At 41.8% G+C, this 72,089-nt stretch overlaps 1 protein-coding gene across 2 annotated transcripts; it reads right to left on the reverse strand.

The window, feature by feature from the left end:
• Positions 1-43,190: 43,190 nt before the first annotated feature.
• ESM1 (endothelial cell specific molecule 1) lies at positions 43,191-49,860 on the reverse strand. Of its 2 annotated transcripts, XM_054398110.1 has the most exons (3): positions 49,551-49,860; positions 45,794-45,949; positions 43,191-43,291 (listed from the first exon to the last, which is right to left on the reverse strand). In XM_054398110.1, exons 1-3 carry the CDS (start codon positions 49,849-49,851, stop codon positions 43,191-43,193), a joined length of 558 nt encoding a protein of 185 aa, XP_054254085.1. In that variant the 5' UTR covers positions 49,852-49,860. The 2 variants fall into 2 exon arrangements, with proteins under 2 accessions (XP_054254085.1, XP_054254084.1); XM_054398109.1 differs by lacking the exon at positions 45,794-45,949 and having other exon boundaries at positions 49,551-49,851.
• Positions 49,861-72,089: the final 22,229 nt, after the last annotated feature.

The following is a 72,089-nucleotide window of genomic DNA, read 5'->3' on the forward strand; positions in this document are numbered from 1 at the left end:
GCGGCCGCAGCGGGGTCGAGCCCGTGGCCCCAGCTGTGGCCCGGCAGGCACCACTGCCTCCACCGGCGGGATCGGGGTGGGGCGCAGCCCAGGGCAGCTGCGGGAGAGTGTCACCCTCCCGGCCCCGTCAGCCGCTCCCGCGGGGGGTGCAGCCGGGAGCTCCCCTTCTGCTGCCCCGGGACGGCCCTCTACCTCCCTCGTCACAGCGCAGTTGTCCCGCGTCCCGCCCCCCGTTCCAGAAACACAGACCAGGGAGTGGGGACGGGGCTGGTTGTCTTCTCAGGGCCCCAGGCTGCCCCCCAGGGGAGTAGTGGCCACTTAGCCCTTCCCGGTGGCTTACCTGCCCGGGGTGGGTAGAGGGCAGAGCAAGGCCCAGAGGGGCCCCGCGGGGCGCCGGGCCTTGTAGCTATTGGTCCCGCCAGCCCGAAGTTACACCGTGCAGCCAGGCCCAGGGGTTCGTAATCCTCTTCTTAAAAATATCCCAGGGCAGGCTTGACCCTCCTCACAGCTGTAGTTTTGACCCTGGGACACCGGCCTTTAGGGCCAGGCTAGACTCACCTCACATCTATGGTTTTGACTTTTAGAGGAGAATGGCCCAGATGCGGTTTATGGCTGTTTTCAGTCACTCACTGATGTACACCCTCTCAGTGTCCTGCCTGTTGGTAGGTGGCTGCTCTGAGGTGTCCCCCAAAGTTTTTTTTCTCTCTCCTGGCTGGAGCAGCCCCATGCCTAGTAGTATTTATATAGTGTGCATAAAAAGTGGCATCATACCTTGTGGAAGAAACGTAGACAAAGGTAGACAAAGCATTTGGAGCATAAAGTGAGATGGTTATAACCAGTAGAGACCTAAATTAGGCAAAGTTCTGCATTTCACACCTTGTTATTGGTATCCTGTGCTTCAAAGCAAAAAGTTTATAAGATATTTTAAAAGAGCACACTTGAACCACTAACATATGAGACACTTACCATACTTAAATATGCAGACATGCATTCAATTGCATACATCTTCTGTGCCAGGAAAAGCCTTGCTGTCATAAAATTTTCTCTGATGTTATCATCTGGCAGGGTACACTGTAATATGTCTCAACAGGTCAAATATTTTAACTTGTTACTCCCTTACACATAGGACTGGAATTTGTGACCTGAAATCTGACACTAACCAAGCAGACTAAGTAACTTAGACAATATTCCTAAACTGCAGAAAAAGAAAAATGGTAATTGCATGAATCTCTCTTCTGGGTCAGCCATCTGCTTCTTCTCTTCCTTTGAGGTTTGCAGTCATCATTTAGTCTAGATTCTCCTTATCAATTTCTGGCAGGCTTTGCTGTCTCTATGCTTTTAGAATAATGTACATGGGAGGATCCACAACCAGAGGGAAATTGTGGGAAATGATCTTCACCCAGATATCACTTAGCAGCTTTATTAAAGATTTCAAAGGCAGAGTCTGAATAAACTTCATTTGCTTCAGACTGGCACTTGAAGAAGATCTGTCATAGCCTGAGTAGAAATTGTTTAAAAGCTTCAGTTTAAGGTGTGAACAAAGACCAAAAATTATTTAACATGGAAAAATGATCAATACTATGGCTGAGGCTGGAAAAGCAGACATCTAGGTGTGCACCTGTGAAATTTTGTACTGCAAGTGGGGAAGCCTGGAGAAGTTTGCCTTTCATGTGCTACATAGGTCTGATTTAATGTATCTCCACCTAGAGGTATTGGGCTTCTGTAAGCCTGTGCAGAGAAGTTTGCCGTGAGAGTCCTTGGATATACCTCAAAAGAGACAGCATCACTTGCACTGTAGGCCTTGGGAAGTCATACTCAGAACCATGTTAGGGAAAAAAAACAGTGCAGCAAGATGCTTGGTTGGGAGGCAAAAGGGAGGTAAATGAGTATATCCTTTGCATATGAGGTGGAGCTAAATACAGAGATAGTGGGACAGCAATTGCAGGAGCCCTGGTATCACATCACACAGGCTTGGTGAGGCCACCACCATGCAGTATCAGTGTGCAAGCAGGAGAGCTACTGTGTACTGAACTGGGTCACTGTCTGGAGGTTTGAGTTCCGAGAATGGGAAAGCAAATGAATGATCACATTGGATACTGAGCAACCAAACTCTTGTTTAAAAAAAAAAATATATATATATATATATATACACACACAAATATATATAAATACGTATATACATATATATATACACACACTGTCTTTTTTTAATACCTTATGATTCATGGTATAGGATGAAATTTGGGAATATGATGTATTTATTTTATGACATGTGCAACTCAAGATCTATTCCACATTGTAGCTACACCAACACAGTTACAAAACAGTCAATTAGTATGTTAAATGCAACTCTAGTAAGTAACTCAGCAATCTCTGCACTAATATTTTCCTTAAAGAACATTTTGTTGTTTTTTTTTTTCTGTATGCCTATTTCAAGATAAACTCCTCATCAAGGAAAGCAATCTGCTCAGACACAAGAGAAGGGATTGAGCTGAGATCATTGAACCTGGAGAAGGCTCAGGGAGATCTAATCAGTGTCTATGAATTGGTGATGGGAGCATGTGAAGAAGAAGGAGCATGACCATTTTGAAGTTATCTAGTGAAAGGACAAGAGCTCCTGGGCACAAGCTGAAATACCAGAAATTGCATTTAAATGCAAAAATCTTCCTGAAACCAGTTACCCAGACAGGCTGTGGGGTCTTGATTCTTGTTGGTGTTCAGAACTTGACAGGACATAGCCCTGAGCAACCTGCTGCAAGTGACTCTACAGAAATCTTAGAGTCTCTGTGGTCATTCAAGACAAACATTAAGAGACTTCAGTCTCCTCTTAAGTCGTTGAGGAGTTTCCAGCCCTGATTCCTACTTGCTTTCAACAGCACTTAGATTTCTTAAGGAATGTAAATCTGAATTTTACTTTGTGTCTGCAGTTCCCAGGGGAAGAAGGTGGGGGGAAGTTGTGGGAGGGGGTGGGGGGATGTTTATCATCTTGGCTTTTATTACTTGAGGATTTCCTGTGTCTTGAAAGCATGGCAGGACTAGTTTCCTAAACAAGAAAAAAAAAAAAGGCTGATCATGTGGTCAGGCAGGCAGAAATCCAGTATGTAAGACGTCCTGGTTTGTGTCCTTTCTTTCTTCTCTGTAGGATCGTTCTTATGTACCTACTGCATATCCAGTAGTTGACTTCAGTGCTGAGCACTTTTGTGCAAATGTGAAAAATCATTCAGCTAAGTTGGCTGATTCTTCACCATTAATGGTAGAGGTCTGCTAATTTGTTTCCAATAGCCTGTCAGTCTATTAGTTAAACCAGAATGTCTGATGATACTGGCCACTATAATCCACTACACATCAGTTTATTTGATTTATTTGGAGAAAGATTTCACTGAGAAGAAAGGACTTGGATGAGGTATCAGAAACCATTTCAGAGATTAGTTTCTGTTCCATTTTCATCTAACAATGCTTTCTTTGCAAATTGCTGTGGCAGCCAAGACTTCTTTCAACCAATATTTAAAAAAAAAAAAAAGGCACCTCTCAACATGTTTTGAAAAACATACCATGTTTGGTTTGGTTAAAATATACTGAAATTACTCTTGTAAATAAATAGCAAACAGAAGATAACCCTGATGCGAATGATTGAATGCTGGCTGCAAGGCAGATGTAAGAGGTCTTGTACTTGTGTAAAAATCTCCAGCTAAGCAGAAGAAATGAACAGTCTGTAGATAAATTAGTAGTAATCCAACATTTATTGCATTAAAATTACATTTTAATTTGACATCTTTTAATTTAACACTATCAGATGATGTATGTCCACCTTGGATTTCCTGAGTGGAGAAACAATGTAGTTAACTGAAGCTTCTTAACATCTCAGATACAAGTAAGAACTTGCAAATGTGTGCTCAGTAGTCCTCACCAAAAGCCAACACGAATCTTCTTATAACCAAAGAGCCTGGCTATAATGACACTAGAGGGAGTCCTGAGGCTGCAAGAACATGCTTTCCTTGTAACAGTTTTGTAAATAAATAGTGCCTTATAAAGGGAAATTTTGTTGGAATACAGCCTCTGGGGAAAGTGAAGGAGGCAGTCAATTCAGATGGGATATCCAAGTTCTAAATTCCATTTTTTCCAATGATTCATTAAGCAAACCAAATGGATTTTTTAAAGGGCATTGTTAATAAGGATCTTATTTTTTCAGTGAAGAGGTTATTTGAAGTTAGCATTCAGAATGGAATACAATAATCTTTTACATTATTCTTCTAGCAATTTAAATTACAAGGGGCCTTCTCTACAAACTCTATGCTCTTCTTACAATCCCTCGGTGAAGACTTAAAAGGTAGACCTTGCTGTCCTGCGCTTTCAAGTTAGATAACCGAATCTTTACAGCATCTTGTAGTTCATGTTACACATTTGCAATAAAAATAAATTTCCCAAAAGTGCATAAAGGCATCCCAGGACTTACTGTGGGGACCTGTTTTATGCATATTCCTAAACCATTGTAACAATTCTGAAAATTTTAATTATCTGAATGAAATGTGCATGCACGCAGGACTGCCATTCTCTCTCAGAATGCTAGCTTACCCTATGCAATGGCACTCAGAATACAGCTTGTTCTGTGGGGGATCATAGAATCAAAGAATATATCCGGTTAGAAAAGAGACCACAAAGATCGTCCAGTCCAACCCTCAACCTAACACTGAAACATGCTAAACCATGTCCCCAAGTGCCAGATCCACACGCTGCTTAAACATCTCCAGGGACAGTGACTCCACCACTAGCCAGGGCAGACCATTCCAATGTTTGATAATCCTTTCAATGATATCCAGCCTAAACCTCCCCTGGCTCAGCCTGTAACCAATTCCTCTAGTCCTGTCACTTGCCACCAAGGAGAAGAGGCTGGCCGCCTACTTGCTCCAACTTCACTCCAGGTAGTTGTAGAGAGCAATGAGGCCTTCCTTCAGCCTCCTCTTCTCCAGACGGAACAGCCCCAGCTCCCTCAGATGCTCCAGGCCCTTCATAAGCTCTGCTGCCCTTCTCTCCAGCACCTCAATGTCCTTCTTGTAGTGAGGGGCCCAGAACTGAATAAAATACTTGAGGTTTGGCCTCACCAGTGCTGAGTACAGGGGATGATCACCTCCCTGTTCCTGCTGGCCACAGTGCTTCTAACACAAGCCAGGATGCCACTAGCTTTCTTGGCCACCTGGGCACACTGCCAGCTCATGTTCAGTTGACTGTCAAATAATACCCCCAGGTCCCAATCCAAGTCGCAGGTTTCCAACCACGCATTCCCAAGTCTGTAGCTTTCCATGGACTTGTTGTGACCCAAGTGCAGGACCTGGCACTTGGTCTTGCTAAACTCATATAATTAGCCTTGGCCCATTGGTCTAACCTCTCCAGATCCCACTATAAAGCTTCCCTACCCTCTAGCAGATCGACACAGCCACCCAGCTTGGTGTCATCTGCAAACTTACTGAGGGTGCACTCAACCACCTCCTCCAGGTCATTGATAAAGATATTAAAGAGGACATGCCCCAGTATTGAACCCTGGGGGACACCACTAGTGACTGGGTGCCAGTCCACTCCATTCACCACCACTCTGGGCCCAGCCATCCAGCCAGTTTTCTATCCAGTGGAGAATGCACTTATCCAAGGCTTGTGCCATACTTTTCTGATGGAAAATGCAGTGGGACACAGTGTCAAAGGCTTTACTAAAGTCCAGGCAGACAATGTTGACAGCACTTCCTTCATCCACTAGGCAGGTAACCTTATCGTAGAAGGAGATCAGATTAGTCAGGCAGGACCTGCCTTCCATAAACCCATGCTGACTAGGCCTGATGGCCTGGTTGTCTTGTAAGTGCCATGTGATGGCACTCAGGATGATGCATGCCTAAAGCAAAGCTCTCTGCATCGGATGGCATTGACATTCACTAGGGATCCAAATGGTTGCATTCTTCCCCTTAGTGACCCATGCCTCAAACCAAGATCTCTTAAGTCTTAGAATACCCTCAGGTATTCACCATGCAACCACTGTTCCTTTTGAAACATCACAGAATGAATGCTCAGCTCTTGCTCCTCACCTGGTTTTGGGTGAGCTCTATCAGAGAGCTCTGAGATTACATTCAGGAACATGTGATCCAGGAAAACTAAATGTTCCTCTCTTACAGTCAGAGTGGCACAGCCTGAGTAATTCAGCACAGGAGTCTGCAACTACTACTAGAAGAAAACAGTCTGACTTTTCGAGGACCCAAAGAAATTGGTGGGATGATGCTGGTGGGAAGTGATGATCTTTACCTGGCTTCTTTGAGAAGAAGCTGCTAAGTGGTAGTTCTTACTGGGATGCTCATGGGACCCAGTGGAGCTCACCAGGGTTGTGATGTTACCAGCACAAGAAAATCACAGCCACATAGGCAAACCAGATACTGTGTTTTCTCCCTGGAGCTATCCATGGGGTAAAGGTTTAGACATACTCCTCCTCTTCCTTTTTTCCCTTGGGTTGTTAAGGCCAACAGATGTGCACAGATACGGTTTGCCATTCTTACTTGCTGCCTTCATGTTCATACCTGAATTGTCATGGCTGCTCAGTTACACTAATAAAGGCTGCTCTTTTTTACTTTTTAGTTTAAGAAAAGACACACCATAAAGAAGCATGAGTATATATTATGATGCTGCCATACCAGCAAACACAGGATGCTCTACAGAAGGTCTCTCCTAGTCACAGATCTACATCTCATAATTTCTTAGCAACAGAGTTCCTTAATTTGCAGAATATAAGTATATTAACTTGCATATTAAGTGTTATTAAAATCAAACTATGAATATTAAAACAAATGTGGGAATTGTGCCAGACAGTGCAGTAGCCTCAATTTGCATTATTTCTACTTGTTTGTTAAGTTCCAATGTGTGGAGATGCATTTGTGGGTGCTAGTGGACGAGAAGCTCAACGTGAGCTGTCAATGTACACTTGCAGCCCAGAAAGCCAACCAGATCCTGGGCTGCCTCAAGAGAAGTGTGACCAGCAGGTCAAGGGAGGTGATTCTTCCCCTCTACTCAGCTCTGGTGAGACCCCACCTGGAGTATTGCATCCAGTTCTGGACCCCTATTACAAGAGGGATGTGGACATGCAGGAACGTGTCCAGAGAAGGGCCACCAGGCTGATCAGAGGGCTGGAGCACCTCTCCTGTGAGGAGAGACTGAAAGAGTTGGGGCTGTTCAGTCTGGAGAAAAGAAGGCTCAAGGTGACCTTATTGTGGCCTTTCAATATCTGAAGGCGGCCTACAAGAAAGCTGGGGAGGGACTTAGGATATCAGGTAGTGACAGGACTAGGGGGAATGGAATAAAGCTGGAAGTGGGGAGATTGAGGCTTGATGTGAGGAAGAAGTTCTTCCCCATGAGAGTGGTGAGAGCCTGGAATGGATTGTCCTGGGAGGTGGTTGAGGCCCCATCCCTGGAGGTGTTTAAGGCCAGGCTGTATGAGGCTCTGGCCAGCCTGATGTAGTGTGAGGTGTCCCTGCCCATGGCAGAGGGGTTGGAACTAGATGATCCTTGTGGTCCCTTCTAACCCTGACTGGTTCTATGATTCTATGATTCTATGATTCTATGATTTCTTTGTTCCAAGTATTTGCTGAGGAGCATCTGAATGTTCAAGATGGCCTTAAGAGAAATACTCATTCTCCCCAAGTTCAGTGTTAAGAGTTGCAGTTTAGTGTCCACCCTTCTGCAAATTCGTGTACAAGTCCCAGGTCATTTCTTTCAACGGAACCTATTTAATACTTCCAGCTCCAGAAGCTTCCTCAGAGATAATCTGTCAGAACTGTCTTGAACCAGATCTTCAACCTTATCTGCCAAAGAAAAACAGCTGTCAGTCAGCCAAAAGTCCAGCAAAGGAAAAACAGTGACACAACTATAGCAAAACTATGCAAGTTATCTTAGTGCAGGAAGGAGCCTAGAATTTTACTTTTATGTAGGTCAAAGGAGGCAGAGAAGCTCAAAGGGATGGTACTAAAGAAAATGCTTTCATGCCTCTGGGTTTAGTGTGCTGAAAGAGTAAAGCAACTGTCATGGTAGGGCCATGACATGACCCAGTACAAACCCAGACAGGCCTTAAGATGTCTAGACAAGGTCCCTTTCTCTCCCCTCCTTCCTGCAGAGAAACAGGGCAACGTGGGAAAAAGAACAAAGGGGACAGGACTCCTGCCTGGCTGGTAAACAAGCTGTTTATCTGGGGTGAGAGCACATAAACTGACCACTGTGCCCCCAGAAACAAGGTCTTTGCTTCTGTCTTTTATGGTTATAGCCTGGCTTAACACCTTTCCATTGGGCAGCTGCACGTTAGCTTCAGTGCCCCATTGGACCATTCGATCTCTGGCAAGATGTATATATACAGGTGACTTGGTAGTCACCCTTGCCTTGCCTTGCTCAAACCTTGCTTCAAGCCTACTTGGACCCATCTCGTAGAAGCTGCCTCGAGTTGCCCTGCCCTGCCTCAAGTGCCTGGTCCAGAGCCTGGGATAAAGCAATGAGCCATACACAGCAAGCCGGAGAAGCCACAAGCCTAGAAGCCAGATCTGCCTAGCCTGCTTTCCCTTGCCACCAGAACTGTGCCGTGCCTCAGTTTCCCCAGAAACCAAGCCTGTCACGAAGAGCATAGTTAACTGCCTGCCATCCGCTGAAGCCAGATCAGCCTGGGACCACGTGGTAAACTCTCACACAGCAGCAGCAGCATCCCTGCGTGGGTAAAACCAGCTGTAATTAATTCACTGCCCTTTGAGTAAAAAAGGTTCTTATCGAGCCTCCCTCCACTGGAATCGAGTGCTATCTGCTCTCGGGGACCTTCTCTTTCCAAGTTGTTGCCTCCTAATTTGCATAGAATAGTTTGTATTTGCCCTAAGACTGCATATTCCCATTGTAAATATATATTCCAACTGTACAACGATCCTAGTCAATGAGTTTTTGGCATACTTATATTAATAAAGGGTTACTATTTTTATTAATACCCATTTGCCATATCATTTATTATTGTTGTGAGGGTAATTAATAAATAATATTCCCCCCTCAACCACAACAGCAACTCCCTGGAGAGGGCTTCACTTCCAGGGCAGTGGCACATGATGTCCCTCAAGATGTTTGCAGAATTTAAGTTCCTCGGTTTTAGTGAAAAATATCTTCTCATTCCATGATATGACTGATTTAAAGACAATATAGGGATCAGGCACTGCAGCAGCACATTTACAAGTGATATATGTCAGAATGCAGAATAAAAGTAGTGAAATGGGTGGTGGAGCGGGGGGAGGGGAGTTTTAATGCACTTTGCTTTAGTGATACATGCAATTTTACTGATCCTTTTTGGGTTCAGCAGGTTTTTTATGCCACTCCTGCTGATCAGTAACCACGATTATTGTTTGTAACTCTGTCCCCTTTGGTTAGGCCTTTATTCTCTAGGAAAATAATTTGTATTCCACGCTGATTTGTTTTTCTCATTTGCCTGTGCAAATGGTTCAGATTCATCCAATATTGGCAATATATCTTTCTTTCACCAAGTGAATCCTGGATTGGTGAGAACTGTCCTCATCTGCTTTGTTGTTTTCCTGGTTGAGCATCTGGTGGTTTCTCATGTGTTACGCTTAACATCGCTAGAAGCGAGTTTACAGCCATCCTGTTCTGATACTAACAAGGCTCTCTGTCCTGCTGCCTATATTAAAAGGCGAATTTGCAAATGTGCTTTGTACAGTTTTTTCTTTTGAGACTACTTACCAAATTGCAGCTGTAGCAAGCACTATTGCTTGCAGAAATCTGCCTTATACTGTCAATCAATACCCACTGCTGATGGTTGCTTTTACATCTGGATTGGAATGTATCAATCTTCCACAACCACTGTTGCACTTGCTAAATTGCCCCTTGCCCATGCTAGCTATTTTCACAACCTTCACAATTTTAACTATTTTATTTTTATTAAGGCACTTGCATTCCTGCTTTGGCAAGGGGGTTGGACTTCATGATCTTCAGAGGTCCCTTCCAAACCGTACCATCCTGTGATTTTTGTGGTAAGAAGTAATGGAGCTTCTCTCTCTTTTTTTTTTTCTTTTGGCCATGCGTGAGGAATAATGAAGGTGCACAATAACACAGAATGCAGGTCACACGAATCATTAAATTCCCCCTCCTAGGAGGCTCCCACAGACTTTACCTTATATAATAATCACTGTTATTCATTTATTCACCTCTGTCTTAACAATGATGTGTCTTCGTCTCATTCCTGTCCTGTACCTGATTGCCCCTTTGCAAAACTGCCCGAATGTGATTATTCCGATAGTTTGGAAACCTCTGATTTTCAACTGAAATTCTTTATAGGCAGCTGGTATCTCAGTTGTGCCAACATTGCTTTTTAATCTAACAAGTTAACAAATCCTTGGTGCTCAACTTTTCCTTAGCATATTTGTAGATGGCACTCTTTCCCCCTTAAGCCATGGCTGAGCAAGCCTAGCTTGTCTATCTAGCTTCCTCTTGCAAATTAGATTCTCAATACCCTCAGAGTTCTTCCCAGTCCGGGTTTGAAACCATCTTTCAGAAACACAAATGGTCGAAGTAATATGCAGCCATCCAGATCTGGTCACTGAAAGCCCTTGTCTCACACCTTTTCCTTTTTTCTTCAAAAGGCCTATATCTGCCTTAGTCCATCAACCAGATTGCCAAATCTAGAGGAGACCCCGTATCTTCAAACCTGACAAAGGAGAATAGAACAGCTGGCACACAAGATGGCTATCATAGTTCTCCAGAGGCTTCAGCTTTCTCTCTTGGTGCTGTCTGATAGTGGCCTCTCCATGATGTCTCAGACCAATAAGAGCTGTTGAGCTATATCCTATGCATCCCCACACCAGATGTGTAGAGCACAGCTGCAACTGGTGTGGGACTTGTGCAACAGCAGGATTTACCACACCTCTCACCTGAACCTGAAGCCTGTGTAGTACACAATCCACTATGTTCACTGTTGCAGCTCTTTATTTCTTAGAATTTGGACATTTTTTTATTTTAAACACTTTTTAGAAGCTGTGGGGTTTTCTCAGGTTTTTATCTAAACAAGTTGCCTCATTGCAATGTTTTCTTGAGGACTTTCTGCCAGTTTTCTCTTGCTTTATCACTGTCATTTATTTGCCTGGGGTAACAAGAACTGCATTTCACACTGCTTAGGCAGTCTAGAAACAAGCACAGTCCAATGGGATAGGAAATGGGTCTGATGAATAATGAGGAAAGAGTGAAATGGTAGACTGAGATGAGGTTTGGTAAGCTGGGCTGCAGAAGGAACATTATGTAGAACTGCCTCTAGGTTTTGAATACTTTTGTGATATGTTTTCTAATAGTTAAATAGGATTCATAGTTAAATAGGGTCCATATTTTATACATCATGTAGGTTTTTCCAAAGAGTTTGGAAGAATGGGATTTGAAGGCTGTGTTATTGGCTTGGCACCTGCTTGGGAACATTACATCAAGTAAGATGATCTGGGAAAGATCAGGAGGGATTTTAAGTGAAGAAAACAGCAAAAAAGACAAAGAGCTAGTATCCTTGATGAAGCAGATGCCACAAACCCAGTGATGTATGACCTTGAATATAAAGGCAAATAATCTAGTACACATGCAGATGTGGAGACATGCCAGGTCTCTTCATCACCAATAAAAGCTGATTCCTAATGGCTACAATTTTTGCAGACGGGACAGTCAAGTCCTTAAATAGCTTCAGTTTTTGTTGCCCTGTGGCTAACTTGTCACAGTGCCAGGTTTCCCAATTTTCCCCAGCCAAGATAGTTCCTTATACAAAGAAGAGCAACATTGTTTAAATTTTAACCCATTAATTTCCTTAAGAAGAAAGGTGTTGATTTGAAAAAGCTACCTCTTAACACTTGAGGCGTGTTTGACTCATCCTATCTGTTTGAACCTCTCAGTGCACTAATAAACCCAGTGTGAACACTTTGTTCTTGTGTGGTATTTCAACCCTGAGATTATATTTTGGAAGCAGCTTTTTATTGTGACACACTCCACTGTCCAAGGCAACTGAACCGGAGCCAGTTCACTCTGCACTATTACTACCCCGGAATGTTTCAGTGGTTTGAGTGGCCCTGTGGGAGCTGGGAGAGAAGACATACTCTGAAACCAACATAAGCTACAGACTTCCTCATCTGTAAATGCTATTAACTACTCCATTTTATGGAATGTCTTACTACTCCAGGTAGTATACCTGTAGACTACTATATGGGAGGTACTGGACTCTTACGCTTTCCCTACCTTGTATGTAAGCAATCCATAAACCAAACCATTGCCCCTCCACTGACAGTTCACATCAGCTCACATTTCACTGCACATCTGCCCAGCCACTTGTTCAGACAAGGGCTCCAAGATCAGTTACACTCTTGTTCCGTGTTTTTTTCCCAAGTGTCTGATCACATGCTATTCCTGTGTACCTTCTTTAGATGGATTATTCGGATGCATTCCTATGTGACCTGCACTAGATTCTATGGTCCTGCTCTGGCTGGGGGGTTGAACTTGATGTTCTTCAGAGGTCCCTTCCAACCATTAACATCCTGCGTGAGCCTGTGTGTGTGAAAGCTTGTTTCTTTGCTGCTTTTTTAACTAGCTGTGGCCAAAGCCACAGATGGCAACAAGATAATTTGAGAGACACCAAGCTTCTCCCCCAACAGTTTGTGTTTATGAAGGACTGCTTCTAAGTCAAGAAATACACATTCAGGCCCTGAAGAGATGGGTGGCAAGGCTCACCTCCAGTGCCTCTCAGTGTAAAATCTCTATCAGTTTTTGTGAGCTACTCTCCTTCCAGTCATCTGAGATCTATGTGGTACTGATGTTCTTCATCTGGTTCTTTGGGTTTTTGCTGGGGTGGGAATAACTTTTCCCTTCAGCAGGCTGAAAGTTTCTGAGCAGGCTTTTCTCACACTTTTCCATTGTCCCCAACCTCGCCAGTAGCATTATCAACAAGAGTAAAACTTGTACCCTTGTTTGAGATCGGGTCTCTAAACTGGCAGTAACATTTTAAGCACAAGCTATAGTCCTGCTAGCCAGGGAAATGTAGTGATACGGTGGTTGAAAACAGCAGCTGGGCCTGGAGACTCACCTTCACATAACTGTGGCATCATACAAGAGAATCTGAGTTAGCACTAAGAAGAGAAATAGACCCAGGTATGTGGAGTGCCAGTATTACTTCCCAAATTATAGCCAGGCTGTCCCACCGGCTTTAAAGATATGTCCACTCCTCAGGGCAGTTTCTTCAACAGTAGCATCACTGTAGTCAGAACCAAGCAGAGACAATTTTCTTCAAAAGAGAGAGAGCTTGGATGCTGATGATTGGTCTCATTCCTGTCAGGAAGACTTATAAAGGATTGTGAGGGATAGGTTAAGATAGACATTTTGACAGATGAGGAAACAAACAAACAAACAAAATACAAAAATAAACAAGAAAAGAGTATAAAGGGGGAAAGAGCAGAAGGCCAAGAGGAGGAGTTTCTTTCTTGCTTGTACCTGCACGGCTGTCTGCCCTGCAGGTGGTAGGAGGCTGGCTGTGTATGTGTAGCTGCGATAGCGATACTAGAAAGAAGGGTAAGTATCCTAATGAATTTGGGAAGATGTTTCAATGATCATTTATTTTTACACTCTGTCAGCATATTCACAGAATCACAGAATCACAGAATGTAAAGGGCTGGAAGGGACCTCAAGAGATCATCTAGTCCAACCCCCCTGCCAGAGCAGGATCACCTAGAGCAGATCACACGGGAACTCATCCAGGAGGGTCTTGGCTGCCCTCAACCTTCACTGCTTCAACCCGTCCCTCCTTGTTCATGAGTAGCAGCTCCTAGCTGGCTCCTGCAGCATTTGCATCAAGAAGTTACAGTCAGTGCACTGGAGGAACCTCCTGGACTGTGGCTGGTTGGCTGAGTAGGCCTTCCAGCAAGTATCTGACGAGTTGAAGTCCCCCATGAGAACCAGGGCCTGTGACTGTGAGGCTGCTGTCAGCTGTCTACAGAAGGCCTCATTGACTTCATCATCCTGATCAGGCGCTCTGTAATAAATACCCACAGCAGTGTCACCCATGCCAGCCTGCCCCTTAATATGTACCCACAAACCCTCAGCTCGACCCTCATCCACCCTCATCAGCTGGGCTGAACTCAACACATTCCGGTTGCTCTCTCAGATAGAGAGCAACACCACCACCTTGCTTTGCTGATCTGTCTTGCCTAAAAAAGGACACGTTCCAGTCATGTGAGCTGTCCCACCACCTCTCTGTAATTGCCCCTAGATCATAAGCCCTGGACCACACGTGGATTTCTAGCTCCTCCTGTTTGTTCTCCACACTGCATGCGTTGGTGTACAGACAGTGCAGGGAGTGAGCTGAGCACAACGATTCCACCCAAGGGAGGTGGGATGCCTTCTGGTCCACACTGCCCCACTGGCGCAAGCCCAGCAACAACCCTATCCCTCTTTGATTCTACTTTAAAGCTCTATGAATGAGCCCTGCTAGTTCCTGCCCTAGAATCCTTTTCCCCCTGTGAGAGAAGCCTCTCCCATGTACTACCATATGTCCTACAAAACCAGTCATTAAAGAAGAACCCAAAGCCCTGCCTGTAGCACTGGTCTTGGAGCCAGGTATTTATAGGCTGGATTCTTCTACTCCCTTCCATATCATGGGTGGGTACTGGAAATAGAGAGGAGAAAATAATTCATGCCTCAGACTCTTTCACCAACTGTCCCAAGGCCTTGAAGGCTCTCTTCATCCCCCTCAGACTACAGGGTGCAGCTTCCTCCCTGCCTGTCTGGAAGATCAGCAGTGGGCAGTAGTCATGTGACTGCACCATGCTGGGGAGCCTCATTCTGGCTTCAGGGAAACTTCAGACATTCCCTAAAGCCAGGGTAATCTGGAGAGTTTATAATTATTTTGTAGGCACACCCTCAAGCTTCTAGTCACAGTGCTGTTCCTCTTCCAAAAAGGGGAGCTTCCTTGCCCTCTTTTTTTATGCTCACAGTGATTTTTCAAGGCTCTAGATTTGTGTTCGTCCCACAGAAGAATATTTTTTATTGTTACATGGTCTGACCATGTCTCTTCTGCAAACACTTTAGCTTTTAAGCACAGCATGTCTGGTTTATTTTGGCATTCTTATTCTTTTTACCCAGCATATGAGAAAAATAGACATGCATATTCTTTGCACTCTCCTCAGCTGTTACATTTGCAGCACAATGACTTGTGCTGTTTTCTGGAGACACTCTCGCATCTCCTGTTGGGGTTGATCTTGTGCTGCCACTGAGAACCCTTTGAGGTAGACATTAATCAAAATACCCTAACAGTTTTGCTTTTTCATTGTCATCCCAATTTTATCATTAATAGTGGCCAGCCAAATCTAATTTCAGTGATAAGATCACAGGCCTAAGTACTTGTGTGGGTGTTTCTTGAGGAACAGCCTACTCTTAGAGAGCCCAGCTCCTTCTTCACTTCAACTGAAGTGACACCACTGAATCCAGGTGAACTCCAGTGTTTGACAACTACTGACAATGACATCAGCATCAGACCCATCTGACAATGTGTGTTTTATGAGTCTGTAACTTTTTCCAACCTGTGCCTGACCCTGCTTCAGGGCTGTTAAACCGCTGCTCATATAATATAATGCTTGAGAGATCAAGTGAGAATTTTTTGTAGTTCTTAAAGTGTGTAGAGTTTTGAAAAGAAAGCAGTTGGTTACCTTCCTTTGTGCAAACAGAGTTTTCCATAATGAAAAACTAGAATTAGTCATTTGATCACTGACATTTGAATAGTGTTATTATGTAGATAGTAATTCTTCCCTTAAATATGGTGCACAGTTGGTTTTTTTTTCTTTTTAAGTAGACTGCAGCTTGCAGCCATGTGATCCAATGAAAACAATTAAATATAGGAAAGGGACTCTATGGATCTCAGCTATCTGAGTCTCTCTGGCTACACAAGTACCAGCTGCTTTGACCATCAGATTCCATCTATTGTAAAAACATCCCTAGCATTTGTGTTCGCTCACAGACATAGTTTTAATCTTCCACCTGACAGCCAAACAGGGATTTTGCTGGATGGTCAGTCTCAGAGGTGTATTTTGCAACTGATCAGAGTTCTCTGAATGCAGCATGACTTCAGAAATAGACCCACCGAGAGCACAACTTCCCCTGATGTACAATCTTTTTTGTAGGATGTTTCCCTATCTGTGTAACAGCCCTCAAGAGGGAAATGATAACAAAGGGAGATATTTACTGGTGTTACTCTCGTCCACACACTATTGCTGTGCAAGGTGTGCATGGATGATTTCTCCATCCTCCAGCAGAAAGAAGGATTTCCTTTGTACTTCCAGGCCTTTTTTACCTAAAAGTATTGAGCATTCAGCATCTTTTTCCAGTACCACTACTCCATGGCCAGTTGTTTTCAATAACCAGGCAGCCTGTTCAGCTGCCTAAAAAACAGAAGTTGTACAGATCGTAACATCTTGTCCTTGTTCCAAAACCTAATACTCCCCTATTGCTGCTGGTTTTGGATGATCAGACTTACCAGTTATGCTATTTTGACTGTTTAGCACTTCCCTCGTTATGTCAATTTTTATTAGAAAGACTTAAGTGTAAGGTCAATATTTTCCGAAGACACCACAAAGTCACCATCTATTTCTGTTTGTGAAATCAGGGAGTAACTGTGGAACATCACACATGTTAGCTAGTGAGGATAGGCACATGTCAGCAGCAATGTGGCAGGCACCACATCAGTATCAGGCAAAGACAACTTTTGACATGTGAAAGGAGATGCTTTGGAGACCAATAAAACTTATGAATAAATTAATTGCTGTAATCTGAACACCACATTGATTTGCTTTTTCATGGACAATTTGTGTAAGCTTCCATCTGACTAACTGGATCCCAAGACCAGCTGAGTTAGAGATTGCCTTAGTTCTGCCTCAGTGGGTGCAGTGATGCCAATTTGCACCATCTGAGCATTTGAGTTTGTGTTTCCACTCGTAACTATGGTGATAGCGGTATATTCCCGTGAGCTAACTGAATAACATAGCATACTGGGGGTTCATCTTTATTTTTCCCCAGTGATGCTATATCATACTGTAGAGCCTTACCATTGAAAAAAAAAGAAAGCTTCTCACTTTCTTTTACTATGATTAATGCTACAAGCAACAGCAAGTGTAATATGAGAGGGATACAGAAATACATTTTTTTTTACAAACTTGTTGAGATGGGGACATAGCAAGTTGGTACGTTTATTTGTCTGCAAATGCTTTGGTAAATTTCAGGAAATATTACCTTATGTTTGTGTCAAAAAATCTAAATCTTAGAGTATTACATACCATTTGTTTTCTAGTGTGAATGTGATTCATTCCTGATTTTTATGATGACTCATTCCATCTTTTCATATTGGCTTCTACAGATGTTAATTGAAAAATATGTGCAGTGCTTATTTAATTCTTTGGGCGGTTTTGGTACTTAGGTAAAGTTCACTAGGTGTTTTAAGTAATTCTCAGGAAGTGTGAAAGGCAGTCACTTCTTGCAACAACAGAGTGATGCTTACATTTAAATTGTCTATTTTCTTTCTTTGTTAACAATTTTCTGAAAACACCGAGAACAATAAAAGAAGCAGTTAACTCTAAGGTATTTGTTTCTTAGTCATACACAGGGTGAACAATTTGATTTTTCAATTAGTGGGCTAAACTAAAAGAAATCAGAGGGAAATATTTTGGGTGTACCTTGGAAAAAATGTGAAAACAACTGTGGTGAAATTGTCTTGTATTCGATACATAAACTGAAATTACATTCAGCAGTGCAGGGAAGCAAGCATAGTGATACAGAGTTTGCTTGCTTATAGACAGTTGGATGTTGAAGCATTTCTCCTAAATAACAATCATGAGTTTGCCCAATCGATCACAACAGCACTGATCTCTTCTTTGTCACAGGCAGCAGGGAGAAGAGGCATCTTTAGAACTTTTATAATTGCCCAGATTAATTTTAAGGATGTCTTTTAGCTTTGGGTTTTAATTATAACAAATCATCAGTTGAAAGAAAACTTTTAAGAACTTGTTAGCCAAAAACAACAACTTTATTGCCAACACCATCTCCCCTTCCCATCCAGCTCTGGCAAGTATTTCCCTTCCTCTCTTTCTTCTCTTATCCAACTATGTCCTTCAACAGAACCACAGGTTGGGATCTGAAAGTATACAGGAAGGCAGCTGTGAAAAGAGGAGATAAAAGCATTTTAGATATGGAGAGGGCAGAGATCTTTTCTCTTGTTCCTTACATACTGTCTAAGCATCCTGCTTGCCTTAGAGAAAAGTCACGTTGTCTTCCAATCAGCTTTAATGTGTTTTAAACAGATACCCTTTTCCTAATCAGGTATTTGGAAAACTGGAAAGACAGCTGACAGTTCAGTGGTATCATTTCAAATAAATATTTTAAATGGCTTATTTGTGTTTTTTTTTTTAATTACATGTCTTGAATTTTCTATAAATAAATAAATTCTTTCCCTTTTTTCACTCTGAAACTGTTTACAGAGCCAACCTGAACTGCACCAGTAGCCCCATCCAACCCCAGAAGTGCCTTTTTTTAACCATCTGAATGTCTGCAGCCTGCTGTAGTGCTTTGTCAGATCCCAAATGTCTTCTGCAACCTGCCAGGCTCAGACTTACATCTTGATAAACAGTGTTTTTCATTCCATGTGAACTGAGTTTTGTTCTTGTTTATACTCAGTGGTATAGAACAGCTCCTATTGTCCATTGTTCCCTTACGTGCTTTCAGAAAACCTGTTTGTTTCTGGCAGCCTTCTCTTCAAGGAATGTGATGCAGAGCACAGATAAAAGTGCAAGCATCTGTTAAGATTATTGGTATCATCCTGACAGCAGTGCAGAAATTGTCTGCTAGGGATGGCAGGATAGCAGCCAAACATTAACAGTAGCTTCGCTTTGCAGTGGGTTTGACCAAACATGTGCTTTAATTCAAGGAGACAGTGCAAAGCTTGCTGATTATTTCCTATCCTTCCTATGCACAGCAGTTGGCACAACCTAATTCATTCACACTTTCGAGGACAAAAGTGTGGTTAAGGGCAGAAAAACCCAGGGTCCTTCAATTTAGTTCATTCTTGGGAGCCTTCAATTGTTGGTGCTATATTCCAGTCCTGTCTGATGGAGGAACATCTCCTCAGTGATCAGTGCTATTTCAGGCAACACTGAGAAAATTCTTTATGTTTTCTCATTCCAGCTTTGACCTGACCTGACCCTGATTAACTTCAAAATCTGACAAGCATAGTCTGGATTTATTTTTCTGTAGCTAAGGGTTAAATGCATATTTAAATGCTTTAGGCCTTCTGTTACCCATGTTAGTCCTCTGTTCAAAGATATATTGTTCTGTTTGACTTTTACATAGCCGATTCTGCCTTGACACCTCTGAAAAATATTTCTGTAGGGAAAAATTGCTGAAAACTGACATCCTGTGTGGTTTTGTAATTCTCACTGTGATATGTTTTTAATAAGGAACTGCGAAGCTTCACTGGTGTCCATTGGAATTCACTGCTGTGTTTCTACAGTGATTTTTTTTATCATTATTGCTGATTTGCTGTCTGGATTCAACAACATGACCTTCTTGAAAGAGACCAGCTGTTAATATTCCTTCCACTTTCTCCTCCCTTCATGTTTTCTTTTCAGTTTTGTAATCAAGAGGCAAGAAATCCTTTTAGATGCTTTCAGCTAACACACGTGTTAAAATCCTTAAACATCAGAAAGGGCAAATAGCCGTGGAGAATCATCCACAAGACAGCAGTCCCCAGCACATTCATAACATGATCAGTGGGATGACTGGTATGCAAACTAGGGAAAGACTCTCCCATCACTGATGTTGCCCTGTCGACTGAAAAGAGATATCAGGTTGATACCTTGATAGATTGCAATCTGTTTTCAGCAGCTGACCCAGACATAACATCATCATTTCCTGATTATATTGGTATGTGTTTCTATTATGTGCTTATTTTGCGCCTTGGGAAACAATTCCTTTTTGTTGTTAAACTGTAAACAGCATTGGGAGGCCTCATATTAAATCATAATTATTTACCATGCTGTTCACGCACCTTTGTCCCTGGGGAATGTGGTGACGTGAATTTACAGGAAGATCGGGGTATTTCTCACCAACAGTTTCCTGTTATTGATATGCTTTTGTTTGGTTGTGATCTTTTTTTTACCCTTTCAGATTCTCAGGGGAAAAATAAACAGGCACATGACATTAATCACAGTCCTGGGGTATCGTATTGGAGGCCTCTCAAATACTTTCCATGTAGAGTTGAGATCTAGGTTTGGATCTTTCAACAACACCAGTGACAGGTTATTGTTTATTATTACTTGCTCTCCTGTTCCAATAAATTATTCCAATAATTTTTTAAAAAGTATTTTGTGATCATGTTCTTTTTCAGAAGCCAGGAGGGTTCAAAAGTTTATGAAGACAACCTTGAATGGTTTGTATCTGTGTGTACAACTGCTAATTGGACTAGGTTTCCATTTGAAAGAAAAGACAAATCACACAGAGATACAGAGGTAATTAAAAAATAAAAATTCAGGAAATACTAGCAAACATGGCCAAAAATGTTTTCTTCAAGATGGTTTGCCAACTTCTTTCATTCTAAATAAATGAAGACCATATCGTTTTTGCAAAAAGGTAGTATATAAATTGTGTTCATTGCTGCATCAAGAGCCACCAGCATAACTACCAGGGCAGTTATCCAACACATCTAACACATAGATCTTAAATATTTGTCAATGGTTTTGACTACCCTAATTTTATTTCAGTCTCTGTGGACATGTGGTACACTCCTAGCCAATGACCTTTGCATAGCATCTTGATTTTGCAATAAAGAGCTGCAGCAGAACAATGAAAAAATTTAATGTCAAACCAAGTTTGGGGAGGTTCAGATTTGTTTTTTTTTCCAAGACATTGTATGAATATTGTGGTAAAAGGCAAAATGGCAGTGTGTCCCAAAGAACCCACACTGGAAAGACCACCAAAAGCTAGATCTGTTGGCTAAAACAAACTTAAAATTAAACTTACAAGCAATGTAGTGGCTATTCAGGTTCATTACAGATTCTCAGGGTTTAATATTTTTGTTTCATATATTGTTAAGCAGCATCTTTCTTAGCAACTGTGCTGTAAAATTTAGAGCAATTCCCTGAGTCACGCCTACTTGTCCACATCCTATTAGTGGCTGTGATATCTGGTACTTAGTGGTCCACCTTTATTGTGTGACACCACTGTATTCCTGCATTACTGCTGTTAACATTGAGGACTACTGGCTAACAAAAGTTGTCTCTGATGTAATAAGAATAAAACTCCATGCTGTATAACTTCATACAGTGTTTTTTCATTGTCTTCTCTTCTTTTGGAGTATTTAACTTCTGGATAACATGCAGATGTTATTTGAATTCATAAAATAGTCAAATATTCTCTTTCCAGCAAGCTATATAATCCAAAATACTGTAAAAATTTCTCTGTGCCCATGCATAGTCCTGCTATGAATCTGTCTTCATCTATTAGCTTCACCAAGTGAGATCTGGCTGCTTTTCACATGAAGAAATTCTAAAAAATCTCAGATTATTAGGTTTTTCTGGTTCTGACATTTCATCTTCTGGACTTACAGGCTTTGAAAGCAATTTGTTTTCCATAGCTGAATCAGACATATTTTCTCCCAACAGCATCACTTTAAGGTTTCACAACTTGAGCAAAATAGCTTTTTCTTTATGGAAATCCCAGTGGGAGGAAAAAACCAAAATGTGAAAAAAACACAGATGTTTTATTAAGCAGCCCATGCTATCTGATTTTGTTCTCTGAGCACCTTCATCTCAGACCATAAAAGTATGCATTCTCCCCAGTCAGGTTCTTCCCATTCCAAGTGAAGCTAAAGCATAACAGACGAAGTCCCTAGCATAGCAGCAAGTTCACTTCCAACTCTCTCAAATCATCCCTAAAGACCTTGGATGCTGGGTTCTCTCCCAGTACATAGAACTTCTAGATTAGGGTCTCCTTTATTTTTTTGTCCAGCACACTGCCTTTTTAACAGCACCTCTTGGGATGTCACCTTTGAGTTGTGTACCTGAGCACCATGCCCTCGCTGTGCCTGACCATTTGTGTGGTCTGAACAAAACTGTGGTTTAGTATTTCATTTATCCAGCTGATGCATCTTTTCACCTTCTGCCAGAGCTGACTGACCTGGTGAAGAGGGACTCAGTTAAAATGTTTTTAGAATTAATGAAATGCCTAATTCCCTTGTGGTATCTGCACGTGTCCTCTGAACAAGCAGAACTTTTAACACAGTTCTTTCTTCCTTACCAAGAGGGATAGGGATCACAATTTTCTATTTAAGTACCCGACAGGATGGAAGACAGAATTAACTTTCCTCTTAACCTCTTAAATGAGGCTTCAGGCTCTTCATTCCTCCTGGTTTGGTGTTTGGGATCAATCCTCAGCAGAGACAAAGAGAAAGACCCTGTGCTTTCTCTGAGTCCTTATGCACTTTTTTGCTGCTGTTTTTCTGTATTTCTTACTCTCTACTAACCACCTCAGGAGCCATTTCCACCACTTGTAGTGAGACCAGCTTGTACTTTGTTATATACTTCTGAAACCTATGTTACTGACTTTTATACTTTTAGTATCTCTCTGGAAAATTTTTGTTATTATTCTTTAATGCCACGGTAAAAAAACTGTTTCTGTTGTTGTCTAGTGCCTCTGGAAAGCAGAGGTGTCAATCACAATCGTTACAGAGTCTTGGATACCTTCAAATCAGGAATACCTTCAAACCTTTCCCTCTGCATGGATGCTCATAACCACTTTGTTTGGATTTATGTTTGACTGACTGATTGCTTTCATATTTGTCACACTTAGGAGGACAAATATCTGAGATAACAAAGTGCAGATGTTTGGGGGCCAATGTAAGATAAAGACTTTTCGCAAACTGCCCCTGTTTCAGAAATATCCAAGTCTGTGAAAATGAAACTTTTGTAAGAGCTCAAGGAATCTCTGTTTCCACAGTTAAGTACCTTGCTGACAAATATTTCTTTCACCCAGGATGTGCACTATTCAATCAGCAGATACTGAACATATTCCTCTTCTTCTCTAATGACAACTCTGCAATATTCATATCATTTTCTAAGTAACAAGAAGTTACACTTTTTAAGTGTTGACAGTTAAAAAGCCCACGATTTTCTTGCCACTGCACTTTAGCTTTGCATATTTAGGTAGTGAGGCAGCTGGAGGAGACGATCATTGCAGGTCCCTTCCAACTGGAATAATCGAGTCTAGTCTAGTTTAGTCTAGTCTAGTCTAGTGTATGTCTGTATAGCTGCAAATGTATTAATACACAGTCCAGAAGAATACTGCAGTATTTATCACAGTTAAAAGTGTATGGTAGTAACAAGTATAGGGTAGTAACTGACCTAACTCAGTTAACTACAGTGTGGGCACACACTGCTTATCTATTCTCCCTAATTTCCCTATATATTCTACAGAGTAAAGGAAGTTATTTGAGTGAATTACTATCACCTTGTCCCACTGCTATCATCCTGACACCCCACTTGAGGTGGATGATGGTGGTATAAGGGGCACTAAAAACATAGGGCTCAGTAATAGGTTAGTAACCACAGAAGTGAGCAGGAGCGGACAGACAGCAAGAGTGAAAACTAATGGTTTAAATCCCTCTATGAAATGCTTGTGTACCAATGCACAGAGCATGGGGAATAAGCAGGAGGAGTTGGAGATCTGCATTAGGTTGCATGACCATGATATCATTTCAATCATTTAAACAGGGTGGGACAGATCCCATGACTGGACTGTTGTCATGGATGGCTATGTACTATTTAGAAAAGACAGACCAACAAGGCAAGGCAGTGGTGTTACTCTCTACATGTGAGAGCAACTGGAATGTATTGAGTTCTATCCATGGGGGGAGGTAGAACAGGTGGAATGCTTGTGGGTAAGAACTGAGAGACATGAAAAAGGGGATGAAACTGTTGTGGGTGTCTACTACAGACTACCAAAGAGCCAAGAACAAACAAACCAAGAAGAAGATGTTGGTGAGGCCTTCTACAGTCAACTGGAGGCAGCCTCTAGAACACACTCCTTGGTACTCATGGTTGACTTCAGTCACCCTAACATTTGTTGGAAAGGCCACACAACCAGGCACAGCCAGTCCAAAAGGCTCTTGCAGTGTGTCAATGATAACTTCTTGATGCAGGTAGTGGAGGAGCCAACAAGGAGAGGTGCACTGCTGGACCTTGTATTAACTAACAGAGAAGGACTATTTGGGGGCATTAAGGTTGGGAACAGCCTTGGTGACAATGATTATGAAATGGTGGAGTTTAGTATTATACAGGGTAGAAGCAGGGCAGTGAGTAGGATTACAACCCTGGATTTCTGCCGGGCTAACTTTGTACTCCTGAGGGATATACTTGCAGGAATTTCATGGGCTAAGACCATGGAGAGTAAAGGAGCCCAAGAAAGTTGGACAATTTTTAAATGCCACTTCCTCCGAGCCCAAGATAGGTGTGTTCCCTTGACTAAAAAATGGGGTAGATGTGCCAGGAGACCTGCATGGATGAGCAAGGAGCTTCTGAAAGAAATCTCATGGAAGAAAGATACTTACAGTTCATGGAAGAAGGGACTTGTAACTTAGGAGAACTATAGAGTAGTTCTAGGGCATGTAGGAAGGCAACAAGGAAGGCCAAAGCCCTCTTGGAACTAAAACTGGCAAAGGAAGCAAACAAGGAGAACAAGAAGGGCTTCTTCAAATCGAACAGTAGTAGAAGGAAGAATGGGGAAAGTGTGGGCCCACTGCTGAATGAGGAGGCAGCCCTGATAACTGAGGATGCAGAGAAGGCAGAGCTGCTAAACACCTTCTTTGCTTCAGTCTTTACTCCTAAGATTGAACTCCCTGTGAACTCCAGTCCCTGGATGAAGGAGAGAAAGCCTGGAGGAGGGAAAACTCTCCAACAGTCAGTGTAGACTGTGTTAGGGATCAATTACATAAACTGATTATTCACAAGTCCATGGGGCCTGATGAGATGCACCCAAGAGTGCTGAGAGAGCTGGCTGATGTTGTCACTCTACCACTCTCCATCATTTTTGCAAAATCCTGTCAGACAGGAGAGGTACCTGGGGACTGGAGGAAAGCCAGTGTCACTCCAGTCTTCAAAAAGGGCAAGAAAGGGGTTCCAAGAGACTATAAACCAGTGAGCCTCACCTCCATCCCTGGAATAACAATGGAGCAGCTCATTCTGGAGGTCATCTCTAGGCACTTGGAAGAGAAGATGATGGTCAGGAGCAGTCAGCATGGATTTACCAAGGAGAAATCTTGCTTGACTAATCTGATAGCCTTCTATGATGTCATAACTGAATGGGTAGATGCAGGGAGACCAGGGGATGTAGTCTGCCTTGACCTTAGAAAGGCTTTTGACACTGCCTCCCATAACACCCTTGTGAGCAAGCTCAGGAAGTGTGCGATAAAAGAACAGTGAGATGGACTAGGAACTGGTTATAGAATAGAGTGCAAAGAGTGGTGATCAATGGTGCCAAGCCCAGCTGGAGAGCTGTAACTAGTGGATTCCCCCAGCTGGGTCCAGTCCTGTTCAACATCATCAGTGACATTGATGAGGAGAGAGAATGTCTGCTCAGGAGATTTGCTGATGACACCAAATTTGGGAGGCTTGGCTGACACACCTGAAGGCTGTGATGCCATTCAGGGAGACTTGGACAGACTGGAGAGCTGGGCACAGAGGAACCTAATGAGGTTCAACAAGGATAAGTGCAGAGTCCTGCGTCTGGGAAGGAATAATAAACTGCATTGGTACAAGTTAGGAGGTGATCTGCTGGAGAGCAGCACTGTGGAGAAGGACCTGGGAGTCCTGGTGGACATCAAGTTATCCACAGGTCAGCAATGTGCCCTAGTGGCCGAGAAGGCCAAGGGGATCCTGGGGTGCATTAGGAGGAGTGTGTCCACCAGATCGAGGAAGGTTCTCCTCCCCCTCTGCTCTGCCCTGCCCTGGTGAGGCCCCACCTAAAATATTGCATCCAGTTCTGGGCTTCCCAGTTCAAGAGGGACAGGGATCTGCTCAACAGGGTCCAACAGAGAGCTAGAAGAATGATTAAGGAACTAGAGCATGTGCCTTATGAGGAAAGGCTGAGAGACCTGGGGCTGTATAGTCTGGAGAGAACAAGATTGAGATGGGATCTAATAAATGTATATAAATATATGAGGGCTGGATGTCAAGAAGGAAGGGAAAGCCTCTTCTCACTTGTGCCCTGTGACAGGACAAAGGGGCAATGGATGTAAACTACAGCACAGGAAGTTCCACCTCAACATGAGGAAGAACTTCTTTATTGTTAAGGGTCACAGAGCACTGGAACAGGCTCCACAGAGAGGTTGTGGAGTCTCCTTCTCTGGAGACTTTCAAGACCCACCTGGATGTGTTCCTGTGTGACCTGTACTAGATTATATGGTCCTGCTCTGGCAGGGGGGTCGGACTTGAAGATCTCCAGAGGACCCTTCCAACCCCTAACATCCTGTGATTCTATGGCCCTGTAGAGGATACCCAGAGTAGGCCAGATGACTGTATACTGTTGTTGTGACTGACCTAAGTTTACCAAGCATGGAGGTTTACCAAGAAAGCAAATGACACTGCAGCCTACAGCTGCATGAACACTTTAAACACACAGTTGTGGAAGTGGTGGGTGGAGGAGACACCTGGAGAGCTTGAGTCCAACCTACATCTCCAAGCAAGCCTCACCATCACTTGATCAGGTCAGTCATAGCTTTGTGTAGCCCATGTACTAACACACACTAACTGGCTACACTTGTAAGTTTTCTTAGTCTAGTTTCTGGGCCCCTGCAGCATATCCCTGTTTACTGTGGTAAGCCCCTCTTGTCACCCTAGTAATACATAAGCATCCCCTTCTCACCTTGGCAATTCTTCATTGCCGCTGGGGGTTTTGCCATTGTTCATTGCATAAATGTGATTTAACCATTAATTTAAGCTTGCAGAGGCAGCCAGCACACAGTGCAAATGGAGCACTCAAACGCTCTCCCTGAAGACTGTCATCAGGTTGTGAAATTAATGCTCTGAGGGCTCAGCTGCACTTGTAAGAAGCAGCAGATATATTCTGTCTTTGAGATGCAGGGTGCAAACAGCCGATCAGTCTAAACTGGGCTTGTACTGTGTTTTAGATTCCTGAGTAAGATCTCAGTTTTGTAGTTAAATAAAGTTACTTGTCTGCCTGAGAGGTAAATTACACAGGTGGTATTTCAGATATGCAAGTGCATGCGGGTGAAATGTGTGGACTTCGACCTGCTGTTTTGTTTGCTAACAAAACCCAGTGCCCATTAGTATGTAAATCTGATTGATTTGCAGACAGCTGTAGGCTGAAGTTGGACTTGAAAGTCCCACTGTGAACTCCAGAGATGTATTGCTATATTGCTCTGCAAGGATTTTAAAGCTATAGCAAATATTGACCTGGAGACAGCTTGGTCTTGTTGAGAAACTGCTCAAGCCCCACACAGAAAGAGGGAAAGTGAATATCCAATCATTTCACTCTGCTTAAGGATTTCGTTGGCAGGATCACAGGTCCCAAAAAACAGTCTGCATAGAAGCAGCTTCAGTTTTATCTGAGAAAAGGTAACAGCAGTCTATTCCAGTCTAAGCCCTGAAAATACTGTGGTGATGTCCTGGGCTGAGTCACAGCAACTGGGAGACTGATGCAGAAATGGAGTGTTTGAGTGCAGACACACTTCTCATTTATTCCAGAGGTGTTAACAATGACCCAAGACTGTGAGATACAGAGTGATGTCATTTCATGCAGGGATATTTCCAAGTACTTCTAAAGGCACACAGCGAAGCAGAGCTCACAATATTACTTATCTACTTGAATTTAAACACACCAAGCCAAAAGCTGATCCTACTGAAAAACTGAGCTCCTGGCCATTGAGGCCTACCACAGAGAGAACATTTTTAAAACATAAAAACCTACACTCTTCTCTTGCAAAATATTTTTCCTTGATTTTCCTAAGCTCTGTTTTTCTCCAGCATTTTTCAGATATTGGTGTCAATGTCATTTTACAATGATGTTGGCTCTGAGTACAGTATATTAAACTCTTCATCTCCACACAAAACAAACAGAGTAAAAGAGAAACAGAAAATCCATTATCTGTTTGGGTTTTTTTGTTTTTTTTTTCCTAGAAGTAAATAGTTACCCATTGTTATGATAACCACAAATAACTCATGAACATTTCCAACAACGTTCTGGGGGAATCAGACTATACAGATACCATTAAATAGTTCTTAGTTATAAATAAATGAATACTATAATAGGAATTGGCACAGGTTTTTTTTTTAATGACCTTCTTTTTAAAGGCCAAAATGCATACAAAGCACTTAAAGTGAATTTATGACATGATACAGAAAATGCCATGATTGCAGGTACACATTGCTGGGTCTGGAGAGTAACCTCCACACAGCCCACATAGCTCTGCCTAAAGCATTTTCAGGGGGACTATGAATAAGATGCATGGGGAAAGCCTAGACAGGGTTTGGAAAGCATGTGGTCTGCTCAGCATGAGAGGAGAGAGGCACAGCTGAGGGGAGGAGTAAAACCAGCAGCAGAACAAGCATGCTTTGGAGAATGAAAGGAAAAAGGGAAGTCAAGGTGGAGGGAAGTAGTAATGTGACAGATAGGACATGACCAGGCAAAGGTAGGCAAAAGTACACAACCTGGTAGGCAAAGATGAGCTACTTCTCCCCAGTAAGCATTACTAGGTCTGGATTTATGTTTTTCTCTTTCCTGTCATTCATATGTTTGATTGGTTTTATTTCTCCCCAGAAGTTCGTGTGTGCATGTGAATTCAGAGGCAAACTCTGAAATACTCTACGGGATTTGAGATTTGTAAGACACAAAGAAAATTCTTTTCCCAAAATGATGCCTTATTTTAACAAACGAAGTAGTAAACAAAAATCTCAAGCATGAGGAGATTTGCTGTTCAGTTGGTAATGAGTGTCTGAGTTTAAATGAGGTTTCTGGCTTTTTTTTGAAATATACTTTACTAATAATTGTCTGTTTCTCAAGTATGACTTGACTACATCATTTATTTCAATCAAGAGGAGAGCATTCTGTGGCTGATGAAAACATTTGAAAGTGCTAAGTGTACAGATCAGAAATGAAAATATTTACCTTTCATGAAGGCATGATGGCAAGAAAGAAATTCTGGAGGCATTTTTAGCTGCCGCTTGGCAGCTTGGCACCATGGCCAAGCGACTCATTCTTCCATCCTTTACGGCCCTCATAGAAAACTCCACCTGCATTTTCATAAGCACTTACTGGGGAAGCACTGCAAAAACAGACCCGTCCATCTCCAAGGAGAAAAATCCAAAGTCTTAGGTTTTAAAAATTTACAAATTATTTCCCACATCCCAAGAATTAGCAGGAGACCTGAGTCTGTTTCCAGCTCCCCCGCATATCTTGGGTAATAACTGGTTATATTACATCAATGCTTTGGATCTCACTTTCTTCGTCCTTAAACAAGAAAAGGAAATGTGCTTTAGAGATAAAGATGCAATCATTGTACAAGGCTATTACTTTTTATTCCAAGTGTAGGATGTAGTCATTGCACTACAGTGTTACAAGATTCACAGCTTCAAATGCTGGTTCAATGTTTCTTCTATCTTTTAAACTCTTTCTTTGTTGCATGTTCCAGATCATAGAAGGAAACTTACCCTTGCCAGGAAGAACTGGACAGAAATAGTGTAAAGAAGTAAATATTTTCAATTTAATTAAAGAAAATAATTTAAACATGTGGTGTGCAAGAGGAAATAGATACCTCATTTTAGAATGAGATGTCTTTCTGTCTTACAGTATTGGAAAAAATCGATGCATGGTTTGTCTGCTGAAATAACTTGCACTGCACCCTGGATAAACATCTGTAATGATAAAAATGTATAAAAGAACTTTTTATAGCAAGAATTGGAAAAAAATGCAGACAGGAAGTTACATATTAGTGTAGCAGAAAGACTGAATTTACTTTAGCCTAGCAAGAGGCAAGAGAACACTAAAGAGGAGCTCAAAGAGCTACTGTGCTACTGACTAGTAATGTATATGGTAAGATGCCCATACTTGAGGATATACTTCTAGGATGATGCTGCTTGTGTGAAAATCATGTTTTAGTTATAGAGGGAATACCAGGGATATTGAACTGTGACTGTGAGTGAGAGGTGTGACACATCTCTCTGCCTGTTAGTTATAGCCAATGTTTCAAGTATGCATGTTTGGCTGTGTGCATGCTTAGCTGCTGGGATTTAAATGTGTGTGCTTTGCTCAAAGCAGTACGGTTCGCACAGCCCTGCACTGGAGTGAGGTTTCTTTGTACTTCACTCTGGGCAAGCTCACAGGAAGACATGGTCTTTGTCCCAAAGCATTTTAATGTCTACCTAGAAACAATGACATGAAACAAAAGGAGGGAAGCAGAGAGGGAAAGGGACAATGAGGTCTCCAGCTACGTGAGTCAACTCTATGTACAATAGAATTGACCTGAATCATCTGAAAGGCTCCTCGGGTAAATAGTTTTGCTGTCCTGGTACATGTCCGGGCAGCTGGTTCTCTTACATGGCTTTGATGGCTTATCTATTCATTTTTTGTTCTGATGTGGAGGATGTTGTTTGCATTGTAGGAGAAGCAGGCCTGATTTTGAGGAGGGAAGCAGGACTTCCACTTTGGGAAATAAAATAAAACCTAGGACATACAATGTTTTTTACAACGTCTGAAGAATGCCATAGGAACTGATACTGGTGTTATTATCTGCTCTTCTGGACATTTTAGCCTCTACAGTCCCAGCAGATTCAGAAATACATGTGGGAAGGGGCTGTGGAGAGGATCCTCCGGTGATTTATTTTATATTCCCTGAGAAATCAATACAATTTAATGGCAGGTGACAGTCAGTCAGCATCACTCACATACATGTATGTATGTCTTATATACAAACATACCTGTGTGAAAAATGCCATTTCTCCAGGTATCTATATGAATAAAAATGTTTTCACATTGGTCCTCTTGGAGAAACACCTGTAAAGATGCACAAGTCTGCTAGAAGAAAGTGTCTCTGTCCAGAGACAGAGGAAACGTGACTGTTGCACAAACTTGCTGAATTGTGATAAATCAAAATGATCAAAAGCTATCTCTTGCTCAGAGCTTCTTCACTAAATTCATAAGGCTCTAGGATACAGAGAAAGTGCACACCATACACCATACCAAATCACAGTAACCAGAAGTCAAGCTAAGAGACATCCTTCTTAGTCACTGGGTAGTTGGAGGTTTGCTTTGCAAACATTTTGACAGCACTTCATGAAAGGATCATCCAGTATATGGATCACTAGGCAAAAGCTGGCTGGAGTCTTTGCTTTGGCACAGAATGTGTGGTTCCAAGTGGAACATTTGGTCTTCTGTTTCCTCAGTTCACTGTCTGAAGCTGTAGTGCCTTTCTGTCTATGAGCACAGCAATGGGGGAACGCATGTGTCAAATGGTGGGAGAAGTGCCACAGAATCATGATGATAGGGATTGGAAGAGACCACGGGAAACCATCTATTCCAACCCACCTGCTTGAGCAGGTTCACCTAAAGCAGGTTTCACAGAACAGCATCCAGGTAGTCTCTGAATAAATCCAGAGATGTAGCCTCCATCACCTCTCCAAGCAGCCAGTCCCAGTGCTCCACCACCCTTAAAGTTCCTTCTCATGTTTAGATGGAACTTCCTGTGTTCAAGTTTGTGCTCATTACTTGTTGCCCTATCACTGGGCACCACTAAAATAAAATAAAATTTAAAAATGCCCAATCCTCCTGACACCCAACCTCTAAGTATTTATAAGCATTGATAAGATCCCACTTCAGTCTTCTCCAGGCTCAAAAGCTTGAGGTCCCCAGCCTTTCTTCATAAGAGAGAAATTTCTAGCCCCATAATCATCTTTATAGTCCTTTGCTATACCCTCTCAGGCAGTTCCCTGTCCTTCTTGAACTGGGGATGCCAGAACTGGACACAGTATTTTTGGTAATAACAGGGGTTCCCACTGTTGTTTTCAGAAGAAAAATATTCCTACCTGCTCAGCACAAAGTCAACTGAGTTCCTGTATAAATTGTGTCAGAGCTTTTTAGAGCCCAAGAACTACAGGTAGCTCAGTTGCTATTTTTCTGTATGTGAGCACTGCAAGTTGAACTCTAAATGCTTCTGTCTCCTTTCTTATTAAGGGTGCTATTTATAGCCAGTCTGGCTGCATTCCACCTGAAGGTCAGATTGTTTACATGGAGTGAAGATATATTGTGTTTTTATAAATAGAGAGCACAGTTTTGATTCATTAATAATAATCATAATCATAATAATCCTTTCCCCACACAGCATAATGGACAGACCCTACTTCTCACTCATCACAGAGACCTGGCCATAAATTCCAGGAGTTCCAGAGAATGGAGGTGGCTGAAAAATTGGGAAAGCACAGTTAAGGGTATTTACATATATGCAGGAGAACAAAGAATGCTCAAGTAATAAACACAAATAAATACAGATTAATGCAAGGGCATTTATCTCCATTGAATATTTAACCCAGATTTATGTTTGAATTTCTTGCAGAATCTCCTGCTCTGCTAGTGAATGTATGAAGTCCTGCACCTATGGAGTTCTACACTCCAGAAATGTTTCTGTTTCCTTTATAGGAAGAAGGATTGAGTCAGAAGTTTGGGGGATTTGCAAACCCAAATAAAAAAGGAAGATGACAGATGCTGTATAAAGTAAAATGTCAGTTTATGTGGATGTACTCTCTACCCTATCTATTTCATTTCACTGAATTCCCCTTGTAATGTAGAAGTACTTCATGTCCTGGTAGAATAAAAGAGCCCCTGAACATGACACAATAGGGTTCTTGCTTTTTCTGTTATGTTTTATTTCTTTGTCATCTTCTCACCTTAATGTAACATGAGGGAAAATACCACAAAGAAAATAACTATTCCGTTCCAGCATTTAAAGACACTAAAAAAACAACAACAACAAAAAAAATTAGCTGGTTTAGGACTCTGATAGTGCAGTAGTTTGCAGAAGAGAAGAACATGGAACAGCCAGAAACTCTTAAATATGGAACCAGATAATTCACACTGATCAATCAAGAGAGCTATTTTTGGTATTCCAGTTTGATCCTAGGAAATTAAGTGTCCAGTGTAAAGTAGGAGAGGCCAATACACAACCAGTAAGCTGATTATAGGCTAAGACTTAATTGGAGAATTAAGGTCATTAGCATCTCCTCTCCTACTAATTCCAACCACTGCTACATCATTGAGTTGCAGCAGTACAGCCTGGCCCTGAAATGCAGTTTTCCAACAGCCTTTAAGCCTGTTTTTTTTCCCCATTATTGACACTACTGCAAAGTTGAGAGTTTAAAGAAAAGTTAAAAAGAAATTATTAAAAAAAAAACAGTGCACCCACCACCCTGCGAAGGCATGCAGGGAGCTGTGTGAGGGCAACTGTCCAACTGAACTCTGCCCAGGGGGAGAAAGAGCAGATGTAAGCTCCACAGATCAACTTACTTAATGTGCTGTGAACAGCTCGGAAGTTCACATGGCTTGTGAGAATGAACTCTGTGAGCCTGGGGGTTAATATTGGATGGTGCTTCTTCAAAAATCACTTCAGATAATAGAAAACCAAAGGTTTCAAAGAAGTCATCCTATCTCAGACTAAAAAGTGTGAGAAGCTGCAGGAGGACGACAAGATCATGAGTTGATTAGACAGGGGTCTGCTCCATTCATAGCCAAATTTGTCAGGGCTATCCTGCATCATGGCACAAGCATCTCTGCCACTTGTACTTGTAGGTGCTTTCCAGAACAATCCTTGTTGTTATGATAGATCTTGACACTGGAAAGAGCTGCCAGATCCCAAGGAGGTCCTGAGAAAAAGTCAGTTCAGATGGCTGTTAGTGAGCTAAGGGTCTGTATGAGGAGGATACTGGGCAAGAAAGATCTTCAGTCTGACCTAATTCTTGCTTCTCCTTTATGTTGTACTCTCCGCTGAGGTAAGCAGCAATACTGGAAGACAGCTCTACCTTAGCACGTGTTAGGGTTCAGATCAGCTAACATGTACTTCCTGTGTGAAGTCATCAAGTTCCTGACGTCCTAGTATATGCCCCTTTGAGTTGTCTGAGCCTCATATCTCCTTCTACTTTTTGTTTGTTCACCCTAGGGACCAATAGAAAATGGCCCTCACACTAACACCTACTTCTCTGAGACAGAGCTAAGCTAGCTGGTGACTTGAACACCATCAGGACCTGGAAAAGATCTGGTCTCAGATGTAGCCTATGCTGCATTGGCAATTAGTTAATTTTGTGCCCAGGGCATTTTTGCATAATTTACATCAAACAGTATTTTATTGATGTTAAGCTGGGTTTGGTGGTGGAGAGATGCTCTTTTGGCAGTGCTGGGAAAGCCTGCACTCACAGTGGCCAGAGGAAACCAGCAGTTGTTGCTTGTCATGGTAGAAGCCAGATTTCAGCAGCGTAAGGAGGCCTTTTGAAGTAGCACGATGAAAGAATTAGGGAAGGGAAACAAAACAGGTGCCTTCACTGTTAACCCTCCTGTGTTGTGTCCTCTGGTTTTGTACTTACTGTTAGGCAGTATCAATCTTGCCAGCTCTGAGCGTTCAGTCTCAGTTGGCACCCAAGTCACAAAGAATTGTAACATCAGTTTCAAAATCTTAAAGGATTTAGTTTGATTCTCTTAACAACACATTTTGAACTGTGCATGTAACTGCTGATTTCTGAGTGTCTGGGTGCACACCTGCAGTGAAGTTAAATGAGAATTGTTGGGGAGGAGAAACTTTCTATTCTTTTAACTACTAGCTGAGGTTCCTGATTAATTCTGTGTTGATAGGTCCTAGGCTGCTAGTGAAGCATTCAGGAATGTGAAATCTGTGGTGTAGTTTTAAGAGTTATTAATGTTTCCTGTTCTGTAGATCTCCTATATGGTGGCTGTACAAGGTTAGAAATACTTGACTATATATAAGCAAAGTGTGAGAAGGACTTTATAATACAGTGTTTAACCAAAGCCCATTTTGTTCCTTATTTGTTATTATTGAATGCATCCTGGGACTTTAAGGTCAGAGTCGGTATTGTCAGTTTTCTAGGTGCAAAGATCAGAACATAGTGCAGAGCAAATTCATGTTGTTTTGTGTATTTTGCTCTTTTCTTATGCTTGTAAAACCTGAGCATGTTCAAAGCTCAAAAGTAGCACTCTAAATTTCCTAAATGCCTTTAGAAAACCAAGAACTCAACCACTGCCAAGAGAAACATGAGTTCCTGAAACTGTACATCATTGCTTGGGCTTCCTTTGGAAAAAAAAAAAAAAAAAAAAAAGAAAGGGAACCAAATGCCTGAAATATGTAAGATGGAGCTTTACAGGAGTTAAAGGGAAGCTGCATAGGAAGCAAAGCAAAGCCCAAAATAAAAAGCGGGAATGGAAAGCTAAAAATAACAAACAGGAAAGTGTGACACAGCTGCAAGAACTCTGGTGCATTCTCCCCCAGCATTGTACTTTTTTTTTTTTTTTTTCAGGAACATACTAATATTGTGTTTGGATTTGAATGGCATTCCAATCCATTATTTGTTCTTCAGAAATAGATGTTTCTCTTGTGAGGAAGAAAGATATTTTCAAGTGATGTTCGTATGATTTCAGTTGTCCTCGTTTATCAAATAGCGCTTTTGTAGGGTCAGTATTTGCAGAGCAGAAAGACTGCTTCTGTTGTGTAATTTCAAGAAAAAATAATTTATATCTCATTAGAATGTTGATGACCAGCTCATGCATAATCAACTGTTGCCCTTAATTTTAGTTGAATATTTGCTTGATAGCTTCCAAAAGTAGGAAGGGAGCTAGCACGTGAATCTGAGTTGCAGTTACTTTGGAAGCACAGTGGATGGAAGGGGACCAAGAGCATCATTTGCTGATAAAGCTAAGGAAATCTTTGTCTTTTCCTTCAGCCAAACATAGCTTTGTTTGTTTACACAGAACATTTTGCTTGCCCTGAGAATCCTGAGGAAGGCAGTGTGAGGGATACAGGGCTTCCAGGGCTGCAGCCATATTCCATCTGACTCCTGCAGAAAAGCTGCACTCTCCAGGTGTGGGTGCAACACAACCACCTCAGCCTCAATTGGCATAGCTGGCACATGTGCAGCAGTCACTGGAAGCTTCTGTATGAGTACATGAGAAGCACTGATTCAACATTCAGAAGTCTTGCTGTATCAACACCTATTTCGTTGCTATACTCACCCATTCTGCAAAAATTAAGCCATCTATCCACGCTGTGCATGGTCTGTGGCTATCCAGAAGACAGATGGGCAATTGGCTATGCTTTAGTAGAGCTGATGCCTATTTTAGGAGAGCAATAAGGCCAGAACCCACAGAATCATCAGTTTGTCACTCCAGGTTTCCTTGCACAGTCACAAACCGCAGTGGAAACCACATTAATACCTGCCAAAGTAGACTTCGTGGTGCCTGTCAAGTTATTGGTCCAAGTTGTAAAATTCCTATTTTCAGCAGACACAACAAAAAGAGGAAATACTTACCAACTTTGCAGGTGTCAGGAAATACTTTCAAAGCACTGTTGTGACCTGACAGTCCATTTAAACAGATAGCAAGCATGTAGAGAGGTCGTAATAAATATATTGTCATTTAAAATATATACTTTGATATGTTTACTGGAATATATGTGTCCCAGCAGATCAGACTGGTAAATTTATATTCTTAATCCCATTATAATGATTAGGCAGTGATATCTCACACAATATTTGTGTGGCTGTATTTATATTAAAAAAATGTACAGTAAAGTAGGTTGAAGGTGTTTTGCACAGTTGAAGCTGATAATGCTATCTCCCATTAAAAGCTGGTCTAGACTGGTACTTATCATGTATAGTTTCAATCATAGATGGAATACATCTGAATATATTTCAGGCTTTTCTATTCTGTGTGTTTCAGACATTGCTGTAAAATGTATGGTGATACATTGTATGAATTGTAATGCTGTCTGCAAGATCCTTTAATACAAGCTGGAATAGAAACTATAAGACAGCATTACAACAGACTTGTTGGCATTGTTGCACATCTAGAATAAGAGGCAGTGTTTATGTTGCCAGCATACTGTTTAGCAGTTGAGAAAATAAAGTCTACCTACTAGAACTGAAGCCTATTTGCCAAGCATATTCATACCAGAAAAATACATAACTCCACTCTGAGCAAATACAAGCAATCACCTCACGTTGCAGCGCCAAAATAATGAATTGTAACAGTGTGAGAGCTGAAATCCCCCCCCAACAACAATAACCAGGCTAACTCAGTCTGGAAGGAAAGGAAGGCTGTATTTACAAGCAAATCTACAATCTATGATGAAATGCAATGAATATGTACAAATATACACAATTCACAACATTTACAAACATGTACAATCAACAGAAAAGCACAACCAAGCTCTCTTTGCTTCCCCCAAGGGGCCTCCTCCCCAACCAGAAGGAATCCCCCCAGACTCCCCTGGCAGAAGGCAGAGAGTCAAGAAGCAGAGAGGCTGTTAGACTTAGTTTGTCAAGGTCAGTACGTGTTATCTTCAGCCAGAAAAGAAGAAGAAAGCCGCCAGCCAGCCAGAAGCCCAGCAAGCAAGCTGAGTCAGACTGCCCAAACTCAACAACCTTGTTGTGAGTAGAGATTCTTAAACATTTCTATCTCTCCAATGGAAGTGTTTAGAATAATCATTAGTTTGCATTCTTACACCCAATAGTGATTTATTTACATTCTTTCACTTTCTCTGCTTAAACTTGTGAAGAAAAATTTAAAAAGACAGATTTAAAACCATCACACTCCATTAAAAACAAATCTAGGAAATAGATGACAGGAGCATATTGTGTGACGAACCGCCTCATAACTTTTACCTCAGGAGAGAAGAATATGTGCAGCTACCTTCAGGTTTATGTGGGAAGGAAAGTTCAGCTGAAAAAAAAAAAAGGATGCCTGGTACATGGAGTTGGTTGAAGAAAGGAAAGAAAATCCATGTATGCAAAGTAGGGGAAATGAGTTAGAGTGCATGATGGGGAGCCAGGAAAGATGTGCAAGGAAAGACAGAACAATTACAGAATGGAAAATAAAGAGGCTGGTGAAGAGTCCTGGGTTCCATGAACATCACTTCATGTCCCTTGGGAGGCAGTCCTGAAATGCAAAGGAGTCCAGAAAGGCTGGACATCCTTCAAGAACGCAATCTTAAAGCTGCAAGAGCAAGACATCCCAGTGTGCTGTAAGGTGAGCCAGCAAGGAATAAGACAAACGTGGCTGAACAGAGATCTATGGCTAGAACTCAGGACAAAAAGAAAGTTTATGACCTGTGGAAGAAGGGATAAGCCACTGAGGAGGACAATAAGGATGTCGTGATGTTATGTACAGAGAAAATTCGAAGGGTCAAAATTCAGCTAGAACTTCACCTGGCTACTGCTGCAAAAGACAATTGAAAAAATCTTTGTAGATACATTCACAACAAAGAAGTGCTAAGGAGAGTCTCCATCCTTTATTAGATACAGGGGGAAACATGGTGACAAAGGATGAGGAAAACACTGACACATTTAAAATCTTCTTTGGCTCAGTTATTAGTAGCAAGACCAATAGTACTAAGGATACCCAGCCCTCTGAGATGGAAGATAGAGATGGAAGGCAGAATGAAGCCTCCATAACCCAATGGGAAATGACGAGTGACCTGCTGCACCACTTTAGACACACAAAAATCTATGGAATCAGATGGCATACACCTAAGGGTACTGAAGAGAGCTAGCAAAAGTGCTCACCAAGCCACTTTCAATCATTTATCAGCAGCCCTGCCTATTCAGGGAGGTCTCAGTCAACCAGAGGTTAGCAGATGTGACACCTATCTACAAGAAGGACCTGAAGGAGGGTCTGTGGAACTACAGGCCTGTTGGCCTGACTTTAGGGCCAGTAAATGTCATGGAGGAGATTATCTTGAGGGCCATCACATGGCACATACGAGACAACCAGGTGATCAAGCCCTGTCAGCATGGGTTTGTGAAAGGCAGGTCCTGCTTGACTAACCTGATTTCCTTCTACGACAAGGTGACTTGCTTGATTAGAGAAATACTATGATTGATGTCGACCTAGAGTTTAGTTGCTTGGTGGTGAATAAAGTTAAATCCAGTTGGCAACCAGTTACAAGTGATGTTCCCCAGGGCTTGGTTTGGGGATCAGTTTTGAGGCCTGTCTTGCTTCATGCCTGGATGAGGGGATTGAGTGCACCCTCGTTTAAGTTTGCAGGCAAGCTGATTGGGAGCACTGATCTGCTTGAGAGTAAGAAGGTTCTGTGGAGGGATTTGGACAAGAGGAATTCATGGGCCAAGGCCAACTGTATGAGGTTCAACAAGGCCAAGTGCCAGCTCCTGCACTTCTGTCACAGCAACCCCATGCAATGCTGCATTCTCAGGGAGTGGCTGGAATGCTGCCTGGTGGAAAAGGACCTGGGAGTGTTTGTCAACAGCTGGCTGAATGTGAGCCAGCAGTGTGCCTAGCCGTATTGGGTTTGGCTGAGCTGGAGTTAATTCTCCTCAAAAGCATCCTTCTAGTGCTGTGTTTTGCAGCAGTAGTTGGTAAGACAGCAGTGTTTTGGCTACCGCTGAACAAGTATCCAGGCTGTGTTATTCCAACACTTCCCCACCCCAAGGGTACGCTGAGAGGTGGGCAAGATCTTGTGAGGGGACACAGCTGGGCCAGCTGACCCAAACTGGCCAAAGAGGTATTCCATGACATATGACATCAGCTCAGATAAAAGAATGAAGGGAAAGGAGGAAGGGGGGTGGGAGAGGGATTTTTCCATGGCATCTGTCCTCTAAAGGAACCACCAAACACAGAGAGAGTCCTGCTTCCTGAGGCCGACCACCATCCTGCTGATGGAAGGAGAGACTGACATGTTTCTCTCTGCTTTTGCTTCCATGCAGCCTATTGCTTTTGGTTATCATTATTATTAAATTGCTTCTATCATATGGCTGGCTTTTGTTGTATTTTCCCCTCTCTCCTGTCCATATAAGGGATAGTGATAAAGTGGCTTTGTTGGGCATTTAGCCCCTAGCCAGGGCCAAACCACCACACTGGGTGTCCAAGAAGGTAACAGCATCCTGGCCTGTACCAGAAATAGTGTGTCCAGCAGGGCTTGGCACCAGGGAAGCTACACGTGGAGTACTGTGTTCAGTTTTAGGACCCTCATCACAAGGAAGACATTGAGTTGTAAGAGTGGTTTCAATGAAACTGGTGAAGAATCTAGAGCACAAGTCTTATGAAAAGTGGCTGAGGGGAGACCTTATTTCTCTCTACAACTACATAAAAGGAGTTTGGAGTGAGGTGGGTGTTGGTGTTTTTTCCCCAAGTGACAAGTGATAGTACAAGAGAAAACAGCCTCAAATTGTGCTAGGGGAAATTTAGGTTGGATATTGGGAAAAATTTCCTCATCCAAAATGTTCAATAGGCTGCTCAGGGAAGTAGAGGAGTTAACATCCCTGGAGGTATTTAAAAGACATGTAGAAGCGGTGCTTAGTGCCAAGGTTTAGTGGTGGACTTGGCAGTGCTGGTTCAAAGGCTAGACTCAATGAGCTTAAAGGTCTTTTTCAACCTATATGATTCTATGATCATAGCGTTATTTCTTCTACCAGTGTAGAAGAAATGCCACTAGCAGCAAGAAGTAGATGTTTCAAAGGATAATGGGTGAAATTTGGTTGAATTATAACTTCATACTGGAACTTGTTTTGCGTGGAGCACTCTGTCACTGGAGCAGGTGAGAAAATGCAAACACAGTTTATAAATACAGAATAAAACCTCCCAGAACAGTTTGAGGGGTCCCCTTTCTTTCTTCTCTTTTCTTCTGACTTGCCAGGTATGGATCCACAGGTTACTCACATATGGTAAATCAAACCATGCCAAGGAGCAGCAGTTGCTGCCCCTGGGCTAAGCAATCCCTGGCTTTACAGTGACTGCCCCAGTACGAGGACTCAAAACTTTCCTGCGCTGGGCATGACCAGGGAGGGGCTATCACCAGTAGGTAACCTGGATCCAGACATTTTGTTTTGGAGATGAAGACAGTTGAATGGTATGAACACAGGCCATTCTGGACATGGACACTCATCTTCAGCAGTGGAGAAAAGTCATCAGCAACTATACTGAAACAGATGTAGCCACTGTGAAAGCATGTCTTTGTGGGTGTGGGAGCAGAGCTGTGCCTAGTCTGCACACACCATGGCTGCGCCATCACCAGCAGTCTTAGTCTGCCATTAATGGATAGACACAACAGACAGCGATGCTTTCAGTTGTTTTTTTATTGAACAATAATAATCATATACTTTTAAAACCCAACCAGCTTATTAGAAGTACATTCAAGAACTTGTAATGTCATTTATGACCCTGTTGTAAAATAATAATAATGTTTGCAAATATTTACTACATTCCTTAAATAATTTTCTTCAGTTTGCTGAAGGACTGTGGGTTTGATCCTGCTGTCACTGAAATCAACTAAACATTACTTTTGATATCAGTAGATGAGAATCAATACGCTTGCCTGTAAATGGCCCAAGATAATACTCCTCCCTCTCACGTCTGACGTTCAATACCAGTTAAAATGTGGTATATGGAAGTTTGAGATTTATGTTTATGTGTCACTGATTATTGTGGCAAGAGAGGCTGCACTGCAGTACTGACATTTGGACTTCCACTGCTATCACCATCCTTTTGCTCTAGACCAGCATGGTTAGGTGCTGCATCCCCAAGTGAAAGCAGCTTGTTTTCACTGACATTGGCTTTGGATCAGGATCTGGACTCTTTAAAGGCTTTGGAGTTTCTGTTGTATGTAGTTTTAAAAGCACAGGGCTGTAGTACTGTGTCCATCTTTCACTGAAGTCACCATCAAAGGTCACACCGATTTCAAAGGCAATATCAATTCAACCCACTCCCATTTCCAGTGAAAGTGCTCTACATTATAAGGCAGTTCCTAAACTCATGCAGTACAGGCTCACTCTGACAAAGCTACATCAATATCCATTTGCTGAGGATCTGATTGTTTCTGGACATATTAGCAACATCCTTTCAGTGCAGATTTTTATGTCATGAATATATTGGCCAGTTTGGGCTGAGTGAGGAACTGCCAGTTTCTACAACACCTTCACGCATTTGTTACTCTCCTGGCTGAAATGCAACTACTTGCTTGTGCAAGTAAGAAACAAAGAACTGGGCACCAAAGTGCTGTAGACTCCACCTGCACTGCCACTCAGTGAGGGTCTGAGTCGTCCCTATGATGGATCAGATGAACTCCTTTTGAGTCACAGCTGGGATGCAACCATTGATGAGGATGGCCTCTGGCACTGAAATCACTTTTATCCAAAGCAGCTACTTTATAGAAATATATATATTCAAATAGTGCTAAGCAGTTTCTTTTGTTTCAGATCCCCTTCTGCAAATGCGTATAATTTACCAAGCTGCTGTTTCTCTGTACAGATACTAGCTTTAGAAATCCACCTCAATACAATGTCTGTCTGCAGTGCCTCAGCTAAGTTATTCACAATGAGTAAAATTGATATGCTGGGTGCTTTCTCACTGAAGAAAGGCATATTTATTTCTGAGGAATTGTCATCAAACTTCCAAAAGCCAGAAATGCCTAACAGCTAATGCTGGGTTATTGAATTCACATAACAGTATGAAAAAGCCAACTATTTGGCTACACAGCAATAATTTTACTCACTAAACCATCCAGTGTATTCAGTGAGAGCTTTCCTGGTGTCAGGCTGCAAGAGTTGGCCTCCAGCATTATTTACATGAGGAGGGATGAATCTTTTGGGTTTTTAATATCACCATACATTCAGGAATCCCCAATACATTTCTCTGTTCAAATACTTATCAAAACAAGTATCGAAAAAACATATACACTGTACAGTCTATTTTTAAGTAAACATTTTTCTCATGAAAAACAGAATCACAATTGGGCTGCAGAGGTTACATTTTCATATGCTATAGTTCTACTTTGTTCTTAAAGTGTGTTCTTGCATATTCAGTAATCTGTGAGAAATGCATTCACTCAAAAGTCTCATGACTGTAAGTAACTATCAGCGAGGATTTAGCCACTTCATTACCGGGGGGCGGATTGGTTTCTCCTTAATGAATTCCTCTTTTACAGAATTGCCATCCCCTGATGCCATGTCATTTTCTGCAAATACACACAAATAAAAGTGGGTTTTATAAAAACAACAAAATTAAACTATTGGCTTGCACCAATGTAGCTGGTTTTGAGAACACTTCAGGAACACCTTAGATGATAAACATTGCAGGAATCTCCCTGAACACCCCCAATTATTTCACTGCAATATTTCTGCTAAATTACAGCATGAGCCAGATGTATGTTCTAACAGTTTAAGCATAAGGCAGGTGATTTGAGTTCAGTTTCCACTTCTCACTGGAACACTCCAATGTGACATCGGACCAAGCAACACATCCTCAATGGCAACAGCACTAAACTAAATATCCCTGGAGCTTATGAGGAGCAGCTAGGGGAACTGGGGTTGTTTATCCTGAAGAAAAACAGGCTCAGCAGAGACCTTATCACTCTCTACAACTACCTGAAAGGAGGTTGTTGTGAGGTAGGTATGGGTCTTCTCTCGTAAGTAACACGCGACAGGACAAGAGGAAACAGCCTCAATCAGGGGATGTTTAGGTTAGGTATTAGGAAAAATTTCTTTACTGAAAGGATTATTAAGCACTAGAACTGGCCACCCAGGGTAGTGGTGGAGTCAACAAGCCTGGATGTATTTAAAAGACGTGTAGAGGGTTAACTGGTGCACTCGGCAGTGCTGTGTTAATGATTGGACCCGATGGTCTTCAATGTCTTTTCCAAACAAAACAGTTGCTTACTTCTACGATTCTGTTCTCTGGCTGAGGCCAGCTGGTGTGGAATAGCCTGGTGCACGCCACTAAACTGTCTTACTCTCAAAAAAAACATACAAGATATCCAGCTTGTCTGCTGGAAATGGTTCCTTGCTGATACTGACTCCCAAGCTGTGGCTGAGTTTGTTTGGCATAGTTAGCTAGGCTGGGACAAAGCATGCTTGCCACTGCCCTACTGTGCACGTTGACCACCATGAAGGTGGTCAAACTGTAATACAGAGGAACACACTCCAAAGTAATTAAATTTACTAGCATATATGTAGCCATAATGCCTTTAAAAAATATAATGGCCAGAAATTTGCCTGTTTAAAATACTGATGTTTTGATTCGGTGAGGATCTGTCCTAGATGTGATGGCTACCTCTGAAGACCACTATTAAATTAAATCCCATGTGACCATCCCGAGCAGTACTACCCAGAGTATACCTGTTTTAATTCCAGTGATGGACCCCTGAGGACACAAATCAGTGTGAAATCTTTGCACAGGTGAAAAATATAATTTGTTTCTATGGGGTCAGTATCTCATCCTGACTGGGCTCAGACAAGCTGCTAAGCACTGAAACAACAGAAGGTTTGAGACGAAAAGGCAAGAGAGAGGAAATGGGAAGAGGAACTGATGAAAACAATCTACCTAGGAAGATCTGGAATATAAGATAGATACAGGAAAAAAAGGAAGACAAATATTTTTCCCATGTTATTTCAGCACCCTTGGTAATAAATAAAGCCTGGAAAGGCAAAAGACCCCACTTATGTAGAAAAATACAAAAGGATCAGGACTGATCTATCTCAGAAAGTCTTCTTTCACGATCATGTTAAATGACATATGAGCATAAGCTGAAGAAGTTTGCTTCTGTCTAGCTTTCTCTAAATAGAGATTGAGGGAAAGATAAATAATGCATTAAGGCAGCAGGCTCTAGATAACTTAATATAGCAGAAAACAATAAGGTACATGCACTGCATTTGGAGAACAAATAAAATTCAAAGAGTGAAATCCTAGAAAAGCTCCCAGCAAGTATAGGATTAAATCTCTGGTAGTTATTTAAAATCTTTACATTTGTACTGACTTAGATTGGTATTTCAATTCAGCCTAAATATTGATCAGTCAAATATACTGTAGTAACACCAGGGAAGAAATTTTAATTCCATTTTTAAAAACTTTAGTGATCTCTCTATCCTGGCTCAGAAACACTCTAATTTCCCACATGCCTTTATTTTAATTCTGAAAAGATCTTTTGCAGGCTTCAGACCTAAATTTTAAAGATAAGAACTTACTCCAGAGATAGTGTGATAAATCACTGCAATAAAACATTTCATAAAACAGTTCACTGACATCTGGAAAGGTATAAAGCTCTGTCTTCATGGGAGAACAAATATTATTTTAACCATATATTAGCTAAGAGTAGTAAATGCAACCTACAGAAATCCTATCCAGAAAGCAGCCGCATATATTGAATCTGAAATGACTAATGCAAATCCTAGCACAGCCTCCCACTGCACAAGTGATGTTGTAGTGCTAGAGCATGCAGCAGCTGTGAAGGGTTTCACCATGTTAGGACTGTGGAATGCCTTTACCATGTGTCAGAGCACACCTAATTCTTTGCCTTATGTTAAGGGATATGCCAATAAGAAAAAAAAAATATACGTCATGTCACTAACTGTTTGCACAGCTCCACCAAAGCAAACGTTACTCACACACACCATACATGGTGTGGTAGTAGATTTGGTACAAGGTGATTTCTGCTAAAATTAACAGCCCCACGAAGTCTTACCTGGCTGTGAAACCATTTTTCGTCGATTTGGAGGCTTTGAAGCAGATAGTTGGAAAAATGGGAACTTCAAACACTTCCCAGTTACTCTGTCACAGATGCCAGAAGGACAGTTGCAGGTTTTCCTGCATTCCATTCCATGGGTACCATAAGGACACTCTGAAAAAAAAAGAAATAGAGCAAAGCAGCCCTCAGTGATCCCCTCTTAATAGACGGTCTGCTTATAACCTGAAAGTGGAAAATCTTTTAGGTGGAGTTCAGCTAAACCTTCACTACAAGATTTCAGCATGCCAGCTGTTCATTAGAAGTACTTGTCAGTTTTAACAAACCTTGACACATACTATATACATAATTTCTTTTCTTATAACTTATTTATGATGTGTTGTAATTGTAAATTACTATTGTAATTTATAAATTACAATTACAATTGATAATACTCTGAAACACTCATAGTATTGAAATGCAAATTAAAGGCAGTATGAATATGTAAATATGAAATCATAGAGGATGTAGTTAAATGATTAGAATTGGATTGGAAAAAAAAATTCAGAAAGTTCCTGAGTTCATTGGTTTTGCTTGATATTATCACACATATATGATGTCATGTTTTAGAGCTGGCACCAGGCTGCTTGTGTCCAGGGTCACTGTTTGTAGACTGGATAGAGGCTACAGCCCTGACTCTGAGGAGCTATCCAGCAAATGCACCTGGAGACACTCCTGGCTCTTGGGGAAAATCCTTCCCTTATGCAACAATTTTTCAGACAGTAAAGGGCTGCCTTCCCACAGCAGACAGCAAGGAGGTCATCTACATCTTCAGCCTATTGAGTGGGTATGCTCTGAAGGGATGCTGACCCTAAGGCAGATGCCTGGTTATGCTGCATCTGGTCACATACCTCTCTGATTCAAATCTCCCACCCCTGAGCAAGCTCATAGGAGAGCACCAAATAGCTCCATAGAGGAGATGTCAGAATGGGACCAAATGTTTTTCTGAAAAAAAAAAACATTATTTGGGACCCTGGAAGAGTGCCTTCCGTGGACCATAGCTAGAGAGATTGAGAGAAGGAAAATCCAGCTCTGACATGCTTTTTCCAAGCTCCCAAACAAGGGATCAACCAAGGATCCATTCAGCCCAGGTTTCCACAAAACACTAAAAAAAATAAGACCACGGTAAGCATGAATGATACCTCCCTTCTCATAGTCTCCCCCACATTTTCATCTCTGCACCCTCCTGAGCCAGACATAGTTTCTGTGCATTTAACACCCCACAACAGGATTATGCTTCTCAGTTTGTCCAGTCTCTTCTTCAATCAATGCAAATACTTAGTTGTGCCATACAGCCTAAGCCATCTAAAAATCAGGCTAATGCCCCCAAATGAAACCAACATTTTACAATTTTCTGCATGTCCAATGGGTATGTTTTTATAAATGAAAAGCACTGGAAAATCTATCAATGCCTTGCCATGGTGAATCCCTCCAGCCTGGAGGATCGCACTGAGATTCACCATATTCCCCTTCCTAAGCAAGGACACTCATTGGTCAAAACTCTGACAGAGCAAAACAGGTTTTGCATGCACTGTCCTCCCTGTGGGACAACCTGAAAGCACACACCACATGAAGTATCAATCTGCCTGCTGCAGGTGCTCAACTGCTCAGCCCAGAGAGGTGGGGTGCAAAGCTGTCCACAACAGCATGGAAACAAGTCTGAGCCCAAAGCACTTTGCTATGTGTGGAATAATTCTGGTACTGGTGCTGCTCTTCAGATTTGATGAAAATGAGAGCTGAGTCAGTTTTGCTGTTAGAAGGTTTTGTTCAACAGAAGCCTGCTCCTAAATTGCAAATAGGTCCCAGTGGTCTAAGGGAAGGAAGAGCGAGTGTGACTGTTATACCACAGGTTTAAAAGGTATCTACTAATAAAACTGCAGAGTACCACTATTCCTTAAGCTGTTTGAGACAATAATGACATTGTTATTGACAGCAGTATGATGCATTCTTATAATATAAATGGTACTGAAAGCGTTGTTCTAAAACTTATACTGCCGATGTTTTACCCATTCTAGAATTAAGAAATCAAAGAATAGAGAGTTCAGGTCATTTTTCACAACTTGCAATAAGTAAATCACTTGCAGGCAACTAGAGAGAATTTAGACTGGGTTGGGTTCATACTATGCCTGATAAAATTCCCATGCAAGCAGAGAGAGATTTTACTATCTCAGAGCTGAAATTAAAAAGAAAAATAATTAGAAATCACATCTATAATAGTGCAAATAAATACATGGGGAATATAAGCCTTACATAGCAGTTTACAACTCTGAGTCAAGATATGGCTTTATTGAAATTAGTGAGAGTTTTACCACTGACTCACTGGAAGGAAAAATAATTTTTAGTTTACATTTTCCACAGAACTCCCAAGATTCAGCTCCAGGGATTCAGATCTCATGTCCCTAAATGTTTCTCTTTCCCATTTGAAGTGTGCTATTGAGAGGAAATTTCTGTGAGGTGAGTGAAATGCGTATAACAATTCAGAAGAACTACTCAAAAAATTATAGGTGATATCTTGCACTGCAGTAATTTTTAATAACTTGAAGATCAGCCTACTGTCTCAGTGAGATACTTTTCTTGTGGATGCACCAGAGATCTGATCTGTATGCATAATCTCTAATCTTTAGAAATAAAAGATGCTTTGGGGGTTTCGCCTTCAAATCAGCATATCAATTTGTTTTTAAATACCAGTGTAAATAAGTGTGTGCTCTATGTGAGTCAGCCTGATGATTTTTGCATCATCTGGTCCTAAGTCATTACTTTAATGGAGGCTATTAATAGTCCTGTTATTTAAGCACCAAGACATCTCCACTTTTAAGTTATTCAAAAGCATATCTGTTATCTACTTACTGAAGTGATACAGAAACATAGGAAACTTGCTGCATACATGCTCTGCAAAGCCTTTCTTAAAAAATGTTTTCTTTTTAAAACTTTCATCCTACTCTTTTAGTAATTTACTACCTTCCCTCCTTATAAAGATTTGCGTTTTTGCATGGAGTGAGGACAGCTTTTAAATGAAAAATGTCATTATAATCTATGTCTGACAAAATCAGTGTGCAGCATACCTGGAATAAGATGACACCAGTGGCTGGCTGCTCATCTGACAGTCAGCTCCTGTTCTGTTTTTCACATCTTTCTGGCAGGAGGGTCTCTGTTTGCCTGCCCTGACCACATTTCTAGGGTAGTTGAGCACCTCAAAGGCAGGACCAGATTAAACAGGACAACATCCCCAGGCACTTGGTCAGTGGGATCTGTTTTCCATGCCACAGAGAGAGCATCTCCTCCCTGGGCAGATAGCCATCAGTGTCTGAGAGAACCTTACCCCAGGGCAAGCACAGCAGGGGCCGAGGCCCCATGATGAGGTTGGACTTGCAGGATTAAAGTCTTTGCAATTTATAGAAAGCCACCCACCAAATGAGGGGAAGTACTAGGACTAGTGCCTGGGTCTCCCAAATCCCAGTCAAAAATCTTATCTCCAAGCACATCCCATTCATATTTTCACAAACATGTCCACAAGTCTAAACAATATTCTCACATTAATAGCTCTGTCCCACCTACATGTAACACCTTTTAACACCGGCAGGTATTTTTCACTTTCTTCTTGGCTAAGAGCTGAGCTGGAAAAATCCCTTTTTCAGATCTTTTAAGCAGGAGAGAAGCTCTAATATGTAGGTTGCTGTCAAATTGCCACAGTGGGTGCATGCAAAGTGAATATTGTTACCTTTGCAGATACCAAATTCATCACCAAAGTCATCCTCCTCAGTGTAAAACTGGCACTTCAGCCCAGGACCACACTTGACACCATCCATACCCGAGACCGTACGATAGCAAGTCTCCCCCAGAGCAGCTGCACACACTCTGCAACAGCCACAGTCATCCAGCACCGTTCGCTTACAGCGCAAGGTACTTTTGCATGCGTTACTGTCACAGGGCTCAGGACAATCTACTGCATATTTCGCACTCCAGGCAGTTCCAGCGTACACGGGCATCAGGAGGAGTGTGAGAAACAGGAAGCCCTTCATATCTTGCAGGGGTAAATGCTCTGTCCCAAGGAGCAGGCTTTAATGCTCAGCTTGCTGGTGCCTTGTGCCGAGCGAAGCAGTGGTACAGAATCCAAAGTGGTAGCTGCACACATCAGCCTACAAGTTTATGAGCTTTATACGGTGTGTTGCCCACATGCTGCACCGTCGTCAGCTTCCTCAATCCTCCGCTGCTCCTGCCAGCCTCCCTTGTTTCAGTTTATGAAATCCAGGATGAAGGTTGGATTAGCACTCTGCTGCCATCCAGGAATTGAAAAGCCTGAGCTGATGTAATCTGTTATGTTTAGTTAGTTGTTTTGCATGAGGACTAAAAACTCTCTCACATCCGTCTCAAATGCTCAAGGACGTCTGCCAAAAGAAAAAACAAAACAAAACAAAAAAACCCCAACCAAACACACACACACATACAAAAAAAAAAAAAAAAAAAAGAAAAAAGAAAAAAGAAAAAATAGAGAGAGAGAGAGAAAAAAAACAACTCCAAGCCTGAGAAGGTTGCATCCCTTCCTGCAGGACAGGGATCACTCTGACACTAGGCACATTGCTGACAGGACATCTCTGCCTTGCTAACACAGCTCATGCTGCCAGAAGAAAATCACACTGAATCATCTCACTGCTGAAAGAATAATCTTTAAAAGAATAAATCCTTACCATCTCCTTTAAAAGAATAAATCCTTACCATCTTCTTTGAGGGGACACTTTAAGGAGGAAAGTGAGATCATGCCATTTAACAGCTGAGCTCAGATGTTTCTGTAATGGTTTTTCCTACTTGCATTGAAACGGTACTTTTCAATCAGTATTTAGGTGGAGGTGAATTAAACATTTCACTAAAAACTTATTGCCAAAAGTAAAACCAAGGCAGACAGAAACCAGCATTTTGTGGGATCTTCAACAGGAAGTTCAGGAGAATGATCAATGTGCTGCCCTGACCTCACAACCAAAGGGGGAAATCCCCATCCATCACCAGCACCATCTGCACAGCCTTAACATGGATTGAGGGAGGCTGATTCTCCTCCCCTTTAGTCTTTAGACTTCTATACTGATCAAACTCTATGGGATGCCCTGATACTGCTCTTCAAGGAAATTAGTACAAATAAACAGAAAATAAATCTCCATTTCCCCAGTTCGCCTTCCTAGACTTCATTCACACTGCCAGAATCTTGACAAGAAACAGCAAATAACCAAAGAGTTCAGTGAAACAGACAAGCCATCAGAGGGATGGAAATTTCTTCTCTAAAGAAAGATCTACAGGAAAGGAAAAAAGAAATATAGATAGCCATAAATAAATGTCTGAATACCAAAAGTTGCTGTTGCTGAAGTTAGTGGGAAGTAAATCTATCCAAACTTTTATGTGACCAGCTTACCATTTGGGAATATTGTGTCTCAAGTAGGCTGAGGGCACTGAGAGTAAGCTGCCAAATAAAATGAAGGGCTATGCTGGAAACAGAGGGGAGCAGAAAGTCTTTTCTACATGAATGAAAATATGAAAAGATAAATCCAAACCAAAATGCATAACTCTTCCCTCTTGTGAAGAAGAGGAGGAAACTAATGAATTGTGTATTCAATTTGGGTAGACAGTTCATTTGCAGGTGAGGAGACGGAGAAAGGGGAAAGGAGAAAGAAGGAGAAGGAGAAGGAGAAGGAGGAGGAGAAGGAGAAGGAGAAGGAGAAGGAGAAGGAGAAGGAGAAGGAGAAGGAGAAGGAGAAGGAGAAGGAGAAGGAGAAGGAGAAGGAGAAGGAGAAGGAGAAGGAGAAGGAGAAGGAGAAGGAGAAGGAGAAGGAGAAGGAGAAGGAGAAGGAGAAGGAGAAGGAGAAGGAGAAGGAGGAAGGGGAGGAGGGGAAGAAGCAAATTGCATACTTGGTGCATAGGACTTCACAAAACTGCAGCAGTAAGGAGTAGTAAGGTTCTCCCTTAAGTCTCACACTTGTACTGAAAATCATACCTGTTTGCCACTTAGAGGAGACCCCACACACACATGCACTTAGGTGGTTATGCCTGGTATAGAACACCAGCTGGTAAGACCCTGATCTCTAAGTATATTTAGGAAATTCTCCTTGTATAAAACCCTGAACAAGATCTGAAAGGACTGCATTTCACATTGAGATTTCTCACAGGGAAAATGTCCTAGGGAGATGATAAATTAAAAAAAATATGCACAGATGTGGTGAGGAAAAGAAATCGTAAAAAAAAAAAAAGGGAGCCCACTCCCCTAGCAACTAGCCAATGTTATTTGGAATAATATGGAAACTGTATTCTGTGCTTGGAGCTAGATGCCAAAGTAAACTATCACAATGGATCAAAAAATACATGTAATGGAAGAAAACAATATGAACAGATAGAGTTCTGGCTCAAACATGAGTATCATGGAGGAAACAATGATACTATGAGCTTCTACACTCTCCACTGATTAAGTATTGAAATAAATCCAATGTCACTCCCTCTGGTTTTAATATTTCTTTGTTGTTTTACCTGCTGAATCTATTAAGTTTTCCTTCCAAGGAACAGCTTGATCCTGTGCATCCCTGATCTAAGCTCTCCCTTGAAAACGGGTGCAACAGAAATTAATGAAGCTTCCCAGCTATCAACAGTAGAAAATTTGGCACTGTTGTTTAACTTCTGGTATAAATTTACTTTAAATGTGGAAGACTTTGTGGATCAGATCAGATCATCACTAATTTTTTTCCCCACATTTACAGTATAAAGTGTCCTGGTGCGGTTCAATGCTTTACAGGGAAGTGAGCAATCCCTGATTTAGTATCGGCAAGCTGCGAACTGTTTCCAGCTGAATACTTCAGAGCACAATTTTTCTAGTTCTTCTGCAAATAATCCATTTCTTAAGCAAAAGCAGCTTGTGTGGGGGTCTTGAGGCTGTATTTATGCCCTCTGAAAAGTTTAAAGGTGCTAAAGATGCCCATGAAATAATATACCTCATGATATATGATTAATCAGTACTGTTAGATAGGAGCAGTCTGTTTACTGGGCCAATACTCAAGGTTTTTCTTGTTTTACTCTTTAGATAGAGTAACATTCACTTCAGTCCTTTGGAGCTTAAGCATTCTAGCCACTGTCGTTATCCAGTCTTTTGAACACATAAAGTCGGGATAAGCAGGAAGCATTAACATCTCTTAAAACATAGGAAAAGGCTTAATGCATGACCCTTGTTACTTATTTCCAAAGGGCAGTCCCTAAACTAAAAATATGTTACTGTACATTCCTGAATGATCCAACCTTTTCCCAGGCTTCCTTTACAAAAAGCTATAAGCACAATGCTATATGAGAAGCAAAGATTCAAAGGGAAACACCAAAAGGAAGCTGAGTTGCAAAGTCCAAAATGAAAAGCCAGAAATAGGAAGTAAAAGATATGAATCAGGAAAGTGAGATAGCAGCAAGGACTCCCCTTTGTAAGATTTCTTTTCTTGCATCTTTTCAATGAATTGCTAATTACTCTTTGTTTCGACTCTAACATGGCAACTCCACTTCACTCTGGTAAAAATATGTGGTTTGAGACACTTCCTACTTGTTGAAGGCAAGAGGTGTTTACATCCTTTCTCTAGGCAGACCAGGTGCTATGCAGAGACCTGGGTAGGATGGCTACCTGTGTGCAGACTTCAGGAGCTACTCTGCAGGGATCCTCAGGAGCTAGAGACATAGCTTGTTCAGAGTATGTTAAAAATAACTCTACATAACTCTACATACCAATATGTGGCATACCCAGCCTGGGAGCTGGAATCCAAACTAACTACGTACAACTTTGGCTTTGAGTTCCCTCCTTCAGACCTATGGCCATACAAATGGACCTGGGCACTTTTCAGGTCTATGCTGATCAATCTGTGGGGCACAGCCCTGGGTTACAGTCATGGGCTGGCTTCAGTTGAAGGATTTCTGCATTGTGTCATCCCTACAGTGTGGCTATTCCCAGTGTTCACCAGGACAATCACTGTGATGATCTGTGTAGCAGAAATTGCTGGCTTTCCCTCAATTAATTCACAAATCAAGTCAAACATTTCCACTGTGCTTGGCAAACATGTTCAGGAGAGTGAAAGTATTAAAGAATGGTGAAAATGCTCTTCCACATGGCAACAGAGGTCAATTTTCTCCAAGGCATGCAATTTTGGGTTTGACACACTCAGTAAGTAGTTGATAGTAGAGAAAAATTGTTTTAAAAGTAGGTTGTGATTCTGTTGTACTGAAGTATCTTTTTACTACTTCCAGATCATCTGTTTCTAGAGAAAAAAAAAGAAACTTTGCTACTCAACACCTTTAGGATCTGTATTAGAGATTTTGCCACATGCTGCAGAAAATTTAGTTCTCTGAATGCAATGCTAAAACTTAACTGATCATTCACACTCCAAACCAATGCTCTGCCTTCACACCCCTACACCTTACCTTACCTTATGAATAGTTTTGTCAGTAACTGTTTCTTTTATAGACACATCTTTACCTTAGTAATCTAAGTCACTGTGGGAAAGCAATAGGTCCACATGGGGAAACAGCAAAGCCTTTCCAAATAGAAAAATATCTCCACTATTTTTCACAGCTACTGATTTTCAACCAGTTGTCAAAAACAACAATATACTCAGTTTCTTTACCAATAAAAGAAGACAAGATGTAAATGATGATTCTTTGCATATTCTGCTGAGGTGCTCAGGTGTATATATTCTTCTCATATGGTACAGAGCTTTAAGGCTCAGATAATGATGTAGGAACATACACTCCTTTCTCTAGTGCCATGCAGCCTATGCTCTCAGTAGTTCTTTGCAGAACTAAAATAAAACATAGCAGACCGGAATGTGCATTTTCATTAGTTTTGTTGTGACATAAACAATAACACCGCAGTCATTATAATCAACAAATACTGTGAATTTTATTCTTTCTCCACTTAGTTTAATGGCAATTGTAGTCTGAATCTGTCAGTCACTGATAACTAAGCCAAATTCCCATTTGAGAAATGTTTGTTCTTTGTACCTGTCCAGAATTTCAAAGTGCAACATTTGGTTTTCAGATGCTAGCTATTTATTTTAGAACTAAATATTTTAGTTTGCTACTCAAGCTGGTTCTGATCTCTGCTTACATGTCCTCACCAACTAATAATTTCATGTATTCTTTGCAATACCACCAAGATACTAAGCTTTCCATTGACAAAGAAATCAACCCATTTGAACTTATTAATTTAGATATGCAAAATAATCATATTTATATCAATCACCTTTTTTTCTTTGAAAAGAAATATCTCCCTCTTCATAAGTACTCATCTTTGAAGCATAAACACTTTCCAGAATAATTAGATGATCCCAGAAAGGTCATAAGAGAATTTCTGCATCTCCCTGGTAATAAAACTTCAAGAAAGATCCAGTCAGAGGCTGAAAGGAGTAAATCCACTAACAGGAACTATTAAAGAATTTTCTACAGTGTTACACGCACTTTCTTTCCTTAGGATGTCTCCAGCTCAAGCTTAGTCCTTATTATCACAGAATCACAGAATCAATAAGGTTGGAAAAGACCTCAAGGATCATCAAAGTCCAACCTGTCACCCAAGACCTCATGACCACTAAACCATGTCACCAACTGCCACGTTCTATCCCCTCTTGAACACCTCCAGGGATGGTGACTCCACCACCTCCCTGGGCAGCCCATTCCAATGTCTAACAACTCTCTCCATGAAGAACTTTCTCCTCACCTCAGGCATAAACTTCCCCTGGTGCAGCTTGAGACTGTGTCCTCTTGTTCTGGTGCTGGTTGTCTGGGAGAAGAGACCAAACCCCTCCTGGCTACAACCTCCCTTCAGGTAGTTGTAGACAGCAATGAGGTCACCCCTGAGCCTCCTCTTCTCCAGGCTAAACAGTCCCAGCTCCCTCAGCCTCTCCTCATAGGGCTTGTGCTCAAGGCCTCTCACCAGCCTCGCTGGCCTTCTCTGGACATGTTCAAGTATCTCAGTGTCCTTCTTAAATGGAGGAGCCCAGAACTGGACACAGTACTTGACGCATGGCCTAACCAGTGCTGAGTCCAGGGGCAGAATGACTTCCCTGTTCCTGCTGGCCACACTATTCTTGATGCAGGCCAGGATGCCATTGGCCTTCTTGGCCACCTGGGCACACTGCTGGCTCATGTTCAGCTGCTGTCAACCAGCACCCCCAGGTCCCTTTCCACCTGGCTGCTCTCCAGCCACTCCTACCCCAGCCTGTAGCACTGCAAGGGGTTGTAGCCAAAGTGCAGCACCCGGCACTTGGACTTGTTAAATGCCATCTGTTGGACTCTGTCCATCTGTCCAGCCTGGCAAGGTCCCTCTGCAGAGCCTCCTACCCTCTAACAGATCAACACCTGCTCCCAACTTGGTGTCACCTGCAAATTTACTGATGACTGATTCAATCCTCTCATCCAGATCATCAATAAAGATAATTATGTTGCCTTTCTTCATTGCTGACATTTCCATCTCTTATTCAAATGTTCTCTCTCTGATTTATATGCATCTTTATTCTTTGCAAGTCTTAGGTCATGCCTAAAATGCACCCCAAAAATAAGAGGGGCAAGAGTGCATTCCTTCATGCTATCTTTTTTTTTGTTCGCTGTTTTCACACCATCTATCCTGTCTGCCCAGATTGAAGCCTCTTTGAGAGTTCGAGCTAACTGTTACAGTCTTCTTCAAGAATACTTTTAACAGTTGGTGTCCAGGCATTTCCATCCAAATGAATAAGTTTGGACACAAATTAAATCAATATTGGCAAAAAGAGGCACCAGTCAAGGTCTCCCAGAACAATGAACTTGGAAGGATCTAGCACAGGTACATTTGCTTCCCCAGGGAGTCTATGAGCACATAGTTTCTACATCCTTTGTCCTTTACCTCATCATATGCCTATATTTTCAAATATATGAATGCTTTTTAAAAATTCTTTTCAGGGGTACGTGTATTGTGGATGAACACCAACCCCAATGACATAAATTCTTTGCCACTCACTTCAGCAGGGTGTTCTGATCTTTTCTGCTGTAAAGAAACAAAAACAAGTTTAAAGGGGTATATATGTGTTTCTTACTCAAAGTAGAAAAAGGCAATGTTTGCAAACAAGCTTTAATTAAAAAGCAAAGAGGAGTAACAGGGGTAACATACTGACTGTGGTAAGTTTGTGTTTCATTAATACAAGAAACTGCCAGGAAGATTAGAATTACGAGTCCTAAACCTAAAACCATCTTAATCACTTCCAAATCTATTTCAGATCATATCTCATTATTTTCAGGTTTCTTATTAGATTGCTAAAAGAGGTCTTATAACAAAGCAGTGCTATAAGTGTTATTACTCAGAAATTTTACGGTTTATAGGCATTTATATCCATTCAGCACATTTGAGAGAATGAAATAAAATATGATGGTTCATACTGCTTTTTTATTATATTCATAGGTCAACCTTAATCATCTGATCAAAAACTTGATGTTAACTTTTAGTCATTTAATAAAATACCCAGAAGTTTTACACTTTAACACAAACTCCTGGGAAAAAAAATCAGTAAATTATTCAAACCTGCAGCTATTTTTCCCAGCTATGAATCTGACAGACTGAATATGTGATTTCTCCCTACTGGCATATTCTTCTCTTTTGCTTCATCTTCTGCGCCTTCACAGACTGATCATGTGTTACTTTAGATGCTTCCTGTCCCTGATGGAATAAATTACTTAAGCAAGTAGAATTTCTAAAATAGTTCACAATCAGATATACTTTCTGAGATTATTGAATTAAAAACAGATAGTTACTGCTCAGCCCCCCATGCTACGTTGTAATTGCAGCTTGTACTGTATTATAGCTTTTTTGAATGTGCCAGGAGTGGGCCTATAAAGTTACAGACCAGGTGCTGGGTAAGTATCTCATCCTGCCTGATGTGGATTGTACGTAGCAGAAATTCACTGACAAGATGTGGCTGGCCCACCTTGGAAGATGGGGCCTCTCACAATCCCCAGTGAAAGGAAGCAGTGCAGGTTTCCCCACAGTGCTCCATCAAGTATGGCCAAAGCTTCAGTTCAGAGACTAACTGTGAGCTCAGTGTGGCCGTTTGTTACTTGAACTTGCTAAGGCCCATGCTAGGGTAGGACTGTGGCTTTTGGCATGAGATGTGAATGACCCAGATTCTAATCAATGAAAGCCACAAAACTGCTAGTGTGCTTCACTTGCCATTCGAAAATCTCGGGATTTTGCAAACACACTAGTCTACAGCTCCCACTTCTTTCCATGCATCGTTTTTCTGGTACCAAGATGGCCAAAAGGATGTTTGATTCAGCTTTGGTTGTGGCAGCTTGAGATAGGAATGTTCCAAGAAACCTAGACAACCTAGACACATCCTGGTAGGTAATGTCCTCTGAATGGTTTTAAGACAACCTCAACCAACAACTATGTGTCACTTATTCACTTAAATGGAAGTGGCATTTTCTTATTACAGCAGTGACTAAAACAGATTAATATATTTTTTTTTCCATTTACTGATGTCACTGGTTTAATTATTGCTTATGTTAATTTTTGTGTGGTTGCAGAGAGGTTTGATATTTTATCACAACATAGGTTTTGTACATGTGTTAATAGGGCAAAGCGTCTTGCTTTTACAAACAAATGTACGTAAGAATGAACCCTGAGAAGCTCCATTGTTTATACATTAAACTTAATCTGTGCTAAGATCTGTAAGTTCTGTTCCATTTGTCATGAAAATAAATACTTTTTTAGCTCATCTTTTTGTGGTTTCCTCTTCATGATGACAAGGATGTAAAAGTCTTGGTAGGGCATTTAGACTCAAAGACTTTTTGTGAAATTCGTGGCTTTCAATGCATGCTTTGCAGCTGACTTCAGTGCCTTTGAAGCAACCTGTGTGTCAGTGATTTGCATGACAGTTAAATTTAACCCACTTTCAATCTGCTAAATTTTTATTGTTAGATACAATGGACAATAGTCCATCCAAAAAGAGCTTCATTGAATGTTTGTGAGGTAATAAACATACTAGGATGAAGGTAACTGAACCATCTGCCAGATTATTAATGAGGTGAGTATAGATTTTGGAAACCAGTGAAGCATGATTAGAGATATAAAAGACTCATTAAAATTATTTCCTGTAATTTGGCTATGGTGAACTGACCTGTTCAGACTTTGAAAGAGTCTGTCTTTATTTCTTTTCAGCAAGTATTGAAGAATATTATCTTGAAAATATGATTACTTTCTTTTTTTAATTCTGTTTTCTAAATGTTTCTTCCTGATGCCAGATTAAGTTGCCCAAGAGGAAGGTTACTTTTAAAGCTTGCTAGATGGCAGGCGGTTCTGTAGTCAGAAGATAAAACAAAGACATTGACTGGGAGCTGTAGAGGCAATCCACACTCTAAACATATCACCACACTTTCAGGAAACAACAGTTGTTGACAATAGATAATGCCACCCTCTGTACCAAGAACTAGTTTGTTTAAAATAAAAAAGATTCCCACGTTGAACACACAGTAGATCAGATGTACCGCCAAAACAAGTACAAAACATCAGCCACTACTGTCCAGCAGAAGCACAGAACAAACATTAGGACCAAAGCAAACTGACATCTGCATTCCTGTGTGATGTGTGATGAGTTGTCAGCCCCCTCTATTGGATAGAGAGCTGATAGCCTTATGTCTGCACCATATGCTCCAAAGCATGCAACGTGTGTCAGTGCCATATGTCATGTCTTTGCATGACCTGGTCATCCTTAGGGGTCGCTCTCCATGCCCAAATACAACTAAGTAACAGGCAGTGAAAAAGTCAGACTTGTCAGCAAGTAATCCTTAAGGAACATCACTTACCTGGAAGACCTCAGTAAAAACACAGATCAAAGCAAATGTCTGACAGAGAAGTCATCCCAATAGAGACCAAGCTGCAAAGTGCAAACATAGACAGGACACCGGCCCTGGCATAGGGCAGAAGGATTTCCAGGACAGGACTCCTTTAATCCACTCAGAAATTCCAGTAAAGTTAAAAGCAAATAGTATGGGAGAGCTGGTCTGGTAGAAGCTGCCTGTATTTTGAAACTGGGAGGTAAGGGAAATGCACACCGCATGGGAAGGTTTTATTGCACTATGACCAGCTACAAGCTCAGTTTTATGATGTCTGCTTGTTCCTTTGTCTGCATAACCTTTAAGAGACAGGGGTTGCTCTGCTCAGTGCAGTGGCATGGCTGCTGGTCAATAACGAGGGCCAGTACATCGATGTTTTGGAGTTAATTTATTCATGCCTCTGCACATCACAGTTTACAGTGTTTGGTACAGATTAATGCAATCACCAAAGAAGCAGGGAAATCTTGCAGATCTTCACTTCCAAACTGTTGTCAAAGAAAGACTTAGAGAATACTTGAAAGATAATGGGAATACATTAAGTTAACCATCAGCTTCCAGAAACATAGCAGGTCCTTCTATTAGTAGAAGTCTGTTGAAATCCATAGCAAAATTCCTGTTTGTTTTGACATGTTAGATAGGCACTGTGTTAGAGAAACATGGTACCTCCCATTACAAACTGTATCAATACTTTTTACAGCAGAATATTCACTGAAAAGTGAGACCATGAGCCAAGCTGTGAGAAGAGATGATGTGGTGATTATCTAACCACGAAACAACAACAAATTAAGGAAAATAATCTAAGAAAAAAAATCATTTTTCCTTTTCTTTTTCATAATGGAAGATTAATTGTAAAATTGTTAATCTGTTTACTATTTTACCTCTTTGAACATTAATTTAGTTAAATATTTAGTAATGGATAATTGAGGGATTTGGTTCTGAATAACATCATAGTGAAATATTTGAACATGTAAAGCCTTTGTTCTGTTCTTTTCAGGCACAATGAATAAGGTGAGCACTACTTTCCCATCACACTAAGAAGTAGGATGAAGTTCAATACAAAATTGTGTTATTTGATAGGCAGTTTCCTGCTAAAGAAGAATAAACATGTTACCTGTACAAAGGGAAGTATTTTGAACTGTTCTTAAACAGTCATGTTGGTGAGAGTAAAACTGTAAAGCTGTGAGACACTTCTTAACCATGGCACACTAAAGCAGCAGCATCCAGTTCTAATGCACAGAACAGCATTTACTAAAACTGTCTTGCCTGTCTCATGGATTTCTTTAAAAGGAAATTATTTTCTATCCAGTCAATACATTCTTCAGCCAGTCATGTATAAGCTCCAAGCATGTCTCTTATTCCACATCCTTTTCCAAAAGAAAAAAATCCCAGGCACAGATCACTGGCCCACCTGAATCTTCCTAGAACACAAAATAAAAAGAAATGTCAATATGTGTTCATTGTTCTCCAGAGAACCACACTGTGCCACCTGCAGTGCACAAGGATGCTTGGAAATGTTGGCTTTAACCTGTTGCACCTATGAAATAGATCAGATGGCTTTTGTTACTTTATGGGATTTGGGTGAAGTATAAGGAGAGATTGCTTTCCAAGCCTGAAGAAGCCTTTGATGTAGACATTGTAGACCAGGACAGTGCTATTATAATTCTATTTCAAGAGTGGGGATTTATGATGATGATGATGATGATGATATTATTAACTGATTCTAATTTCTTTAGCAATTAGCCCTTCTGACCTAGGAAGAAGGCATCAAAAGTAAGACTCAAACAGCACTTCTGAGCATACAGTTTGTTCTATACTGCTCAGATGTTGACATCTGAGAAGGATCAGGTATTTCATACCCTGAAAGTTCTTTTTCTCCAATAACTACAGCACACACAGTGCTGGTTATTTTTGTGTAATTTATATATTTGTTCCTACAGCTTTTTCTAACAACTATTTTAAGCGTTCTCTTCCACAGGTATTTTGATGGCTTTCCCAAATATGCGACTCCCCAGTCAGCCACACTGTGTTTGGGACCAAGTTTGATATCTTCTCAAGGAGAGTCAAGCATGTATTTATTTAGCTTTGTTATACCATTTGGCTAAAAATTAAAAAAATATATTCTCATGGAGAAAGGAAGGAAAGTATAATCTACTTTCAAAGGGCATTTAGTCTCTATTTACCAGTAAGTTCCTTATAAATAATTTTTCAATAATTAGGAACTGGCCCTTTGCAAATCCAAAACAATTTCCCTTATGTCTGTATAGCAATTCTATATATATGGCAGCAGTAGTCAGCTAAGTCCAGCTTCCCATTTATTACAGTAAAAAAATCAAATACCTGCACAGGTGTTAGGCTGTTGGATCTGTGTCCTGTTCAAAAACCTAACTTGCCACTAAACTTCTGTGTTGAAATCAGACTCTGGTGCTTGACTGACACACAGAGAGGTCTCAAAGCATGGTGCAATGTATCCACTAACAAAGATGAAAACAAAAGCTATAACCAATTAGGCATGGCAGCAATGACATAATTAGGGAAAAATGAGCTCTTGAACTGTTCAGATTGCCAAGTTTTTGTTCTGAGAGATTCAGAAGAGCTTAAGTGATCCAAAATGTGGCCTTTAGCTAACAGATTCATCCTTCAGCAGAGGCAAATTTAAGCCTGTAAATGAAAACGTAGCCAAACACTAACACATACTGGCAGTGTGCTTGATAAGGGCTCATAGCTACTGAACAGGCATTTTCTTTTTTCCCCACAATCACTACACCATGATTCATTTCATAAGTGGTTATGCATGTTGCTGAATGGTTGTCAGTTAAATGATTCTGGCTTTATGCCTTTTAAGAAAGGCTCTCAAACAAATAACAATTTTATCCTAAAGCTCCTTACTGTTTATTATCACCACTGCTGGTGGGAATTTACAAAGATGGAAAGTTTATCCCAAGTCACTTAGTACTACATTAGAGCAGAACTGTAGATGTGGGAGATAAGCCTTGCTACTAGCACCACCCTTGCTCCTGTGCCAAATTCAGACAAAGGATTTTATGGTATCCATGTCATTCCAGACCAGAGTTGCAACTTTCAACTCTGGAAATACGACTTCCTAGTCATCCACTTTGGTATTGTGTTCACTAATAACCTTGTGCTCCTGATGAAGTTGCCATAGGAGATGCCAGTGAAATTAACATCTTTGCAACAAAGCAGATGGAGAATGCTTACTGACATCTGGGAGGAATTTCTCACGCTTCAGTACTGATAAGTTGCTGGGGACACAGATGTTTGTAAATGCTCCAGTTAGTTCCAGAAAGGGACACTGGTATTAAACTGGTCATATCAAACTGGTAATGCCATCCTTTTCTATATAATTTTACCAATTATTTCAGAAGATAATATTTATAACATACTATATACAGTTAATTATTTTAAATATGCATACTGATCTCATACATAAAACCATTTCTTCATTATCACAGGCATAACTTCAAAGCACAATCCAAATAAAGATCCATCCTAGACTTCTCAAGCATCATACAGAAGTCATTATGTTTCTAAAGGTATAGGCAAGATGATGTACAAGTTTGATTTTTCTCAGAGACTTGGAATCACCACCGACACTGCTGGTAGCAGAAAGCCAGTCCTCCAAAAGCATTTGACCATCTACAGTTTTCCATACAGAAAACTGCATATATGCCCTCTCCCTATTCAAAACATCCATGGCTGCCTCTATGTCAATCTCAGGGCTGGATTAAGGGAGTTCTCAGTGCAGGGACATGTGAGACATGATTGAGGCTAAGCAGGAGCTGGTATGCAGGCAATGATCCACTTTGGTATCCAGCACGGTGACACTGGTAAGGACACATTTTCACACTTCATTCTGCAACGTCCTGAGCCTTCTTCACTGTGTGACCACCCTCTGCTCCTGTACTGTCCATACTTTTAATTTACGTGGTTACCCCGACTCCATTGCATACAACACTTCAGCACTGCCTTTGCAAAATTACTGAAGAATGTCTTTGGAGGTTTTGCAGTGGTTGCTGCAGTGAGTGGGCTAAAGGAGGTTTTAGAGTACTGAATGGGCTTGAAATGATTCATTGCTGCTCACAGTGTCAGTGATCCTGTAACCTTATCTAGACAAGTACAATCACCAGCAGGGTGTTCTGTGATATTGTTAAGCCACCTAAACAATGTACTCTTTGATATCAAAGAATAGCCAAAACGATCATTGTCGCTGCCGTGGCGGACAGAGCGACACGTGCACACTTGTAGTTGTAAACAAAGTAGAGACTTTATTGCTTTTAACAACACATATTTATATGCTTTCTATGCTATTGTGGTTACTTCTAAGTGGTTAGCAAGTTGTTTTTAATATTCTTATTGGTTATTGCCATACCGCTGTGGTTATTGCTATTTGTGTCAAGCTACACAAAAGTAAAATTCAAACTTTTTATCTCACAGATTCCCAGGCACTCTTCGTCCTTGCAAACTATCTGTATCTCTTCTGCTCCCGGACTTTCCAAGTCTTTATGGATACACAGTAATAGTCCAGGGTTACTTTCTTCTTTCTCAGGCAAGAGATCCACAGTCTCACAGTAATTTCCCACAGATCATCAGCAAAATTTATTTTTTAATAATACAACAGTAATTAGCACCATACCTTGAGGAGCATTTTACCATTTACCTTGGAAAACCCATCAAACTGGGGATTATGAAAGCAGTATGTAACCTTAAATATCTGCTGTTCTTTTTCAGCTATTGATGCTTATTGGGCTCCAAGAACAACTCTAACTCCTAATCTGTTTAATCTGCAATTTAAAGAAAATTCAGGGAGAGAGGGTCACTACTGGAATCAGGCGGCATCTCTCAAGATAATCAAAAGACATATAATGTAATACTCAGAATTCCATTTTACAACACGATTATAACATAGGGAAAGATATTGTTCATTTTGATGTTTTGACACAAGCTTGTAATTTCCTCTACAAAGTACCATTTCTTTACTGCAAATCTAGTTTAGTGAAGTAACAGTGTGATTAATCATCTTCAGAGATTTCGGGAGTTTGGAACTGATTTAATGAAAATGCCTGCTAGTTTTTTAAGTAGAGTCCCCTCCACAAGGACTGCTGATACTGATGCCTTTCATTAATTTTTTTAACAGTCTCCTTTGGACTTAGTGACTTAATCCTGCAAAGGACTGAAACAGTTTTCTTGCTGACATCAGTGGGATGTCAGAATACATGCTGATACTCAGTACTTATTCTGCATGTTACACATACAGGTAAGTGCTCTGCTAAAGTGGACGTCCTTTATACTATTAAGAGCTTTATCTCTAACTTCACCAGATACATGACCCAACCCATTAAGGTAAAAGTTTGGGTATTGCCTAACTTCAGGCACCCCTACAGTGAACGTTAGAAGTAAGATTACTAAAAACTCCAAAACGTCCTACCAAAGAGAGCTGGTGGTAAACCACTACAAGAAAACAGCATTACCTTATGTGAAGAACTTAAAAACCTGCTATCATCTTAAGTACCTGAAGAAACAATCAGAAGTGTAACCTGTTCAATATAGCTAGCTCTCAGTTTGGTTCAAGAGTCAGAGAACAGATTGTGGAATGAGATTATAGCATCAAAATCCTTATTTTCGTAGCACAGAATGTTGCTAGTCATAACCCATTTTGAAAATGTGTACTTGATGCAATGCAACGTAACTCACTTCATATTTCAGAAGATTCTTCCAAAGCTCTTTTAACATAAAATATGACTTTTAGAATTCACTATCTCATAAAAGAATCTGCTCTGGTTACCCAAAACCCACTCTCCATCCTCTAGCTAATTCTGGTATTATTCACCCAGTGAACATTATCTCAGCAAAGAGGGTCCTAGAGGCATAATTATGTTTGAGTCCTTTGTGGCTTTGCCCTCAAACGAAGTGCATAGCTTAGAAAGCAGCATAAGAGACAAAATGGGCAACAGACCCATGTCCTGACCAGACAAGAGATGGCTTGTGCTATCAGAGCATAATAACTAATTCTGGATTCTTTCTGACAGGTATGTTCAGCTTCATAGAAGTAATGCTCACAGGCTACAAGACTGAGGACTCTCTGAATTAACATCTACTTGCATTTCTGTGCTACTACATTTTTATGTGATATCACACAGTAAATATATGACGATAGGGAACCTGAGGCAGAAAAGACAGCAGATAAATATCATGAGGCATTAGTACCAGAGGAAAAAGTAAAATAGGTAACCCCAGCATATGTCCTATCCTTTACCCATCAAGTTCCTGGGAGGGTTTCTCCCAACCACTGAGGGATATGCCAGGACAAAATACTAACTTGGGGTTGGGGATGAAGCAGTCCAGGGGGGAGACACAGAAAGCACCACAGCTCAGCCTTCCTGTTCTGCTGGAAGCTGCCTGCTCTGCACCATGCTCCTGACCTCCCTTCTCCAGGCCCAGGCATCAGCCCTGCAGCTGCGCAGCCTGATGGCACCCAGTGGCTCTGTAAGGCTTAGAGCTGTGGTTTAAATTGTTCTCCTTAACTGGTGTCCTAAAGTTGTACCTGGTGCTTACCTTTAGCACCACAGAAGGCAGCAAGAAGAAGAAAGGAGCACAGTCATGAGGGAAGCAAAATGATCAAAGTGACTGAGTATGGGATAAGGGACAGAAGTGTTCGACACTTCTGAACAGAGCTGAAAGTGATCCACTGTGGTGAGCACTAAATGCCTGGGGGAAATTTCCTCAAAGGCAAAGAATCTGAGTAGAATCTGAGTAGAATCGTTGTTCTTTGATTCAGGCAGTGGTTTCTGCTGAGAGACTGGCTATGCCTCATGAGTATTGCAGGAGGAAAGGATGGAACATTTTACTTACATAGGTCAGTCCTCTTGAAGACCAATTGCTTATGCAGCAGAGGAGCTAATGAAAGAATTTGACACTGCACTCTAAAGCTGTATCTTGCATTGAGGTTTCCCTTTACAACATAATACAATACAATAAAAGAAAAGAAAACAAAACAAAATCCAAGCTTAACTAGAAATCAGCTTATTGCCATAACCAAAGGAATCACAGAATTGCCCAGAGTGGAAAAGATGTTTCACTGTCCTTGACTGAATCATATCTCTAAGCACAACATCTACATGATGTTCAGGGATAGGGACTCCACCACTTCCTTTGCAAGCCATTCCAATGTCTGATAGCCCCTTGAGTAAAGAAATTATTCCTAATACCCACCCTAAACCTCCCCAGTGCAACCTGGGGCCACTTCCTCTTGTTCTGTCACTTGTTACTTGCTTGAACAGACCACCTCCCATCTCTCTACAACTTCAGGCAGTTGTAGAGAGCAGTAAGGTCTCCCCTGAGCCTCCTTTTCTCCAGATCAACCAACCACAGATCTCTCAGCCATTCCTCATAAGACTTGTTCTCAAGACCCTTCATCAGCTTCATTGCCCTTCTCTGGACACACTCCAATGTCCTTCTCATAGTGAGGGGCCCAAAACTGAACACAGTACTCAAGATGTAACTCACCACTGCTGAGTGCAGGGGTGAGATCACATCCTCAGTCCCGCTGGTCCATTCATGATACAAGCCAGGATGCCATTAGCCCTCTTGGACACCTAGGCGCACTGCTGGCTCATGTTCAGACAGCTATCAATCAAAATGCTAAGCAGTTTTCCAGCAACTCCTGCTCAAACCTGTAGCACTGACAGAGGTTATTGTGGTCAAAGTGCAGAACCCAACATTTGGCATAGCCGAAATTCATACAATTGCTTTTAGCCCATTGATCCAGTCTGTCTAGATCCCTCTGCAGAGCCTTCCTACGCTCAAGCAGATTAACACTTCCACCCAGTTTGGTATCATCTGCAAACTTACTAAGCATGCAGTCAAGTCCCTCATCCAGGTCATGAATAAAGACATTAAACAGGACTAGACCAAATATAAAGCTATGGGAAGACCACTTGTGACTGGCTGCCAACTGGATTTAATTCTATTGACCATCATTCTTTGGGGCCAGCCATTCAACCAATTTTTTACCCAAAAAGCATGCCTATCCAAGCCATGAGCAGCCAGTTTCTCCAGGAGAATGCAGTGGGGAATGGTGTCAAAGGCAAAGGCTTTAGCTTTACTAACATCCAGATAGACAAGATCAGACTTTCCCTCATCCACTAAGGAGGTGACAGTGTTGTAGAAGGAGATCAGGTTAGCAAAGCATGGCCTTTCATAAACCCATGCTGACTGGGACTAATTGACTGGCCCTGTATGTGCTGCATGATGGTACTCAGCATGATCTGCTCCACCAGCTTCTCTGGTGCCAAAGGTAAGCTGACAAGCCTGTATTTTCCTAGATCCTCCTTCCAGCCCTTCTTGTAGATGGGTGTTATGTTGGCTAACTTGCAGTCTGCTGGGAACTCCCATCAGACACAACTGCTGAAAAATTACAGAAAGTGGCTTGGTGGTTTGGCCCTGGCTAAGGGTCAGATGCCCACCAAAGCAGCTCTATTACTCCCCTTCTTAGATGGACCTGCTCTGTTCACAAAGAGCAGGTCTAGCATAGTGCCTTCCCTAGTAGCTTCACTCATCAGTTGCACAGAGAAGTTATCTTCAACACACTGTAGGAGCCACCAGGACCATTCCTTCTCTGCTGTGTTGTGCTTCCAGCAGACATCTGGGAAGTTGAAGTTTTCCACAAGAACAAGGGCAAGAAATCATGAGACTTCTCCCAGCTGCTCGTAGAACATCTCATTTGCCTCTCTGTCCTGACTGGGTGGTCTGTAAGAAATTCCCACCATGGTATCAGTCTTCTTGGCTTTCCCCCAGATTCTGAGTCCTAGACTCAAACTTATCATCACTATAAGTTCTAAATGTTTGCAACAGTTCCTAATATACAGGGCCACCTCAGCACCTCACCTTCCTTGTCTATCCCTTCTGAAGAGCTTGCAGCCATAGATTGCTGCACTACAATTGTGCAAGACATCCCACTATGTTTCTGTGATAGCTGCTATATCATAGTCTCCATGCTGCAGCATGCTTCTAGCCCCTCCTGTTTGCTGCTCATGCTACCTGGGTGTCTTAGCTGACAGAAATTATTTTATTCCCAAAGGAAGTAAAATAAAGACACTCGCATTGAATTGGAGAGGGATACAGAAACTGTATGCAAAAATATACAGGAAAATACAGAATACATGAATCCTTAACACCTAATACCTATCCAGGATACATGAAAATCCCCAAAAACCTTCCCCCAACCAGACTAAACCACAAACCCCAGTTGTTGCTCATTGTCTGCCTGGCCTAAAAAGCCCATAATTCACAAAATCACAGAAACATTCAGTTTGGAAAAGACCTTCAGAATCACCAAGTCCAACTGATAACCCTACTCTACAAGGTTCACCCCCAAATCATATCCCCAAGCACCACATCCAAACAACCTTTAAACACATCCAGGGTTGATGACTCAACCACTTTCCTGGGCAGCACATTCCAATGCCTGACCACTTTTTCCATGATTTTTTTTTCTAACACCCAGTCTAAACCTACCCAGTCGCAGCTTGAGGCCACTCACTCTTGTTCTATCACTAATTACTTGTGAGAAGAGACCAGCACCAGTCTCTCCACAATATCCTCTCAGGTAGCTGTAGAGAGGTCTCCCCTCAGTCTCTTTTTCAAACGAAACAGCCCCACCTCCTTCAGTCACTCTTCATAAGATTTATTCTCCAGAAAATTTATCAGGCCTCTGAAGGCCATAAACAGGCCTACTCCCCCAAATTACTGGATTAAGGACTCCCTCCAGAGAGCCAAAGGGAGGGAGGAAAGAGGAGAGTTGGCCTTGCTGCCAATTTTTTATAAAGAGACAGCAGAATTATGGGCTTGAGTAACAAAGTTACAATTTTCCAGTCCATCCCCTGGAGCTTTCTGGTCCTCCTGGAGGACTCAACTCCACGATTTTTTTAAAAAGGCACCCACCTCAAACCATGACACTGGTTTATTGTAGCTACACTTCAGCTGGACTAATGCTCCAACACCTTTCAGTGAATGAAAGCCCTAATTCATACCTGATTATTCCCAGGTGTTGCTATGGCTGCTAACCCATCAACAACCATTGGATCTTTGCTGCCCCACGCATCTCCAGCACCTGCCTCACTGAGATGGTAGAATGACGGTCCTCACTAGCATATGCTCCTGGAAACAACAGCATGCTTCCCCTAGGCTTGTCTCTAGCATGCCCAGTAATGTCCCTTCCAATCTAGTTTGAATCTGTTTCAATGATGCCTGATAATTCTTGCCCCAGGATCCTTTTACCCCTCTGAGACAGGTGTATCCCATCTGTTGCCACCAGGCCAGGTGTTGTGTATACCAACCTGTGATGGAAAAATCGAAAGTCCTGCCAGATAACACCAGACATGGAGGCAGGAATTGATCTGCTGACTTCTCCTCTCAATTCCCTCATTAGTCCCTGCAGCTGGAGGGATGGAAGAGAACAGGGTTTGTGCTTCTGATCCCTTAACCAGCTGCCCCGAGGCCCTGAAGATTTTTTGGTCAACTGCCCCAACTCCCTGGGCTCCAGGGAGACAGCAAACGTCCCTGTAAAGGGAGTCTGGTCTGCATATTGGGCCCTCTACACCCTTCAGAATGCAATCATCCCGAACACTGACTTGTTTGTTGGGGTTTTTTCATGGAATCAGTTTTGATGCATCGTCTGGAAGGATTTAGCCTTGGTGGTACTTCTAGGCCTGGGTGAACTATCTTGTTATTAGTTTCCTCCTGAAGGACCTCATACTTGCTCTCTGCAAGGACATCTGGAAGAAGTGGGGGGGCAGTACTGGGGAGACACGGCTACCATACTGGGCAGGAACATGTCGCCATTGCCTCCTGTCCTGTAAATCATCACGGTCAGCTACATAGAGAGACGACGGGGAGTCCTCCGTATCCGGAGCTCTGTCTGCCGGGTGGGGAGGGTGCGACTCCATTGCTCTGTTTCTCACACTCCGTGAGAGCGCTCAGTCTGCGCCTGTCCTCCCGGAGCTCCGCCACTATGCGGAGTAGCTGGTGCAGCCGAGCTGCTCACCGCTGCCATCGGACACCGACCTCAGAGCGAGGCACACCCTGCAGCCCGACACTTGGGTTGCGGCGTCTTCTCCCAAAGGTCCTCGGTCCGGGAAGCTGCATCTCAGCCAGTGGATTCAAAACGTGGGGACGCGGGAGTCCCCTACCCACCGGAGCTGCCAGTTCCCAGCGGCCTCAGCAAGAACCTCCCGAGCGCGGCCCTCACCGCACGCCCTGCGGCCTACGCGTCTGAGTGGGAGCCACCGTGGCGCTTCCACCGGGGCTGGTTAGGGACCGGGACCCTGCCCCGGCCCGGGGCCGTGCTCGCCTCTGGCTAGGCGCTGGCTGGGGACCCACCGGCGCTGCTGCCCCGCTCCTCCTGGTCTGGAGGAGCCAAGAAATACGTTGCACACCCTAAAATTTTATGTCAAATTTTCAGCCTCATCTATCTAAACTATAAACTGAAGAGGGCACTCTGACAAAAGTGTTTGAGTACAAAACTAGAGGCTGATTATGTGCAAATCAATCTGATCTTGAGCACCTACGTAATCACTCTTGGAACTGTGTGATAGAGATGTTGCTCAGAAGCAGCTGTACAGAAAGCAAAGAGTTGTTACCAAGCCGTAGTTCAGACTGCACATTCCTAATTCCAGGAGATTTTTTTTTTAAGGCATGAGTGTGCTAATATCTATGGATTTACAGAAAAATATCTTCAGAATTAAGATGGATTTAGAAGTAAACATAAGTACATTTGGTTAGGGGGGGGAGAAGAAAAGAAAAAAGACACAACAGAAGATTTGTTTTAACATGGCAGGCATAGATTTATCTCAGTTACCTGAAAACCATCTAGGAATGTTTGCTGGTGTTTTGTTCTGTGCCTTCCAAATAAGTTTTTCTTGAAAACAGATCAAGTAAACATAGGATGATACACAATCAAACCCCCTTTCACTAGAAATGACACCTCACATAGGAATATCCAAGGACAAGTCACTTTAGCATGATGAGTTTAAGCAAATCTCAGTGAATCTCTTGCTAACCCTGATGATGTCTGCACATAGTCTAGAAAGGAAACAGCTTCAGTATGGTAAGACTGCAAATAAAAATGTGATAAAATCAGATTTGAGCATTTTTAAGTGATAAGTGAAAGAAAAGTCCCTAAAACACCTGATGGTGCTATGTTTGGTAGACTACTTTTTTAAAAAAAGAACACCAGTGCTACTAACTGCAGGTAGTTACAGGGGATGTGCAGACAGTAGGGAGAAAAACTAAAGCAAATGAAAATCTTCTTCTGGTTTTGCAATGCATGGAGCTGTCACCCTGTCCTGTAGGTGATAGTGTCTCTGGTGAGCCACATCAATGACAAACA

Source organism: Indicator indicator, chromosome Z (assembly GCF_027791375.1).
Source record: "Indicator indicator isolate 239-I01 chromosome Z, UM_Iind_1.1, whole genome shotgun sequence".
NCBI lineage: Eukaryota > Metazoa > Chordata > Aves > Piciformes > Indicatoridae > Indicator > Indicator indicator.

Coding starts and splice junctions, on each gene's coding strand:
- ESM1 (XM_054398110.1), bottom strand. CDS start 49,851: ATGAAGGGCTTCCTGTTTCTCACACTCCTCCTGATGCCCGTGTACGCT. Junction 45,950..49,550: donor TGAATTTGGTATCTGCAAAG/GTAACAATATTC, acceptor TTTTTTTTTCAG/AGTGTCCTTATGGTACCCAT. Junction 43,292..45,793: donor AAAAATGGTTTCACAGCCAG/GTAAGACTTCGT, acceptor GTGTATTTGCAG/AAAATGACATGGCATCAGGG.